This window comes from Chelonoidis abingdonii, chromosome 2 (genome assembly GCF_003597395.2).
Source record: "Chelonoidis abingdonii isolate Lonesome George chromosome 2, CheloAbing_2.0, whole genome shotgun sequence".
NCBI lineage: Eukaryota > Metazoa > Chordata > Testudines > Testudinidae > Chelonoidis > Chelonoidis abingdonii.
Genome location: NC_133770.1, coordinates 177,127,419 through 177,185,418, shown reverse-complemented (window position 1 = coordinate 177,185,418; position 58,000 = coordinate 177,127,419). Strand labels below are relative to the sequence as shown.

The 58,000-nt window shown below is 43.3% G+C and overlaps 1 protein-coding gene and 1 pseudogene across 2 annotated transcripts; both read right to left on the bottom strand.

Moving 5' to 3' along the window:
* Window positions 1–8,176: 8,176 nt before the first annotated feature.
* RIPK1 (receptor interacting serine/threonine kinase 1) lies at window positions 8,177–49,530 on the bottom strand. Of its 2 annotated transcripts, XM_032798383.2 has the most exons (12): window positions 49,409–49,530; window positions 37,457–37,659; window positions 33,710–33,863; window positions 32,155–32,292; window positions 28,220–28,460; window positions 25,584–25,733; window positions 22,335–22,411; window positions 19,907–20,003; window positions 14,927–15,535; window positions 12,171–12,251; window positions 10,065–10,217; window positions 8,177–9,153 (listed from the first exon to the last, which is right to left on the bottom strand). In XM_032798383.2, exons 2-12 carry the CDS (start codon window positions 37,606–37,608, stop codon window positions 8,867–8,869), a joined length of 2,139 nt encoding a protein of 712 aa, XP_032654274.1. In that variant the 5' UTR covers window positions 37,609–37,659; window positions 49,409–49,530; the 3' UTR covers window positions 8,177–8,866. The 2 variants fall into 2 exon arrangements, with proteins under 2 accessions (XP_032654274.1, XP_032654276.1); XM_032798385.2 differs by lacking the exon at window positions 37,457–37,659 and having other exon boundaries at window positions 49,409–49,518.
* On the bottom strand, window positions 41,954–42,756 carry LOC116835503 (deoxyribonuclease TATDN1-like; annotated as a pseudogene).
* Window positions 49,531–58,000: the final 8,470 nt, after the last annotated feature.

The following is a 58,000-nucleotide window of genomic DNA, read 5'->3' as shown; positions in this document are numbered from 1 at the left end:
ATGTTGCTGCCTGTGCCCATGTCACTCACACCACGGGGATGGATGGTCTGTGCCACCAGACAGCCACACCAAGGTAGGGTGACCAGAGAGAAAGTGTGAAAAATCGGGATGGGATGGGGAGTAATAGGTGTCTATATAAGAAGAAGCCATGGCTGTCAAATATTGGGACTGTCCCTACAAAATCAGAACATCTGGTCACTCTTCATCAAGGTGGCCCTCCTTAAGGAGAGTGAGGCCCATGCCCCCCCCCCCACTTGCAGTGGTTTACCTTGAGATGTGATTTTTAAACCAATTTAGTTAAATTGAGCCATCTGTGCATGGGGATACTTAGAATATGGCCATACTGACAATGCTACAGCAGCACAACTGCTGTGCTTTAATGTAGATACTACCTATACCATTGGGTGGGGTTCTCCCATCAGCACAGGTAATCCACCTATCTGCGAGGTGGTAGCTAGGTCAACAAAAGAAATTCCATCAACCTATCACTGACTACCCAGGGAGTTAGGTGGTCGGCATACCTAAATCTCTGGGATGTGGATGTTTCACACCCCTGAGAGACGTTGCTATGCTGATGTAACTTCTCACTGTAGAGCTATGTCTACACTATAGAGCCCATGCCTGCATAGCTATGGCACCATAGTCCCCTAGTGTAGACACTGCAGGTATGTCTACACTACAATCACTACAGAGTCACAGCTCCAGTGCTGTAGCTGCACCACTGTAGTGTAGCACTTACTACAGAGAGGGAAGAGGTTCTTCTGTTGTTGCAGTACATCCACATCTCTGAGAAGAGGTAGCTAGGTTGATGGAAGAATTCTTCCATCAGCCTAGCACTGTCCACACTGGGACTAGTGATGTAGCTAGGTTGACCTACATTTCTAGAGTTCTATCTACTTAGTAACTGCACCTCTGATAGCATGCTTCACTGGAGTCTGCTGACAGAGCTATGTTGCCGGGGGGTGTGAATTTTGCACATTTCTACCTGACATAGCTATGCTGGCAGAATTTTGTAGTATAGCCCAGGCCTTATACAGGAATAAAAGTGTCTATGTGGGAGTTATATCAGTATAACTATAACAGTTTAAATTGACATCTGAGCTTATACTGGCATACCTTTCCTATTGTGAGGGTGTAGAGAAATTGCTGTCCAGCAATGGGGACCCCGAGAGGTAGGGGGCCAAAATGCCAGAAGAGTGGGGCAAGGCCCGTAGCTGGGGAGATGAAGGGGCAGGGGCAGAGCCTCTCCTATTCCAGCCTCCTCTTCCGACCATGCTGCCTGGTGTGGCATGCAGCGGCTGCACTCTCTAAGGCAATCTATGGTCACACTGCTTGTCTGGGACAGCCCAGGCAGGCAGCGTGGCCGGAGGCTGCCTAGGAGAGTGCATTAGTGGCTCCATACATGCCAGGGGGACTGGAGCAGAGCTTCCCCCACCCACCAGGTAACATGGAATGGGGAGGTGTCGGGGAGAGCACAGGGCCCCCAGGCTAGGAGTGGAGTGGGGATGAGTTGCATGGGGGGTCACATGGGGAGGTCACCCCCTTTAGCTGTTGTCCCCTTTGTGTCCCTCCCACTAGTGGCCTCTCCCCAGGTCCAGCAGAGTGGGAGTTAAAGAAAACCTTTGGGTTCAGCTAGCCCCCCCTGCTATACCTGCAGCCAATGCCAGACCTGGAGGGGAGCGAAAAGAAGGGAGCCTGACTCACCGGGAGCTGACTGGTGATGAAGTAGGAGTTCTCTGCCTGCCTGAAGGGACAGAGCAATAACCTGCCAGCCAGCACAGCCACTTGAGGCAAGTAAGGGGAGGTTGCAAATAAGCCCCAGTACTTGGGGCAACTGAACTAGTGGGGTCATGCCCCAAATTGAAGAGACATGTAGGAAGTAGCCCAGGGAAACAGATCTTGACTCCCTGCCCATCTTCCCTGTTCAGGGGTTGATTTACACAGGGCCCTGTGGAACCTGGTAGAAAGGTAGGGTCTGGGTCCCCCTACCACTCTCTCTGGCCTTGCAGACTAAAAGACCAGCAATATAGCCACTGGACTGCCCGGACACAGAAGACCATATCAGACCCATAAAGACACCCCTTAGGCCTTGTCTATCCACAAAAGCTTTTACCTCTTTAAGTATATCAGTATAGTTTGTGAGGGTTGTACCCCATTGTGAGGACATAGCTACACTGGTATAAATGTGCTTCCACATATAGCTTATTCCTTATATGACAAGGGGAATAAGTTATATCAGTATAGCTGCATCCACACTAGTGGTATAACTATTTTGGTGTACAGGTTTCAGAGTGGTAGCCGTGTTAGTCTGTATCAGCAAAAAGAATGAGGAGTACTTGTGGCACCTTAAAAGACTAACAAATTTATTTGGGCATAAGCTTTCATGGGCTAAAATCCACAGATGCATGCAGTGGAAAATACAACAGGAATAAAAAATTCCCCTCTCATCCCTATGGGTGGTATGTGTCTTCCTCAACCTCGGGTCCTCTACCAGAGGCCTGGGAGTTTGAGGGTTCTGCGCAGTATCTTAGCTGTTCCTAGCACTGCACTCTTCTGGACAGAGAGCTCTGATGTTGTTCCTGGGATCTGTTGGAGCCACTCACCCAGCTTAGGAGTCACAGCCCCGAGTGCTCCTACCACCACTGGGACCACTTTGGCCTTCACTTTCCACATCCTCTCTAGTTCCTCTTTCAGGCCCTGGTACTTCTCCAGCTTCTCATATTCCTTCTTCCTGATGTTGCTGTCACTTGGCACTGCTATATCTATCACCACCGCTGTCTTCTGCTCCTTGTCTATTACCACGATGTCTGGTTGATTGGCCAGTACCTGCCTGTCCATCTGGATCTGGAAGTCCCACAGAATCTTAGCCCTGCTATTCTCCACAACCTTCTGTGGAATCTCCCATCTGGTCTTGGGAGGGTCTAGCCCATACGCTGTGCAGATGTTCCTGTACACAATGCCAGCCACTTGGTTGTGCCGTTCAGTGTATGCTGTTCCTGCCTGCATCTTACATCCTGCCACTATGTGTTGGACTGTCTCTGAGGCCTCTCTGCACAGTCTGCACCTTGGGTCCTCTCTAGTGTGGTAGACCCCTGCTTCAATGGATCTGGTGCTCAGTGCCTGTTCCTGTGCTGCTATGATCAGTGCCTCAGTGCTGTCTTTTAGTCCAGCCCTTTCCAGCCACTGGTAGGATTTCCCAATGTCAGCCACCTCAGCTATCTGTCGATGGTACATCCCATGCAGGGTCTTGTCTTGCCATGGCACTTCTTCTGCTTGGTCTTCCTCCCATGTCTGCTGCTGCCTCAGGCATTCTCTCAGCAGCTCATCTTTGGGGGCCATCTTACTGATGTACTCCTGGATGTTCCGGGTTTCGTCCAGGACAGTGGCTTTGACGCTCACCAAGCCCCGCCCGCCTTCTTTCCGGCTGGTATACAGTCTCTGGGTGTTGGACTTGGGGTGGAAACCTCCGTGCATTGTGAGGAGCTTCCGGGTCTTCACATCGGCAGCCTCCATGTCCTCCTTTGGCCAGCTCACTATACCGGCAGGGTATCTGATGACCGGCAGGGCGTATCTGTTGATGGCGTGGATCTTGTTCTTCCCACTGAGCTGGCTCTTCAGGACCTGTCTTATCCTTTGGTGATACTTGGATGTTGCTGTCTTCCTTGCCTCCTCATCGTGGTTTCCATGTGACTGTGGGACGCCAAGGTACTTGTAGCTGGTCTGTATGTCTGCTATGTGGCCCGCTGGTAGTTCCACCCCATCAGTCTTGACTACCTTCCCTCTCTTCACTACCATCCGGCCACACTTCTCCAGTCCGAATGACATCCCGATATCCTCACTGTAGATCCGCGTCAGGTGGATTAGCGAGTCGATGTCTCGTTCATTCTTAGCATACAGCTTGATGTCATCCATGTAGAGGAGGTGGCTGATGGTAGTTCCACTCCTGAACCTGTACCCGTATCCAGTCCTTGTGATTATCTGGCTGAGGGGGTTTAAGCCTATGCAGAACAGCAGCGGGGACAGTGCATCACCTTGGTATATGCCGCACTTGATGGCCACTTGTGCAAGCTGCCTTGAGTTGACTTCTAGTGTTGTCTTCCATAGTCCCATTGAGTTCTTGAGGAAGGTCCTTAGTGTCCTGTTGACTTTGTATAGCGCCAGACATTCACAGATCCACGTGTGCGGCATTGAGTCATAGGCTTTCCTGTAGTCAATCCAGGCTGTGCTCAGATTGGTCTGTCTAGACCTTGAGTCTTGGGCGACTGCTCTATCTATGAGCAACTGGTGTTTTGAGCCTCTGGTGTTGTTCCCAATGCCCTTCTGAGCTGTGCTCATGTACTGGCCCATGTGGTCCTGTAGCTTGGCAGCTATGATGCCTGATAGGACTTTCCATGTTGTGGGGAGGCAGGTTATTGGCCGGTAGTTGGCCGGTTCTGTCCCCTTGCAGGGGTCTTTCATGATCAGCACTGTCCTTCCTTGTGTTAGCCAGTTTGGGTGGGAGCCTGCTGCTAGCAGCTGGTTCATCTGTGCTGCTAGGCGTTCATGCACTGCTGTTAGTTTCTTTAGCCAGTAGGTGTGGATCATGTCTGGTCCAGGTGCTGTCCAGCTCTTCATGTTCTTGACCCGCTGCTGGATGTCTTCTACTGTGATGGTGACTGGTTTCTGTTCTGGGAGATTGCTGTGCTCTGTTCTCAGGTCCTGCAGCCACTTTGCACTGGTGTTATGAGTCTTCTCTTTCTCCCATATGTTCTTCCAGTACTGTTCAGTTTCTGCTGCTGGTGGCTCTGCTGTTATTGTGTTGTTGCACTGCAGTTGGGAGTACACCTTGGATGGTTCCTTGGAGAACAGGGCATTTACTTTTTTGGCCTCTGCTTCTCTAGTGTATCTCCTTAGCCTGGTAGCCAGTGCTGTGAGCCTTTGTTTAGCAGTCTCTAGGGCTTCAGATGGAGTCAGGCCCTTGTATTTTTTCAGTAGCCAAGTCTTATCCTTAATCTCTACACCCTTCTGTAGTTCCACCAGCTGACTAACTTCTCTCCGAGTCGCCTTGATCTTATCCTCCAACCTCATTTTCCAGGGTGGGTACATACTGTTGTTCTTCTTGATCGTGTAGCCAAGCATCTCCAGGATTACAGAGGCTGTAGCGTATACCAGTTCATTGGTTTGAGTTATGGTGGTAGTAGGGATTGTCATGAGGGCTCTATTGGCATCTTCTAACATACTATATATATATACACACAGAGAACATGAAAAAATGGGTATTGCCTAACCAACTCTAACAAGATTAATCAACTAAGGTGGGCTATTATCAGCAGGAGAAAAAAACTTTTATAGTAATAATCAGGATGGCCCATTTCAAACATTTGACAGAAAGGCGTGAGTAACAGTAAGGGAAAAATTAACATGGGGAAATAGTTTTTACTTTGTGTAATGACCCATCCACTTCCAGTCTTTATTCAAGCCTAATTTAATGGTTTCCAGTTTGCAAATTAATTCCAATTCTGCAGTTTCTTGTTGGAGTCTGTTTTTGAATTTTTGTTGTTGGAGGATTGTGACTTTTAGGTCTGTAATTGAGAGACCAGGGAGGCTGATGTGTTCTCTGTCTGGTTTTTGAATGTTTTAATTCTTGAGGTTTGATTTGTGTCCATTTATTCTTTTGCGTAGAGACTGTCCGGTTTGCCCACATGGCAGAGGGGCATTGCTGGCACATGATGGCATAGATCACATTGGTAGATATGCAGGTGAATGAGCCTCTTATGACGTGGCTGATGTGATTAGGTACTATGATAGTGTCCCTTGAATAGATATATGGACAGAGTTGAGATATATGGACAGAGTTGGCAATGGGCTTTGTTGTTGCAAGGTTCCTGGGTTAGTATTTTTGTTTTGTGGTGTGTGGTTGCTGGTGAGTATTTGCTTCAGGTTGGGGGGCTGTCTATAAGCGAAGACTGGCCTGTCTTTGATATACTTATACAGATACAAAACCTCTATGCAGACTAGGCCATAGATAAACCAAAATAGGTTGAGGTCAACTGAAATAAGCATCTCCACATAGCCTTTTGCATCAGTGTAACTAAATCAGTTTAAAACCTATGCTTTTAATTAAATGGTGCAGCTCTCTGTGTAGGAAAGCCCTATATTTACAGGTACAAGCTAGTCTTATGAGTGTCCACATAGGCGCTTGCCTGGGGTTAATGAAACTGTTTTTTTAAACTGATTTAAGTTATATCTGCAACTTCTGTGTTTGGACAAGCTCTAAGACTCACATTATCTTCCAATGCAGAATGAAGCCTTGAGGACCAAATTTTCAGAGGTGCTGCACACCCTCTGACTCCTACTGGCTTCAATAGAAGCAGCAGGGCCTCAAAGAGCTAATTTAATTTTTTGTTTTAATTTCTCTTAAATTTTTCCACAAAAAACTTTGAACAATTTTCATGGAAAAAGTCAGGTTTTTTCACCAGATCTCATGTTCAGCACCCCTGAAAATTTGGCCCTTAGCCTTTATGGTTGCAAAGTCAAAGATTGAAAACAAGTGTAACCAATGCAGTGATATCTGCTCAAGCCTGCAGAGATACTGAAACAGTAGTTCTTAGAGGAGTGAACTGCCCCATTCATTGCAAGGTGTTACCTCTGAAGCCTAACAATAACATTTACATGTAAACATGGAGAATTATTTTGGCATTGGTCACTGTGTGCAAGAAAGAAGGAATTATCTTGTTATACAGTATTGCTATGGTTTTCCTTTGGGTGACAGGGCAGAACATAAAAGTGTACCATCATTTTTATTTATTTTCCCCAATATGATTCCTTGAGTGGACATCATGGTTTTACTGGGTTGTCCCTGTTTTGTGTGTCAGCCTTTGGGCCCTACATAATTTGTCTGAAACCAAAGTTTTGTCTTGGTTTCAATACAGTGCACAAATTCGCTCTTGTGTTGGCTTGGCTTGCCTGTATCCCTAGGAGGGATGCTCCTCCTGGGAGTTGGAGGGCAGCTGGCATGGGTGGGGTTGGACAGCAGAACAGAGTCCAGGGAGATTCACATGGACCCTAAGGAAGCTAAAGGTTAAATTGATAGAAGACTGCTCCTTTTTAGCAGGGATTGGAGTTAGACAAACAACACCTAGCAAATACGATGGTAGGAAATGCCACAAGTTGAAATTCTTGAGAGTTTCCTATGAGTTTTAGTCTCATTTACCCAAGAATGGAGCTCTATTCACAAACAATAGAACAGTCAGCACATTGCCAATAGAAAACTATAAATTAACACAATACATTTTCAGGGCTACTGATCAGAGGTTGTGTAGCGAAGGCTATGTCTACCCTGCAATCAGGTGTGATTGCACCACAAGTTAATTTCGCTAACACGACTAAAAACAGTAGTGAAGATGCACTGGCTTCAGCATGGGCTGTATGAGCACCCCAGGGAACTTGGGTCCATACTCGCATTGCTAGTCTGCACTGAAGCCTGTGCTACTACATTTACACTGCTATTTTCAGTTAGGTTAGCTAGATTAAAACTAGCATGGGTAGGCCTAGCCATGCTGCAATCACACTTCCAATTGCAGAGTATGTCCACTTCTTATTTCAAAGATAGTGGGGTTCAAAGCCTGTTAAGACTTATTAGAATTCATATTAGCTTTTTGTCATGATAGGATAATTATTTCTGTCACTTTTCAACAGCCAAAAAGAGAATTATCTGATCCAAAAAGTTTGATGTAAGTTCATATATTTGTGGTTTTGGTTGAGGTCATAGACACTGCCCTTCAACGAAGGAGTAGTTTGGTCTAATTATTCTTAGTTAGTGCATGCAAATTTGTGGGCCAATAATTTTTCCTTGTGGGTTCCATACTCCAAGAAAGTCTGTAATTTGTATGCTTTATCTCCAGTGTGACTAGAAAGTTCATGCCTCCATTTCTGGTTAATTAGCCTGAAATGAAATGCCTGATTTTCCAAACTTTCCAAGTGTCAGAGTCTGCTTTGGCTTAGGTACATATTATTTTTCCTTTCCCTTTTCATAATGCATACATTCCTGAATTTACTCCCATCACAGAATGAAAACTACATAAATAATAAAAAATACATTATCATAATCCTTTCAGAAGACAGTTCTTCTAATGTCAATTTACACAGTGGTTTCTATACTTGATAATCATTATTACTCTTACACCAATACTTTGTATGTTTTTATACTTCTGTATTTTTATTACAAATAATTTTTTATTAAAGTTATAAAAAGGGTATTTAAAAAAAATAAGGTGATGAATATATATAAGGCAATCCGAGGTATGACGATCTCCTGTAGATATTGGCTGTGCTTAGAAGAGTTGAGGTGTTTAGTTTTGTTTTCAGTCCAGGGCTTAAATGCGGTGTGATATCCATGATGCACTCCCATTGATGTGAGTTTTGCGTAAATGCCATGCTTCTTTTAGGCAGAAATGAAGGCACTTTAAACATAGCTATATGCATGCTTCAAGGTAGCCATCCAAAAGTTCTGTGAAAAAATTAGATCCAAATACCCCTCCCCCCCACTTGCCAATCCCGTCTCTTCCACGTTATTTCTCATATCATAGACAATTCAGATTTTGGTTTAGCTTTTTATTGTCCTTGGACAAAGTTTATTAGATAACCTATTATCTTCACTGTAAAAAGGAACCCCCCCTCCCCCCGGAAGACAGGCTTTTCATAGTTGCCCTGTCTTTTCAAAAATTAAATGCTTTGACTAAAGGATACTGTATACTGCTTGACAGAAATATGTGCATATTCTAGACAGGTGTCTTTCATACAGCACTTTTACAAGATTGTTTCATGTTCTCAGTAAGAGGATCTTCAGATAAAATACATAGCCATTTCCACCGAGTTTCCAGTTTGCCTACTCCTGGTTCATTTTTATCAAATCATTGAGGAGATCTATTCTCTTGCAGTCATAGAGGGCTCTGGCCAGCTTTCCTACTGTAGGCCCTTTGTAACCTTCACTCATAACCCATTTCTGCAGCATTTGGTAAACTTTTTCTTTGAGTCCATCTCGTTCGTAGTCATGGTCAATTTCATCAATCTGTGGCTCACTAAAGCCCAGTTTACGAGCACAGTGTTTCCACTGTTTTGCCAAGTTCTCTCTCACTAGATTCAGCTGTTTTTCAGAGAGGATAGAGGTGTTATCTGCAAATAGAAAGACAAATATAAGAAGACAGCATTATTTAAACTCCCCTTCTCTTTGAATGTCTCTCCCCAAAATATGGTCACTAGTAATGACAGGATTATAGGTGGCTTTCATGTAAGCAGTTGGTCTAGTGATTAAAGAGGAGGACTGGATGTCATGACATTCCTGGCTCTGCTACTGTTTTGCTTTATTGACCTGTGACATGTCTATCTCACAGTGGTGATCTGAGGCTTAATTAATGTTTAATGAATGTTTATAAAATGTTTTGATATCTTTGAATGAAAGATACTGTTATGACTTAAATTAAAAATATGGAGTAGTGGTTTAAGCCAGTATTGACAAATATAAATACTATGGTCTTTTAAAATAGTCCCGCCCCTCCTGTACTGAAATGTTTGAACTCTCAGTCAGGACCAATGATCCTAGTTTTGCTTCCACTGTTCTGCTTTTTTTCTCTGTCTTTATGTACGCATCCACACGTACTGGGGCTTGGTGACTCACGAAACAGTACACTGTGCTGACATGCTTAATGTCAGCTTCAGGTTTGGTAGAGGCAGCTGGGAGAGAATATCATTTATGAGGTGATGAAACAGGGCGGGAGGGGGGAGGGAATGGTGTAGTAATACAAATCAATGTTAGTACAAACAACCACTCATGATGATAACCTTAGGTATTGCGTAACTGTCATGCTATGTAATAAAGGAGGACCCAAAATGCCTAACTTCTGAATACAACAGGGAGCAAGATGCACTGTACATTCACTAAAGATGGTTCTCAGAAAGAGACTGTTAGCCTTCAGATTGTGCCCCAAGAGTGAGATGAGCAGGGACTAAGGGGCGGGGTGCACAAGGAACAGAGAGCTGATTGTAAAGAGGAACATTATAAAAGAACGGCGAGAGATTGCTCTTACCAAATATACCCATGTTTTCATAATGTGCATAAGTGTTTTGCGTGTTGACTGGAACACTGCTTACGTATAGATTCTGTTCTTCAATCTCCATGTGATTGTAGGCTCCAATTTGAATTCCGGTACTGTTATATATGGTGTATTTTGCATTTTCATCTGTGTAAAGGCAGTTTAAGACTGATATATAATCAAGTACATGCAGTTTAGAATTCAAGAGATACAATGGCAAGGGTAAGGAAGAATAATTTATTTTGTATTTAAACCAAATACAGCCATGATGATTATTTTGTATTTAAATTAGAAATGGCCTTACTTTGGCCACTGCAAGAACTTTTTCATTATTAATTTATGATACTTCTGTCCTGGGTGCTCTCCATGTGCTTTGAGTTTCACAAACAGAGAAAGTCACAATCCCTGCCCCTAGGAACTTGCATTCTGAATTGAATAGGTGATACAGTTCAGAGATACAATTCACTGAGTGAAAGATGAAAGTCAATCTCAAAATTTAAAAGTGGTGGTGATGTTCCTTTCAAAAAAAAGTAAGTGCAAGGTATGGGGAGTGGGAAGGAAGGTTAAGAGAGATGGGGAGTTCTGAGTTCCTGACTTCAGTTGTGCTACACTGATTTGCATCAGTTGAGGATCAGGCCCCAAATCTGTTGTGAAATAGTTACTAGACTTAATATTACATGTATCAGATTTAATATATACAGAACCTTATCTTTATATGGCTTCATTTTCACCTATGCACTGGCCATTACAGCAGGACTGGCTCTTGGGGAAAAGCATGCTGTGTTCTGTGAATCTGCAAATGTACAACTCTTGCACGCTAGAGAACTCCTGGGCAGAAAGCTTCTGGGTGCTCTCCCATGGTTACAGTGTCTCTGTACTGTCCCCTCTGAGGGGCTGTACCTTGGAGGCACAATAGATTACTAAATTTCTGAATAGGCATGGCTGAGATTCTAAGGGCATAAAGATCAGGAAATTCAAAATGGCACAGTCCCTTACTACTGTAATAGAGATGCTTATCGTAATCAAGATAAGAGATGAGGAGGAGACCATATTAGTTCATTTTATATCATGACAATAGTTCCTGGAAGATACTTAGCTAAATGTATTATAAATTGTCCTATGAGCATTCCATGAGTGAGAAGACTGCAAAGCAAGGTTGAACAATTTTCTGTTGTTCAGAATTGACAATAAAATGGTATTCCTGCTCTGAAAAATGGCTATGTATAAATGGCCTCTTCAGATCTGCTTCCTGTGTGTATCCAGAGTAACATCTGCATACCTTATTGAAAACCATAGTCATATTCAGTTTGTAAAGTGCCACATAAATTTACATTTCCATATACATGATTTTTAATCAATATCAGTAACAACTAACAGTGATAAATATAAAATTAAAGAATAATGTCCCTGCCATTGGTGAATATGTAGCAATTGGGGATGTAAATACTGTTTAAAAAGTTAACCATTTAAATGATTAAAAATGTCGTTTAAATGGTTAACCAATTAAATGGCTGGGCCCATTCCGGCCAGCGTGGGGCTGCTGGGGTCGGCCAGCTAGCCAGCCGGCATGGGGCCGCTGTGACTAGTAGGCCAAACTGGAGTTAATGGTTAAGGTGGGTTAACCAGTAAGACTAATTCTTACCAGTTAACCGATTAACCTTTTACATCCCTAGTAGCAATAAACACATTTGTGGTTGGTTAACTACTTCAACAGCTTCATTTTTAGTCAAAAATGCTTTTTTGAACAAAGGCTAAATACAAGTGAAAAATGAAGCTTTTGAAGACTCAGATTTGGCTTATAGTTTCACTTCTCAAATAAGGGAATCCAGGTATGAAGTCGTGATTTCACAGTTCTGTAAAACCCTGGAAAATCATGCAGCTTGTCTCTCAGAGCCATGACACTTCATATCTCTGTACTTTATAACATATCTACATAGTGCTTAAAGGTACCTTGTAAAACAATGAGACATATCTCATTAACAGTTTTTAGAGCTAGAGGTTTCAGTTTCACTTTTTAGTAAAGCTGGTCAAAATTTTTGAAATCAGGTTAGCATGCATATGGTGTTAGTTGTTAGGAAATATCAATGCTACCGAATTTACCTGTGGTTATTTTGTGTTGTACAGGTGTAGAAGAAGTATATGCAAAATTCCCCTTCTTAAAAGGACTGGATTCCATTTTGCCTGAATAATTACAAAACACACAAATGCCAAAAGTATTTGGTAATCAAAAACCTAAAGGCACAAGTACTTCAAAACTGTTGTAATATTTATAAGAGTATAAGAACACAGTTAATGCTCCTAATATAGAGCGGGGGAAAGGAGCTGTTACCCTTCAAGCTAAGAAGCTTTTTAATAAATCCAGTAAAAGTATATTTAATTAAACACATCATAGCTTAATGAAGTGCGTAACAACCTTATTCTGTGTCAAGATCCTCTAGCACAGACCCTGCATAGACACTGGCGAAGTGCCAGTGTGACCAATGGGATTCCACACAGATGTAACAATTCCTTTGCTAGCAGATTCCAGTGCAGGATTAGAGTCTAGATATTAGAGTCTAATTTTAGGTACACAAATTTGAAAATTCCAGCCTAAGGTAACACAACAAGTAAACAGAAGAGCTGGCAGGTCATCTGATTCTCAGGGCTTGCCTATATGGAGCCTTAGTGTGCAGCAAGCCAGGGTATGAAAGTACAGCACATTAGCATGCCATGCCCTAAATCACCCTGTGAACCCTGCTGCCATGCACAACTTCTGTAGTGCACTTTGACTTACTGCTGCTTGAAACACTAAGCATGGAATTTTTAGCACGAGGCAGCAGCGTCCACAGAGCAATTTAGGTCACAGCAGGCTAGTGTGCTGTACATTCACATCCTGGCTTACCATGCACTTAATCTCTGGGTGGCCATGCTCATAGTCTGGTATTTTCCCCACTATATCATGCTGCTTCCCCATAATCCCTTCTGCATTTCTTTTCTTTCTATCCAAATATTTAACTTTATTAGTGATTTTGAGAGTTACAATTTCCGCCTGCAGATGTGACAGTCACAGCTCTGACAAACTCCTCTCAATCAATATATTGATATAGACAGCCATTGCAGACTCTCCATACAGCATTTTTTTGCATTCTCTCTGTCAACTATGTGGTACCTTGTGGTTTCTTAGTGTTAAGTGCTGAAAAGGAATGCCATCCCCGGAAAATCCAGCATCAAGGGTGAGATGATTAATCTGTATAATACCTTGTCCTTTTCCTAAATGGTTTGGGAGAAACTCAACTGAACACATGGTTATTGACCTATTTGTTTTTGTTTATTTTTGCTAAACTCTCAATTTTCTCTCCCTTTTCTGGCTCCATAGCCTTCTGTTCCTGTGGATACATACCTCACCAGCAATTGCTGAGAGGCATTGCCATAGCAGCATTAGATATAACCTGCTCTCTGTACAGCTAAGAGTATCAGCTTCCTGTTGGCTTGAATTTAGGGTCACTTATGAACATGGATCTTTCATCTAGTACAGCATTGCTCTACCCGATTAAGCCACCAGAGCCGGAAAAGATTCATTGTCTGAAAGGTACCAAAAAATCCTCACTTTAACAGTTTCTGTGCTGCAATTGACCTGCAGTAAGATTCTGACTCATTTCACACACCTTTGTGGATCTAAAAACAACTATCATTTGCTTCTAGCACAATCTGGTGATTGTTCTTGTTTATGGTTCTTTCACCCTCGATGGGTTGGGAGAGTTCATTAGTTATTAGCTGCCCAACTTACTCCTGGGGGCATTCTGTGCCCAAAAAATAAAAGTTCTGCGCACAATATTTTAAAATTTTGCAAATTTTATTTGTCAAAATAACACTACATAATCATGCCAGTTTCAATTATTTTAATAATTTATTTTGAAATACCTGTCAGCAAGTATGTCTGTAACAATACAGACACACAAAAATTCCCCCAGGAGTAGAGAGTTAAAGAAACCCCTATGACAACCCAGTTCCTGTTTCTATGCCCACCCCACCCCACCCCAGAGCCCAGCTGGGGGGCCAGACACTCACAACCCCTCCCCCACAGAGTCCAGCTGTGGGGCCCCCCAGCTAATACACCCCAACCCCCTCCTTCCCAGAGCCTCACCACGGCCCTCCCCCAGCCCAGATACCCATACCCTGTCCCTCTCCAGAGCCCACCTATAGGCCCCCACTTGCTCAGACACCTGTCCCTTTCCTCCCCCGGAGCCCAGGGATCCAGAGGGAGAAACAGCCTTAGGCTTGGTCACTGCCCTCTCCTTCCCTCTGGTCATGCTGGAAACTGCAACTGCCAGGAACCCTCTAGCTTCCTCTTCCCCTCCACAGCAGTGTCTTCTATATGTAAGCTGGACTCTGCTGAATCCAGTGGCCCCTAGTGGTAGCTAGCAGCACTGCAGTCCATTTCTGTGGGGGAAAGGAAATTCTGCATGCACAAAGTTAATTTCTGCAAAATTCTGCATTCCCCAGCAGCACCAACTGGATAATAGCATGCAGTCAGTAGCTTGATTCTTCTCTCTCTTACACTGACGTAAATCAGGAGTAACTCAATTGAAGTCAATGGAGTTACAACACTGAAAACAAACATGAGAGGAGAATCAAGCTCACAGCATTTTAATGAACTGAAGTGATATAAAAGTATCAGGAAAACAAAAAGCACTGGACCATAATATGTCTAAAGGAAAGCCTTTGCTACCAGCACCACAGCCTCAGAGAAAGAAATCAGCTGCTTGTTGGTATATGACCTACAAAATGATCAGTGGCCATCTTACTTCTGGAAGATGACAAAAGAAGTACAGCTTGTGTTTTAGACAAAAAAGTAGTAAGACAAATATCTCACCTACCTGTCTCTGTATTTGGGCTTTTTGGAAACCATGGTGTGGATGCTTGTGGATGCTGGTGTAGGCCAGATTCAGGCACAGGGGGTTTATTCAGACTAAATGTATTGGCTGAATTTGATCCATAGAGATCCTCTGTAGATCTTGTTATCGGATCTATAGGCCTTGTCCCATACGTAATATTTGGATTGTATGATACATTTTCCCATATTGGAGTTGCTGCAGCTGGTGGTGGTGGTAGTTGTAAATGATTGTAATTGGTCATGTCACTATAGGGACTGGCTTTTGATTCTGTGCTTTCAGCTTTCAGATATAATTCATTCGTCTGTGGAGCAGCAGGTGGAGTTGCAAATGGATCAAAGGATACCCTTCGTCTTCTTTCCTCCTCTCTCTCTTCAGCACTGTATACCAGAGGTTGGCTTTCTGAATTATCCATCCGGCTGCCATGCTTATGATAATTTAATTCATCTTGCAATTTTCTTTCTAGGCTAATAGAGGCCTCAAAGGAGGTCTCACAGGTCTCGACAGGCTGGTTCGCTGGAAAGGGAGCAAACATGGCTTCATCCACATTGCCAGTCATGAGACCCTGAGAGCTATGTAGGGAATTGGGCTGATCTGCAGCATGGAAGGGAAATTGAATACTTGAATTATTCCATAATGCAAAGATACAACTATAGTTTTTAATTACATCTCAACAACACTATGGTAGAGTCTAGCATTTTTATATTAAAAACAGCTAAATAATTCATAACATGTAACCAAAGGTAATCTCTTCTAGAAAATACTGTATTTTACATTTTACTTAAGACCTTTTCATCTGAAATGATCACAGACATCTTTATAAACTGTGGGCCTGACCATATTGAAATCAATGGCAAAACCTCAGTGACTTCATTGCTACAAGACCGAATCCTACAGACAGTATGTATAGGGACAGTTAATTTTTCAAGCACCATTAAACTGCAGCAACCTCTAAGCAGAACATGGCACAGAAATACAATACAACACAACACATCAGGCCAAGAAGGGAAAAATGAAAGGTTTTGGACTTTAGAGGGCCTGGTTCACTAATTTACTTCCAATGGAGTTATACTGCAGAAAATTGGAGAGATATAGTAGAGAATCAGACTCAGAATTTACTGTAGGTGCTACTTTATACAGCACTAAAAGTCATGTTTCTTTCAATGGTCCTATCACAGAAATCTCAAATTAGCCTTCATCATTCTGTATTTTTAATGAACTTTGATTTTCAATCTCTGTCTAGCTTGTTCTTCTAGAGTTCAGAGAATAGATTTTAACAAAGATCCATTTCATGTCTATGGGCAAAGAGGGAAGTAACCCATGATTTTCACCTAAACCTTACAGATAAATTCTATCCTTGGATGGGTGCACACAGCTTCCCTTAGAGACAACGGGTTTGCTTGTGGTCTGAACTGGATTGTTTGAATTTTAATTTAGAATTCTAGCTTGAGAGCATTCTATAGCATCGCAAGACTGAACAAAATGTCAAAACCTGCTTTTTTATCATGTTATTTGATTATTTGTAGTATGGGGCTGAAGAGGATCTCCTACTGAGACTTAAATAGATTACAGCATTAATATGGAGCTTTGAAATGGTTGTGTAGATGCTGGGCATTACTGAAAATAATGGGATTCAAAAAGGCCACTGTAGCATTAGAACAAAGCTTGTATGGGACTTGATAGTCAGGGGATTGGTAATGATATATGGAATGTTGATCTTTCTATCTCTAGAATACGTTTGAATCCAATGCAGGTTGGTGGTGAATGAAAACTATTACTATCTGATGGCTTCTACATGGTAAACGTGACTTGGTTGACTTACTCTGGTTTCAAGTGGATAAATATCACCATTGCAACAGGAAAAAAACAACCCCACCATAGCTGGCAACTGTCAGCACTCAACAAACAGGTACTAGATTCACAGTCCATGACATTCAACTACCCTACTGTCTCTACAAATGATCCTCTACGGCAGGCTTGACGACTATTGGTGGGGCACTGTGGGACTCTTAGGCCATGTCTACATTATCACTAATGTTGCCAAAACTTGCGTCGCTCAGGGATGTGAAAAAACACATCTCTGAGTGACATAAATTACGGCAGCATAAGTGGTAGTGTGCACAGCTACTGCCACTCATTGGCGGTGGCTTAATTATATTAATAGGAGAGCTCTCTCCCGTTGGCATAGAGCGGCTACATGAGAGATCTGACAGAGGCACAGCTGCATCAGTACAGCTGTGCTACTGTAAGCTCTCTAGTGTAGACATAGCCTCAGAGTATGTCTACACTGAGTTTTAAAACCCATGGCAGTGAATCTGAGGCTCAGGATGAGCCTGGGCTCTGAAGCCTAAGGAGGCTGCAATGTCTACACTGTTCTTAATGCTATAGCATGAACCCAGGTCTGTACACCTGTGGCAAGGGATCTCGGAGCCTGAGTTTTTAAAACACAAGCATATACATGCCCATATACTACCACTAGCTGCACTGTGTCCATTTGCTGAATAAAGAGAGGACTTTAATCTGCAAGGTTGTCAGTGTATCACCTTTCACAAACACCACATTCACACCATAGTTTTTTAATGATGAGAAGATATGTAAAATGGTGCTGCTACATTTTTATGTTTTCTTAGGAAAAATATTACTTGCACATTAAAAATGTAGCCCTGCTGTTGCCCTACTAAAATCCATTACCTCTGCTGAAGAATGGTCTGAGTTGTTGCTAACCTGTCTTTGGGGTGAGGTTTGTCAGGCAGATGATAAGATGGATCACATAATCTAGTTCAGACAGTATTATCTTCAAAATGGTCTGAGCACAAGAAAACTTTGCAGGAGTTTTTACTGGATTTTCTAACGTTGCTTATAGGTGTGTGTGTGATGGGCTGTGTCAACCTGCCTGTGATGGAGTGTGCACCCCACACTGGCCCTGCAAGAGCTGAATTAGGGCAGGTGGTCCCAATCTGCTAATTAGGCTGCACACTGGAGCTTTTCGGCTGGAGGCAGCTAATTGGAGAGTGGCTCCCCTGTGCAGGAAATGGGGAAGGTGGGGGGGTGGGTATATAAAATGCAGGAAAATGGAAACAGGAGCTCCTGGGAAAATCTGTAGTCACTACCTGGGAAGAGGGAGGAGTGTTTGGAGGTTCCAGAGATGTGTAGCCTGTAGTTGCTCACTGTGAGAAGGGAGTGGTGAAGCTGACAGACCCAGAGAAGGAAAGAAGAGCCAAAGGTTAGGACAGGGCTCAGGGAAATGCAGCAAGGTATGGGATGGAACAGACCTTGTCTGCTGATTAGAGGGTGCCTGAGCCAAAACATGGAGTAGAAAATGGGCCCAGGTTTCCCAACTAGCAACTGGGCAAGTGCATAGGAAGATTGCCTGAGTCTGTTTGGCAGAAGAGATGTCTTCCCTCCTCCTCCCCCCTCAAAAGGGGAAACCACAATAGTGATCCAGCTGGAGAGGAGAGTCATGATGAGGCCACAGCAACTCCTAGAGTGAGAGAGCAGCTGCGCATAGAGGTGGAGGGATGGTTTGCAGCCTTAGGGAGAAGTGCTGATCTGGTGAGCTGATCCCCAGAATGGCCAGGAGGAGGTGCCAGTCCTGTGGTGAGTAGAGCACCCTGTCACACTGCCACAGCTGAAAAGGGATTAACTGGAGCCTGAAAGCTATTAGTACTGCCTGGGAACACCTGGAAAGGGTGAGTCAAGCTCAAGGAAGCCTTAAAGGAAGGAGGTCAGAGCAGTTTGGAGGAGGCCCAGGAGAGAGGACATCTAATGTGCTCTCTGAGTGAGAGAGGGCTGGCAAGAGCTAGGAAGAGAGGTAAACCTGGAAAGTGCAGAGGGAGGATTAGTTCTGCCAGCCAGTGTCCTGAGAACAGGATGAAGGATTCTGAGAACTAGCCAGAGAGACTATAATCACATGTCTCACACTGCTTGGAGTGGTTTAATGGTATTCTTTTGGTTTGTCACTGCTTGGCAGAGAAACCAGGACTGTATAAAGCCCCAGGAGGAACAGAAGACATTTGAGTTGATTATATATTATTTACCAATTGTAGTGGACATTATTTGGGACTTTAAGGACAGTGGTGACCATGGAAGGAGGGGGACATTAGGGGAACCTGGCAAGATCCCAACACAAGAGACCACCTAAAGGCCATAAGGGGTAACTCTAGGATGGTGGGCCTGTTACACAGTGCTACAGATTTGAACCCCTGCTAACAGGGCACTTGGGTGAAAGAAGTACAGACACCTTCTACTACAGACATAGTGGTATGGCCACATATAATTATCTACAACTATATACTTCCTCAAAGCTGTGAAACAAACCAGGATTTGAGCCGATATGTGACAAAGAAAGGAACAAATGAATGGAGTAACCCATGACCAATTCCATGGTATCCAAGGCAGAATCAATAGGGAGCAAGATCTCAAAACAAGTGACATGTTCTAGTTTTTCACTCTAGTTGTTCTCAGGGCACTGATAAGGTTGGACTGGGAAGAGAAGATAACTCCAAAAACTGATATAGCATGGAACTGAATCCTAAAGACCAAGCAAAAGTTTCTTGGTGTGAATCAACAGAGGGAAGGTTAAAGGATGTTGTTAAAGTGAATATATACTGTAATTAAGAATGTGGCAATGGATAAATCAAGTTTTGAACAAATGAAGTACAGATGGAAAGAGAATACTTTCTGCATGGAAAGACAAAAGCACAAGAATTTTAAAATAACTTTTTTTTTCCCAAATGGTAGAGCCTGAAAATAGTGATCAAGAGATAGTGTTTTTGTGACTTGCATTTTAGAACGGCAGATAAATCTGATCTTTTTATTCAGTGCTTCAGATTCTCTCCCAAGTTCTGAACAACTGGATCTGTTTGTTACAGCTTTTCATAATAATGGGATCAATTTTATTTGTCCCCAATTTTGCCCTAAGCAGGCAATATGAAATAAAGTGTTATGAAGTGATGTAATAATCACCTGTTTGTGCATGTCCGTTATTTGGAGATTCTGCGACAGAGTCTATCTGAAGGGACTGCATCCTTTTCACAAGTTCAGTTGGCCCAGGGTACGCTTTCTGTACACAGGAAAAAAAATATCATGCAGCACATGCAAGTTTAAGCACAGGAAGCATCTTTACTGTAGAAACAAAATGCATTCCCACAGTGACTGGCCCAAGTGAACAGCTTGCATACATCTCATGTTCTTTGTTGGTAGAATGCTGGTGGACCACGAACATTGCTTTGCAGGGCTTGCTTACTAGTGAGGTTAAGTTTACAGACAAGCAGTGTCTGCTTTCAAGGAAGGCAGGAATGGTTACTATGTAAATATAGGGCACGATTCTCTGATCTGGCCAAGCTGTGCCCTTACTCACATTGACTACTACCTTAGTCCATGAGCTAATCCCATTGGACTAGACAGCGACTCACTGTGCTGCTCCCAACTCAGGGCTGTACCTACAGGTCAGTCTTATCACATTGCAATCTATAGGATTGCTTGCAAAGTAAGATACTGCTTAAGGTAAAGGTAGCAGAATCATGCCCTATTTTATGTATTTACATGTAGAGCTTAACTGGAAAAAAATAATCCACAGCTATGGCCTTGTTCTGACCACAGTTTATATATGGGATATGGGGACAGGGAGCTTGGTGAAGATCTTTGGAAAGAATGTTTTAGTGTTTCACTGCACTTTTACCTTTGCAAACCCTTGTCTTCATTTCACAGCGCTCAAGGAATAATCATCTTTACCCTGGCATTTTGATGTTCTAGCCATTCATGCCTTTTTGATGTCCTTACTCGAGTAAAACTTGAAGTCAAGTGCAGTTTTAGGACTTCTGGATTTGACCTGTTGCTCTTACTTGCACTTCTCAGAAAGTCATTAGTCACTGTCTTACCAGGAAGTCTTTTCACAAATTAAAAACCAACAATCTCTTCCAGGAAACATATCTTGATCCCAGGTGTTCAAAGTTCAAAACTTCATTTTGGCCTTTTGTTAGGGCCCGATTCTGACACCCTGCTTATGAAACTGTGTATTACCCTGCCCCAGGAAAAGTCTCATTGGTAAAGAGTACAGCATACTCCACTTTTGTCTTATTTCAAAGAGACTATTTGCAGAGAAAAATGCTACTCAAAAATCAAACAGTAAAAAACTACAAAACTTATTGGTACAGCTTTGTTACTTAACCATATTCATTAGCTTGTATGTTGTATCCATATCTCCTACCCCTGGTCTCTTTCTGCCTTTAGACTTCAGCCATTGAGGGCAGCGATTGTCTCTTTTGTGCTTGTGCAGAGCCCAGCACGATCGTGATTGGTAGCACCCAAAAGCCCCATAATATAAAATATTTACTACTCAGAATTAGTATGGGTGGTACAATCAGTTTCAGAAGAATATTTGTCTGTTTTGTCAACTTTATTTTGCAAAGCGTTGCTATCTTGCCAAAGAATACTGGACACACCTTCAAAGTCACTGCCTGGATTTCCCAAATCAGAAATGTTTTAATTCACCATCCTGCAATTTCAGGGAGAGGGGAAAGCACCTGACAAAACAAGGCCGTACGGCAGAACAGCGGCACCATGGGGACACTTTCACTTATCAGTTTAAAATATTGGGGATGCAGTTCTTGTCACCTCCATATAAGTGGTACTTTCATTTCAGGGTTCAGCCACAGCACCAGGCCCTTAATGTCAGTAGGACTACTCCAATGAGTAAATGTTTTCCAGTGTGACTAAGGGCGCCACAATCTGGCCCAAAACATTTGCCAGGAAGTAACTTGCCTTTCATTATTATTTCAAATCAGGAAAGCATCCTTCTGCACAACAGTTTGCAAGCTACAGCCAATAGGAGGAACAGGGAACCAAGTTACAGCTGAGAGAGGACTCAAAACTTTGAATTTCCTGATTTTTTTTTTTTTAAATTTAGATTATAGTAATGCTTAGCGGTCTCAACCAGGTTCAGGCCTCTCTGCTAGGTATTATACAAACACATAGTAAACTGTATGTATTAAAAAAAACTCAGCAATGACACTTCATAAACTGTGAACCAGATTCTGTCACTTTAACTCATGTTGAATAGTAGCTTGCTCGACAAATTGTCTTCTTTGATTTCCATTCATGTCAATGCAGTAACACCAGTATAAAACTAACGTAAATATGATTTCAGCAGGATTTCTAATGGAGGAAAGTTCTACTCACTGGCAATCAAAATCTAGCTCACAGGGCTTTTTTACCTACCACCCATACTCACACTGAGTGGCCCTACTCCACAAGCAGACCTATTGGAATCACTGGGAGTGCTTATTGAATATAGTATTACTTAGTGTGAGTAAGGGTGTTAGAATCTGGCCCTGTATGTCTGTGTGTGTTTTACTTACAAGTTACGCTAGGAAGCAGCTGGGATGCTACTTACCTTTATCTTTCTCAAGTCATCTTCAACATCTTTTTCTAGTTGCTCACAGTAAAATGGTTTATATTTCTGACTAATTTCTGCAGGAAAGGAAGATTTGGGGAAAGTAGTTTTAAATAGCAAATATAAGTGACTGTGCTGCTTAGCTCACTTTCACCAAAACATTAACCAGTTAGTTATATAAGTGTATAACAGGAGTGCACTCATAAAAATTAAAGCAATGTTAGCGGGGCTGATTTAGTCTTAAAAAAGAATGTAATAACTGAATTCTTGTTCACTTAAGTATTGCATACACTCAGTTGTTTAATAAACACCTATCAACACAACTGCAAAGCTCGCACAGGATGTTACTTTAAGACGGGTGACTACAAAGACAAGGAGTGACAGCCAGGTTCTTTCAACAGCATTATGCTTTGCTTCCTATGTTCTAAGCTCCTGTAGTGTCTTAGCAAGACAAAGATACAATTCTATCCAGCTTTAGGGCCAAACTCTGGTATATAATCACTGGCCTGAGCCGGGGAGCTCTGGATACCAGGTGGCACCCACAGTATACGCCCTTTGCATGCAATCAACTGTGTAATGGACCCCTATTCTTTGAGAGACCCTCTCTAGGGTGCATGGAGGGAGCAGGTTTCTGTGCTCCCCCAAGCACAAGGACTGCAATTTGGGACTGGCCCTTTTGAAGGACATGCAAAAAGAGGGAGAAGCCTTCTCCCTCATCCTCATCCATCCCCTTCATCTCACCTATGCCATGGGCAGTCAAAATCTGCAAAGCACCTCATATACAAACTATATCCCAAATGGAGTCCCTTGCTCCATGAGTGGTCTGCTCATAACAGCTTTATAATACTACTTACTTTCTCTGAAAAGTGTTTTATTATTATCCCCATTTTACTGATGGGGAGACATTGAGGCACAGTCCTCATATAGACCTGATGTACTAGCAGCAGAATATGCAGGGTTGAGAATGGGATAGCAAGTAGGCCCCTAACAAGGTACTAAAGAGCTAAAAAAAAAAAAAAATGCAGGTGTGCATATTTGTGTGGTAAACTTTTAAACTTATGCACACTGCATACCAACATCTGCCTGCAGTATCAGTGCTACTGCCTAGAACCAACAATTTTACATGCACCAGTGTTTTTTTTTTTTTTGTTTTAGTCACCAGCGTATTGAGAGCAAGGAAGAAAGAGCCAGGAAGACAGAGCAAGAGCAGCAGTTTTTACCTGCTGAAAAGCTAGAAGCATCATCCCAAATCCACTTACTGGTCCTATTGGAAGAGGATCAGCTAGTTATACCCAATGGCTATTACATAGCTCAAGATAGTAGTCTGGAGAAAGTTATGTCTGAGACAGTTTATTGAGCCAAATCTTGGAAGGCTGAATTACTTAGGGCCAGTCCTATGAAGTGGTGAGTGTCTCCCAATATCAGGCTTTTTGTGACATTAAAGAGGAGGGTTATCCTATGATGAAAACAGGGTGATGGATTTTCAGCTGGGGTAAATTGGCAAAGCTCCACTGAAGTCAATGAAACTATGCCAATGTATATCTACAGAGGATGTGGTCCAGAGTTTATTCAGAATTCAGGTCAGATGACTGGAGGATAGCTAATGTGATGCCAATTTTTAAAAAGGGCTCCAGAGGTGATCCCGGCAATTACAGGCCTGTAAGCCTGACTTCAGTACCAGGCAAACTGGCTGAAACTATCATAAAGAACAATATTGTCAGACATATAGATGAACATAATTTGTTGAGGAAGTGTCAACATGGTTTTAGTAAAGGGAAATCATGCCTCACCAATCTACTAGAATTCTTTGAGGGGGTCAACAAGCATGTGGACAAAGGAGATACAGTGAATATAGTGTATTTAGATTTTCAGAAAGCCTTTGACAAGGTCCCTCACCAAAGGCTCTTAAGTAAAGTAAGCAGTCATGGGATAAGAGGGAAGGTTCTCTCATGGATTGGTAACTGGTTAAAAGATAGGAAACGAAGGTAGGTCATTTTCAGACAGAGAGAGGTAAATATGGTGTCCCCGCGGATCTGTACTGGCCCAGTCCTACTTAACAATTCATAATGATTTGGAAAAAGAGGTAAACAGTGAGGTGGCAAAATTTGCAGATGATACAAAACACTCAAGATAGTTAAGTCCAGCAGATTGCGAAGAGCTACAAAAGGATCACAAAACGGGTGACTGAGCAACAAAATGGCAGATGAATTTAATGTGAATAAACACAAAGTTGCACATTGGAAAACATAATCTTAAATATACATATATATGGGTCTAAATTAGCTGTTACCACTCAAGAAAGAGATCTTGGAGTCACTTGATAGTTCTCTGAAATAGCCACTCAATTGTGCAGCGGCAGTCAAAAAGCAAACTGAATGTTGGCAATCCTCAAGAAAGGATAGATAAGACAGAAAATATCATATTGCCTCTATATAATCTAGGTATGACCACACCTTGAATATTGCATGCAAATATGGTCACCCATCTCAAAAAGATATATTGAATATGAAAAAGGTCAGAAAAGGCAACAAAAATTATTAGGGGTATAGAATAGCTTCCAAAAGAGGAGAGATTATAAGACTGGGACTTCAGCTGGGAAAGACGTGACTCAAGGGGGATCTGATAGAGGTCATAAAATCATGATGGTATACAGAAAGTAAATAAGGAAAGTGTTATTTATCCTTCCATAATACAAGAACAAGGGCCACCAAATGAAATTAAATGGTAATTAGGTTAAAACAAACACAGAAAGTATTTTTTCATGCAATGGACTGTCAGCCTCTGGAACTCTTGCCAGAGGTGTTGGGATGGCCAAACTATAACAGGGTTCAAAAGGGAGCTGATATGATCATAAAGATAGGTCCATCAATGGCTATTAGCCAGGATGGGCAGGAATGGTGTCCTTAGCCTCTGTTTGCCAGAAGCTGGGATTGGGTGACAGGGCATGGATCACTTGATAACCTGTCTGTTCATTCCCTTTGGGGCACCTGCCATTGGTCACTGTCAGAGGACAGGACACTGGGCTTGATGGACCTTTGGTCTGACCCAGTATGGGCATTCTTATGTTCATGGACTTGACTTGTGTGTGTGAGGAGATTAATTTTTATTCTGAAGAGAAATCTAAGAGAGACAAGCCTGTTACAAACAAAAATCATGACCTTTTTGAAAGGAAGAATTAAGCTCATTTTGCCACATTTTTTAAAACACTGGATATGTCCAGACAAAAATGATCCTGAAGTAGTATTTTACCTGAAAAGGTTGGCCGATTTTCTGGCTCTTGTTGCCAACAGTGCTTCATTAAGTCGATAATTTCCTTTGGACAACTGTCTTTAATATCTTCTGTATTTGGCCTGTTCCCATTCATGATGCCAAAGCAAATGTGTGTTTCATTTATAGCATCTGAAAAACAAAACCTCAGATCAGACTCCTAATCACAGGGTTTTGCTACCATGAAAGGTCATCTCCTAGAAACAGCAAAGAAAGTGCCTCATTTAGATCCACAAATCTGCTGGCACATGAAAATACTTACTCTATGGATCTGACTCTGAAACCCTCACTCATGATGAGTAGTACTTACTGTGAGTTCAGTTACTTGCATGAGTATCTCCTACTCAACAGGAATTAGAGTTACGGAATTGAACCCCCCTCAGGCCTGATTTTCAGTTGCTTTGTTCTAGTGCTTGGAGTAAAAACAGGGATTTGGCATCAAGGCAGTTTTAAGCCATCTAACTGTACCTGTATTCCAGAGCTCGCCAGGGGCCTAGTTGGCGACCAGGACCTTAGCCTGCTCCAACTTCTGCTCTGCTTCCCATGGCCATCTGTGCCAGGGGCTGGGAGCAAGTCTGACAAGTATCCCTTAAGCCAGCTCTCCGCCAGTGGAGGCCCACTGCACTGGAAGGATTCTCCTGGGGGTTTCTCTGGCACCTTCCAGGCCAGGAGTGGCAGAACTTAGCATAACTAAGAAGTAGGTTACCAGTGAGCAAATGCAAGATTAGTGCACGTAACACTCTGAGTATGTCTACATTTCAGAGACTATACCACCATAACTATGTCTGCATAGCTGTAGCAACATAACCCTATAGTGTGGGTGCAGCCTACCTTGACAGAAGTTTTTTCTGTCGCTGTAGGAACACCAAGTCCCTGAACAACAATTGCTATATCAGTGGAAGAATTCTTCCCTCGACATAGCTGCGTCTACACTCAGGGTTAGGCTGGCATAACTACGTCAGTCAGGGACATGGAGTTTTGACACCCCTAAATGAAGTAGCTGTATTGACCTAACTTGTAAGTGCAGACCAGGCCTAAGTGCAAATGCTGGACGTAAAACTTGTGTCTGCCTCTTGAAAATCTGGCCCAGCTAGTATTTAGTATCTGGTATAAGTTTCAGCACAAACAGGTTTGTAACAGGTAGTAATGCAGTGCGTAATGTAGTATAGTCAAGTGGAGTGTAGTATCAACATGGCAAGAGAAGAAGGTTATAATCCCCCAGGTGAAATGTGATTGGTGCAACAGAAGTATATAGAAGGGGAGGAGAGAGAGAAAACCAAAGGTGGTGGTGGTGGGTGTGTAGTGGGGAAGGGAGTTATATAGAACAGGAATTAATAGTTGAGAAGTTTAGTAGCATCTATGACACATGGGGATCCAAGAGAAACCCATCATTTTACTAGTAAACATTCCCAACTAGGGCATTCATTCAGATTCTAGAGTTTTACTAATCTAGCAAGGCCTAAGTAAAATGGAAAACAACAAGGGTTTAAAATGGAAATGGTTCTCCAAACTTGGAATCAGTCTGTTTGGATTTCAGGAGGATGACAGAGCATCACCACCAGTGTCTGAGAGTGAGGTCTTTCAGAAACTAACACCAGCTTTATCGTACGTGGTTAGTTAGGAGAAACACTCCTAATGAGAGGTACTGCTTTCAGCTCTGGAGGCCAGAATTAGTGTGATTGAACCTCCAAGTAATATGAGCTTAGCAGTTATTTGTCCACATCATGTAGAAATGTCAGTTTCTGATCAGATGAGATCTAGAATTGCAATAGCAGGGATGATGCATGTCAGGTGTGAGTGCCACTGGGTGAGTTATGTGGGGAAGCTTGTACTTTGGTGGCCAATCCTAACCTGCTCCAAGCAATGCTCTGAGTTTCCAGCACTCACTAACATTCACAGGAAATTAATCAAAGGAAACATAACAGTATGGAAAAGTAAAATGTGCCTATGTCTGCTATATTGTAACTGAATTGATTTTAAGTGTGTTATGGACTTTACAAACTAGGATTCCACCAAATCTTTGATATATCTTAAGACTGATAAGATAAGTGGTCTAATGGTCAAAGCACAGGACTGGGAGTCAGGAATTTCTAAATTCTAATCCCAGCCTTGGACAGTGACTCCTTCCATGGCTTTGGACAAGTCACTTAACCCATCTGCCTTAGATTCCCCCCAGGATAACAACAACAACTTAAGTGCACTGTGAGGATTAATTAGGCCTTGTCTATACTTGGAAACAGCCCTAATTTAGCAATCGATGGCCAACAATTGCTGTAGCTGCATCAATGCTGATCCTTAAGTATAGACAAAAGCAAGCCAGGGTTTGTACCAGCTGAGATCATCGGGGTTTACTGCTGCTTCAAGTAGGGATAAACTTCAATTAGCTCCATCAATACAAACCTCTACATGTCTCTGTCCACCCTTAAAGGGCAGTACTGGTGCAGCTGTACCAATTATTGGTCACCAATTGCGGAATAGGAGCTATTCTTGAGTAGAGACAAGAACATAATGCTTATAGGACATTTTGAAATGTTATGTGCTAAGTATTGTAAGTCTTAATTTTATAGCTTCCTTAAAGCAAACTCATTTAGCAATATGAGTCTCTCCAAGTGACCTACTTTCATATGGCTCTTTGTTGGCAAAAATTGCCCAGAGCACTATGCCAAAACTGTAAACATCTGACTTCTCCACAGGTTTTGTGTTAATTGAGAGTAAGTGCTCCGGGGCCATATAGAAAAGAGTGCCAGCGGCACTCCTGGACGCGCTTTTGGAATTGCTCTTGATTTTCCTCTGCCGGCTGGTCTCTTCTTTGGTCAGTCTACTCCAGTTTTTAAAGCAGGCGACACCAAGATCTGCAATCTGTAAAACAGGTCAAATCAGAGCTACTGAAAATGGAGGATGTGGCTAATAAAGGGGAGAGATGGAACAAATTGTTTCACATATTACTCAAGGTTTGTTAAATATGAGGGAATATTTATTGAAATGATGACTTATTTGAAAACTCAAACTCTTCAATAAGTACAACCAAAGAAGGCCAATTAAATCATATTTTAAAGATCTGTGTGAATTTGTTGCCTGAATCAAATATTATTGTCAACTGAGACACATTGAATTTTAACATGTTGAGACACTGTTATAGCCCAACCATGTTATAAGGTGGCTTTGCTAATATAGATGAGACCAAACTGGGTTATAATCATGTTAGAGAATGGAAGATCAGGGTGAAATTCATCTCAGTGCAGGAGGTCAACACAGATAAGCAGTGGCTAAGATTAGGATAGGCGAATTAACCAATTCAATCCCAATTACAAAGAGGTTTCAACAACACTGTCTCTTAGCCCCCTTTTCTTTTTAACTTTTATATCAATTATGTTTTAGCATTAAAAGGGCATCAGTATTCGCGCCCCCGCAATTATGAGTCACTTTGTCTTATTCTATGCAGACAACACAGTTCTATCTCAAACACCATTGGGACCGAAGCGTTTATTAAACTCATTTGGTTTATACTGTCAACGGAAGGGCCTCTTGATAGATTCTTTGAAAACTAAAGCAACTGTCTTTAGTCAGAGACAGAGGTTTCATAAATGGAAGCTCAATGGGCAGTGTATTGAACAAGTTAGGCCTTTCTCCTACCTGGATATCTGATTCCCACAAAATTGTTTGTGGAATAAACATATTCTGGTAACAAAAGAAGGCCTCAAATTCAGTGCAAGCTGTGTTACATATTTCCTGGACTCCTGAGGGCCACTTAATTGCACCAGCCTTTAAGAGTATTCTGAGACTTGGATTTTGTATGGCACTTGGATTTTAAATGGCACAGAAATATGGGAATGGAATGATTCCGATTGCCCCCGGGACTGGAGGTGATTCAGAACAAATTTCTCAGGAAGAGTCTTGGTCTCCCAAATAATACCCCAGCTGTTCTTACAGCTGAGACAGGTATGAACTCTATTCTATCCAAAGTGCAGTATAGGAATATTAATTTTTGGCTTTGCATTCATAGCATGCACCCATAGCGTTTGTCAAGGTTAGACTTAGCAGAACAGCTCAGTAGGACTTTTTCACAAATTTCCATTCTCTAGGTTTCTCGGGATTGGAAAGAATTAGATTTAAGTTTAAAAATGTGAAATCCATAATCTGGTCGAGAACAGAAGATATTAATAAGCAAATATATATGGGTAGTGATTCTATTTCAAATAGGTCACCTTGGTTCCTCCACGTTAAAAAGACTCCTGGGTATGCCAGATATTTAGATAGTTTGTGTAATAACTTGCTAAGGAGGGCCATGAGAGCTCTCCATTTTCAATCAATGAAGACCGCTTACTCAGAAAGCCAATATACTGGCACCGAGAAATGTAACCACCTCTGTCCATGAGGTTTTGGGGATTACTTATTACATTGTAACCTGTATTGCCACTTGAGGTCAAAATGGCTTTCCGTGTTTTTGTCCCAGATGCCTTTTTCTATGCCCTCTCAGATTAGGAACGGTTAAGAACTGACAATGTACTGTGAGCCGAGCAGTTGCTCTATCTGCATGATCAGCTGCTAAAATAAAGAAAAGGCAAGTGATACTGTGATCATATATGGTTTAATGGTGTATGTCCTTTTTAATTTTTATTTGTAAGTATTTTAACGTTTTATAATTTGATTGTTTTCAGTTTCATTGTAATACTTTTGGGATTTGTGTTAGCCCTAAGTGAATGAATTCATTACAGATAAGTTGCTATTAATAAACTTTGTGTCCCCTAGACTTCCTGTAGCTCCCTAGTAGGCCAAATTCAGAAGTGATGTATAACGTGTATGGGTGAGTATAACTTACATGTTGGTAAGGAGGTGCAAGTCTAAGGCCAGGTCTACACGACGCGCGAAAATCGATTTTAGATACGCAATTTCAGCTACGAGAATAGCGTAGCTGAAATCGATTTTCTAAAATCGATCTACTCACCCGTCTTCACCGCGCGGGATCAATGTGCGCGGCTCGCCATGTCAATTCCGGAACTCCGTTGGTTTTGGTGGAGTTCCGGAATCGATGTAAGCGCACTCAGGGATCGATATATCGCGTCTAGATGAGACGCGATATATCGATCCCCGAGCAATCGATTGTAACGCGCCGATATGGCGCGTCGTATAGACGTGGTCTAAGTTGATGGTAGACGCACGCTGTGGGAGACTTATACCAGTCCAGACTCTATCTAACTCCCCTAGGCCCAATCTTCTCTAGAAAGCTGGTTTGTCCTTACAGATGTTAGCAATGCTGGGGGACCTTGTGCAGACTGGTCACCAGCTGTTGCTTTAACCACCATGTTAACCCAACCTGCTCAAAGCAGGTCTGACTCATCTCTAAATTTGGGTTCAGAGCTTTAAAGGGGTTCTGTAACATGGTTATGAGCATTTGGTTTGGTTCCATCCATGTAAACAAGACCAAATATTAAGATTAGTTATCCAATTACATATGCAGTATTGATGAGGGCGTAATCATTTGGTGTCTCTGCAGTTAGCTTCTCTTAGCCTCTCTGCAGGATATTCCAAAGTTTGTTTTTTTTTCCATTTGCTGTTAGCTCAGACTTGTCATGTCACATGAGCTAATGACAAGTGACATATATCAAGCAACAGAGCTTTCCTTACAAGAGGCTCATTAAATAACAGCACTGGCCTACTAAACCCAGGGTTGTGAGTTCAGTCCTTCAATTCCCCTTTAGGGAACTGGGGTAAAAATCTGTCTGGAGATTGGTCCTGCTTTGAGCAGGGGGTTGGACTAGATGACCTCCTGAGGTCCCTTCCAACCCTGATATTCTATGATTCTATGCCTTTAACTGCAAGTAATGACAGGGGAGATTGTTTCAGTAGTTCATCTTCAAAGGACGTATGTCCACAGGACAAAAGACATGGGCTGCTGCAGATCCTACTCAGATTTACTCAGCAGCAGGCACCATGCATAGGGGATTTGATTCAAAGCACCTGAAGTCAGTACAAAAACTTCAGTTGACTTCAATGGGCTTTGGATCAGGCCCACAAAACACTTCTGTCAAGGTCTGTGTCACTGCTTTTCTTCTGTAGCTGCTGGCTGACATCTAAAAGTAAGGAAGAGAGGGAAAGAAGCATACAAAAAAAGAAAAGGTTAAAAAAGGAAAATGCAGGAAGAGGGAAAGCACAAGAAGAGAACACACATGAGACAGGAACAAAGGTATGATATTTGCCATAAAACAGTTTGATGTGCTGTTCTGGTATTTCTATTTTTTCTCAAGTTGTGTTTGTTGAGGTTTGTCTAAAAGTAATAACTTGTAGATAAATTAATGAATAAAATAACCAAGTGAGCAAAGTCAGTATTTTCTCTCTACTTTCCATCCCATATAGTTTTGGCAGAGATAATGAACATTTCAGGATCAACTTGTAGGTGGGCCACCACATTTTAAAGATGGGCTACTAAAATTTGATATTGGACAGCCCACTGGACTACTAGTTTATTAATCCTTGATAAACTCCAACCTATATAGGAGGAGCCACACTCTATGGTCCAAATCACAAGTGTTCTGTGTTTAAATTCTAATAGTACCTTAATGTGAAAGTCATCGTCTACAAGGATGTTTTCTGGTTTCAAGTCTTTGTGTACCAAACTCTGCTCATTTAAATAAAGCATTCCTTCAGTGATCTCCAAGATGAACCGCCCTTTCACAGACAAGGGAATAGTGGACTAAAATAAAGAAAAGGCAAAAAAATTATCAAAACTATTGCTTAGTTCAGTAGGTCTCAAACTTTTTTACTGGCGACCCCTTTCACTTCGCAAACCTCTGAGTGCGAGCCCCCTAATAAGTTAAACACACTGTTTAATATATTTAACACCATCATAAATGCTGGAGGCAAGCGGAGTTTGGGGTGGAGATTGACAGCTCACGAACCCCCATGTAATGACCTCGTGACCCCCTGAGGGGTCCCGACCCCCAGTTTGAGAACCCCTGGCATAGTACATCATAAAATGAAACAAATGACCTTTAAGGGGCTCTCCCTCTCAGCCTCCCACAGTATCTTTTCTCAAAGTGGGAATTTTAAAAATCACTGAAGTCCTTCTTGGACCTAGATTCCATTCAATTGCACCAGAGTAAATCTGGAGTAACTCTGTATTTACACTGGTGGAACTGAGATCAGACACAGGCCCTCTATGATTACTCCTCAGTGGGTCTCAACAGATGGATCCGCACAACTCTCATAGATTTCAGTGGGAAATGAACGCATGTACCTGAGGGCAGAATTTGGCCCAATGATTAAAAGACTCGAATGAGTCTGTCAAAGACTGCTGCTATGTTAGATCCAAGATCTAACTCACTAGAGTTAAAGGGTGCCCTACTTGCACACACTGTAAATTAAAGGGGATATACAGCAGGTGTCTGAGAGTGGTTGTGGGAAAGACTATTTTACCTAGCAGCATGTTATCAGAGCAACATTTCAGGTACTCTGCTGCCAGTACTCTAGCCCACTACTAGTAACAACTAGGACTTTGTACACCACTATATGGATAAGCCAGAGGGATAGTAGGCCTTTGGATGCACAGAATGGCAGATTCATTGACCATTCCCAGGCACCTTTCCAACCCCCTCCACATGCCATGGAGAAAGACATCCTAGAGTGCACAGGGTATAAATAACCCTTCAATCGCCTGTGCCTTCCCCCACACCCTGTGAGAACCACAGCAGTTCTGCTGCTTTTAGAATCTGCTCTACCTTTAGAGGCAGAGGCTGCATTTGGCCCTACAGCAGGGAAAAGGGGATCAGAAATTGAAGCTTCTATGCATAGTTATTTCCTTTGGCAACAAAAGCCACATCCTGTCCTTTTAAAATTTCTTATTAACCCTGACTGGAAAGTTTGCTTTCACTTCCTCTTATGAATAAGGTATAAACAACATTTCACCCATAACCTTCCTAAACCAAAACTTACACCAAGCAAATCACTGATTATTTTTTTCTGCCAAATAAAAGCATAAAGTAAAATCTCTAAAAATACCAGAAAAAAACACTGCATCTTTTAAGTGATTTTTAAGATATTCAGCAGTATCAGTTTCCTGCAATAGTAACTAATGAATGCACATATGAGAGATTATTTACTTCACTACTCACTGTTTTAAGTACTTTCATCAAGTTTCCCTTGTGCACATACTCCATCACCAGAGAGTAGTTCCCATCTTCCAGAATGATACCTAGTAATTTCACCACCCGATCGTGACTTAGTTTGCGCATTATCTTTCCTTCTTCAAGAAGGGAAGTATTATATCTGTGAAATGGAAACAACAGGATTATATTGTGTACAGGTATCAGACTGGTAAGAGCATAGTAAGGCATAAATATCCTGTTGACTCATAGTGAAAGTGATGGCCAGAAAAGTAAGTCCATCTTCATGACTTCTTTAAGGTGGGCCAGGTCTTCAGCTTGTTTAAATCCACTGAATTCTGTTTATACCATCTGAGCCTCCAGCCTAGTAACTTTTATATCTGTTCCCTACTTAACTAGTCTGTCCACATACTCTTAATTTAGGGCCTGATTTTCAGTAAGAGTGCAGGTATACATGCTTTGTGTATGCAGTGCTAGATGTGTGTATGCAGATCCCTGACTTGCATGTATCTAGCCTGCTTAAAAACTTGATGAAAATTAGGCCTTCAATAACTTTTTTTTAAAATTTTGAAAAATGGTTTACATTATGTTTGAGGACATGGCTATTAAGTGGCTTAATTTATTACAGACACAGTGAGATACCAAACACAGATTACTTTAGATTTGTCACTGCCTTCTCTGTAGCTAAAAATATAATGTAGTTAGAATTTCAAAGCAAGTTAATCTTTTAAAATTGCATTTTCCAAAGTGCTCTATGCACTCTCCTGTGGGGATGAAGAACTAGCCAGGGGAAGAGGAGACACAGACAGACCTCACAGTTGTTCTATAGAATCTCTACTTTCATTTAAAAAAACATTAGCCTCTAGCTGTTGCGGGTTTGAACGAAAATTTCAAATCGTGATCCAAGTGTAACTGATGCAGTTATATCTGCTGGAGTTTGCAGCCAGTCTGAAACAATAGATCTGAAAGGTACGAACATCTCAGTGGACACCAATGAATATACTTTGTAAGTCATTGCTTAACATAAAAAATTAAGAAGGCAGTTAGAAATACAATCTAACTTCATAACGTTATAAAATCAGGGTAGGCTTTTAGGAATAGATGGTGGATCTGACAGAGGCACAATTAGTTTCATATTCCCACAGGGGGCTCAGTTTTCAAAAGTTTATGAAACACTGTCCTACTGGTTGAAGGATCCATAAGTGAGATGCCTAAAACACACAGGGAAAGAGGGAGACACAGAGAAAAAGAAATAAAAGGGCTTTGGATAGTTAGCGCAGGAACTTGAATGGAGGTACGTAGGGCTTGGTCACCAACTTGTGTCAGTAAAACTATGTCGCTCCACACCCCTGAGTGACACAATTACTGTACACTGACCTAAACCCCAATGTAGACAGTACTATGCCAACAGGAGGGCTTCTCCTGTCGACCTAGCTACCGTGCCTCAGGGGAAGTGGAGTACCTATGCTGATGGGAGTAAGCGCTACAGCGGCGCAGCTCCACCAGGGCCGCTGCAGTGCTGTAAGAGTAGACAAGGCCTAGGACTCTTTAGTAAAATGCTAGTATTTCAGGACTGACTTAAAAGTTAATTTCAGACAGGATTTATTACAGAGGGGTCATCCAACCATGGCTGTGGACAGTGTTTAATTTGTACTGAAAGAGCTGCACAAATTAAGCAGTAGTTGGGTGGCCGGACAGCGGTGGTGGCTGCTGGCTGGCTGCCCAGCTCTGAAGGCAGCACATCCGCAGCAGCAGCATAGAAGTAAGGGTGGCATGGTATGAATATTGCCACTCTTACTTCTGCGCTGCTGCTGGTGACAGCACAGCCTTCAAAGCTGGGTGGCCGGAGAGCAGTGGGTTCTACCTGGGAGCCCAGAGGTGCTAGGGCTTTGAACTGCCATGCCTAGAGGTGCCAGGACCTAGCCCCGGCAAGCCCAGGCACAAATTAAGCACTGACTGTGGATACTGGATGTTCATAACCCGTGTTGTTATGGATTAATGGCTTGCAACACTGGTTGTCAAAAGCCACATTCTCCTTGGTCAGCTGGTGATCTGCACCATCACTCAAGAGTGCACAGCTAGGAGCTCATCAAGGATGTTAAACAAAAAAACAAAACAAAACCCTATAAGCACTGTGTTAAATGGGGAAGAGTAAAGTTAGTGAGAAGAAAAAGAATTGTGGCCATAGTGCAAGAGAAAGTAGCAGCTTCCCTGTAGTATGTTGTGTGCTGGCACTCTACCAGGCTGTGATTCAAAGGGAAACTAACCGTCTCCAGCAAGACAGAAGAGGCTTGGCTGTTTTCAGATGCTCTAGGCTCAATTAGGAGCTTTTTTAAGGCTTCTGACCAACATTTTAAGTAAAAATAAACTTAAGGATTTGAGATAGAGGAGGAGAGAAAAACAGTAAAGGCAGCCAGAAGATGGGGGGGGGGGGGAACGCGTTGCAGGCGGCAGTCTGTGGACTATCAGAGTCTCTTCATTCACTTCCCGCTCTTAAAACTAAACTGGGAACTGTTCCATAGTCTCAGTTCAGTTTTTATACCAAATTAGAAGAATCTGGGTATTTGTGTCCTTCTAGTGGTTGGTCCACAGATCTACTACTGCTCCCAGCTAATGGACTTAGGTCCTGACCCAACGTTAATGGGAGTCTTTGCATTAAATGCAGTGGACTTGACCACAAGTCGTTAGTCCTTCAGTTCAAAGGACAGAGACTCCTGTTTATCATGGTGTAAGTGCTGGGGTTCAAACCTGGCTGTTGGCCTGGGCAGCATTAGTTAAAATAACAGAAATTGTTTTCCTGCTACTCCTAACTGGACATTTCCAGTTAAGTGCCTGATTGTGTTTTTCATTTACATGCTTAAAAAAAGTGCTCTCATTTAGGCACACAAGAATTTATTTGCTTTTAAGGACCCCGTGTGCAAATTGTTAAATTCCCAGGTAATGGAGAACTTCATTATAAAGATGGCAATGCTTTAGAAAGGTTAGCTTTGGAGAAAAAATAAAAACCTTAGTGGAAAGTCCTACTGGTGCCTGCAATATCCATATACAACACCTTTCTTCCAAATATTTTAAAAGCTATATAGTCTCTCTCTTCATCTGTAGCAAATTGCTTCACAAAGGAGATAAGTATCATCATCCCCATTTTACAAATGGGGAAACTGAGGCACTGAGCAGGGAAATGACTTACCCACAGTCACACACGGTTGCTGTGGCAAAGCAGGGACTTGACTCCAAGTCCAGTGCTCTATCTATTAGGCAACACTGCCTCCATTTAAAATAAAGTAAAAATGCTTTACAACAATCAATGAGGCAGAGAAATGCAATGCAGGGATCACAGCAACTGCCACTGGGGTGGAACACAGCAATGCTGCACATAAAGACAGTACATAATAGTTCAGGACAGCTAGTGAAGACGAATCCTCAGTACAGTCCATCCAATATTTCACTAATGAAATGCAATTTGCTAATAACAGATTCCACCCACATAATCACCATAAATCACTCTTAGTCCTAAGGTAGAACACATTCTCCATCATCTGGAGTTTGGCAAGTTCACTATACAGCAATGTGCTGCACACGTTATATCCATCCTGAAAATATTCTCTGCACCAAACTGCCATTTACTCTAAGATCTCTTTACATTACTTTGGCAGTGTAAAAGGGCCTCAGAATGGTTGTAAGGCCCTTTTACACTGTCAGAGTGATGTAAAGGGGCCTTAGGGTAACTGAGAATCAAGCCCCCTCTCTCCAACTTACTCTGTGCGCTGGGGTCCCGTATACACTGTTTTTAATACCACAAGCCCATATTTCTTGTGATAACATAAAGAAACCATTCCAAATCCTCCAGCATCTAGTTCTTCTTTCTGCAGCAAGTCCTGTGTGTTCATGTGAATATCTTCCAGTGACATGTCTGTAGCCTCCAAGAGCTTAGGGTTTACAAAAATACAGTAGTCTTGGATCTGTAACAGGAAGAGAGAAGACAAAGAAAGTGTCATCATCCAACGATCATGTCACAGTAAATGAAGATCTAGTTATGCAGGTAAGCCCACATCCTCAAAAGTACAGCCTTTTGATGCCTAACTTCCACTGAAACAAATGGGAGTTAAGTGCCTAAATACCTTTGAGGATCTGGGCCCCAGGGCACTCTGTACCTCAAAGAAACACCCTGGAACCCCCATATTTACCACTGTCATATAATTATGATACATTTTGTACAAAGTATGCCTGTGAGGTATCATTTTAAAAGCCTTGATCTGTTGGACATTAATATCCTGTTGGATTGTATGTGCTATTGTTGTAAGGGAAGTTATGAATTTTTGCTATGTGTGTGATACCAAAATACATTGTGAGGCTGGGAATACCCACAACCGGCCTTTCAGGTCCAACAATGGAGTAGCCTGATATGCTGATGGTCCATTAAAGAGAATCCACTATCCCAGGAACTGTACACAATGGAGATTTCTCGGAGGTAGCACTTAAGACAATGCAGAACGCTTGACCAATGGAGGCAGACACCCATGTGACAAGCATAGATCCTTCCAGCAAGCTGAAAGAAACTATATTGAGCAGGATTACTATTGCAACAATACATCATCAGTAGGGTAATACTAACTTGTCTCACAACGGTCTAACCCCAGCTCACGTTCCCTGAGGGGAAGTGACATCATGACTTGGTCTCACCCTTCCACAACTCAACACCTGGAAACATGCTGGGAGGACAAAGACTTTGAAAAAGGGGAGGGGGCCCCAGGCTGGAGGAGAGTCCGAGCCTGTGTATTGAAGATCTGTGTTTGTACCATCTATCAGGGTGAGATACTGCTTGATTCAAATCCTGTTTACTTTATAGAACTCAGATTGCAAATTGCCTTTTAGTTCTTAGCTAAGCAACTTTGATCTCTACACTTACTACTAATAATCATTGAACATCTCTCTTTCTGTAGTTAATAAATCTGTTTTATATTTTACCTAAAACAGTGTGTTTTGGTTGAAGTGCTTGGGAAATCTCAGCTCAGTTTACAAAGACTAGTTTGTGTCGTCTCCATATTAAGGGAGGGGCGGACAGAGTAATGAACTTACACTGGTCAGGCTTCTGAATAGGGCAAGATGATACAGTTTTGCGGTGCCGAGCTGGGAGGAATTGGCTGGAGCCTCTCTATTGTTATATTCATGAGTGGCTGGGAGAAGCATTCATGTAACTCAGTTGGGTGTGTCCCTGCCTGTGGATATCTGTATAAGAACAGTACCTGCCAGAAGTTTTAGCTTGTCAAAGCATCACATTGTGAGAGGGATACCCCAAGTTGGTGGGACAAGAGGGCTCAGTGGTCCCAGGTTGCACCCTGGGAACCCTGTCACAGGAACATAATATCTTGTTTATTTATCAGCATCACAAAATGATAGGTAAGTGGGCCCAACTCAGAGCTGATTCAGGTTGCCAGGTGTCCAGTTTTCAACTGCAACACCTGGTCAAAAAGGAACCCTCCCAGCCCAGTGAAAATGAGCGAGTGACTGAGGGTGGCGGAGAGCGAGCAGGGTGGGCCCTTGAAGAAGGAGCGGGGCAAAGGCGTTTGGTTTTGTCTGATCAAAAAGTTGGCAACCAAGCAGCATCTCATAGAATCAGGTCCAAAAATCACAAGTGGTGGTTTATGGTAACTTACTGTCACTCTAATATTTAGATCATAATAGTATTTTGTTCTTCTACTGGAGGATCTCAATGCACTGTACAGAAACTGATAATCAGTTCTCAGCTTGTAATGTACAGCAGTTGAGTATTATTACCCCTATTTAAAGATGAGAATATTGAAGAGCAGAGAAGTTAAGGACCAGATTTTCAAAAGGTATTTAGGCACCTAAAGATAGAGATAGACACAGTGGGATTTTTAAAAATGCCTAGCGCTTAATCAGTGGGACTACTTGTGGAATGAGATATTACTCAATGTGAGTAAAAGTGGCAGAACTGCACTGTTTCTTATTGCTCCTTCAAGCCCCTCAGATCACCAATCCCAGAACCTCAGGATCCTGCCTTAACACACTCATGAATTATGAACTAACACTCTGTATAAACAGTGCAAACCCTCAGCAGAGATTGTGGTTTGTTAAGCACAGAAGAAAGTTTCTCTTCTCACAGTACAATGTAAGCAGAGTCAGGATGAGCGCTACCCTGACATCTGGTGGTGAATTGTAGAGAGTCTGGAAAGAATTTTAAGAATTCGCATTGGCATCTATCCCCACTTAGCATAACCCCACAGCAGCTTGGGATGGTGTTTTAACAGCTCTGGGATCCCCAATTTCTTTGTTATTGGGGCAGGAGGGAAAAAAAAGTTTGTCACCCTGATTGTGTGAATGGGGAGCTGTGGGACTGCTTTGTGACAGAAATGACTCAACCTCAGTTGCTAAACATGGGACATGGGTTCCAAAACCCTATGAATTGAGAGAGGCTGGGGACTGGTGTGTATACACCTGATGGTATGGGCCTGCGTCTGAGGGTCTTAAATGCTAATTACACTTCACTTCTCTCTACGTGTTAAACGAGTAGAGCTAATTTTGATTCATTAGGAGAGTCCATCTAGAGACTTGTCTTGAGCTGATTCTTGTTGGTCAATGGTGGCACCATCAGCACTGAAAGGCTCCCTACTAGAGCTGAAATCACTGAGTGCCGTGTTTAACTAAGGGGGGAGTTCTGAAGACTATGTTAAGTGCTTGAGAAGAGCAGAGTCGGATGAGTTGTGTGTGTTGGAGCGCAGCCCATGGAGCAGTGAGCAGATGAGGTTTCCATGGGGCGCCTGTGAGGAGCCAGCATAGCTGGTGTGTGGAGCTCGGTCGTTGGTGAAGGCTGCAGCTGAACTTCATGGAGAGGCGAAGCAGTTGGCCCTGGCCCATGTAAGGTGCCCCTTAACACCCTGTGTGGACTTCCCCCCATTTCCACCCAGGCTCGGGGGATAAAACTCTACAGATAAACTCTTGAATTCTGGAGTGGCACTGACCAGAGACTTTGGGTTGTTGGACTTTGGGGTGATTGGACTTAAGACCCTAAGGGGAAAAGGACATTGCCAAACATACTTAGAGGTGGGTTTTTTTGTTTATGGTTTGTATTATAACCCTGTTTGTGGTGTTTCTCCAATGGGATGCCGCATTGATTCCTTCCTTTATTAAGAAGATTTTGCTACACTCAGACTCCGTGCTTGCGAGAGGGGAAGTATTGCCTCCCAGAGGCACCCAGGGGGGTGTGGTATGTAAGTGTCCCAGGTCACTGGGTGGGGGCTCAAGCCAGTTATGCACTGTGTTACTGAAACAGAACCCCTGGATACTGAACCCAGCCCTTGTTGCTGCCAACTCAGAGGGGCAGAAGGGTTACAATAACAAGGTGTGCTGGCTCTCTAAGACATGCTAAGAGTCAGCCCTACCCTAGTTTCAATCTAGAATGGCTGGAATTCTGAGAAATGTAGTCTCAGGTTGATAGGCGTCAGAGGCTGTCAGAGGATGCTAGGGAATATAAGTAGCCCTTTCCCTGAGAACAAAGGGAGAGTATGAAAGGATCAAGACTTCTCGTGAGGATCCCTGTATACACCATAAAGAAAGTCACAGAGTTGTTAGTCTCTTCAGTCTAAGAGTATGGCTACACTTGGAATTTCAAAGCGCTGCCGCGGCAGCGCTTTGAAGTGTGAGTGTGGTCGGAGCGGCAGCGCTGGGAGAGAGGTCTCCCAGCGCTGCACGTAAACCACATCCTCTATGGGTGTAGCGTGCAGCGCTGGAAGCTGTGCTCCCAGCGCTGCTGCCCTGATTACACTGACGCTTTACAGCACTGAATCTTGCAGCGCTTAGGGGGGTGTTTTTTCACACCCGAGCGTGAAAGTTGCAGCGCTGTAAAGTGTGAGTGTAGCCATACCCTAACAGTCTGAGAAAAGCCTGGGAAAGCCTTTGGAAAAAGCCAGTTAAGAGCTGGTGAAAAAGCCTGAAAAGGCAGCTGAATAAAAGTATACCTCATGACCTCATCTTGACTATGGGGAAAAAAAGGTGCGCACTCTTATTTGCGCTAGCTAACTTGAGTTAACTAAGAAGAGGTAAAATCCTAGTGAAGACAAGGCAGTTTACAATTTTCACATTAAACTTTAACTCAACCTGCTAACTTGTGTGGAAACTACAAACTGCCTTGTCTTCACTAGGATTTTACCTTTAACTAACTTGAGTTAGGAACACACCTATTTTTCTTTTTTGTGACGAAGACAAGACTTAAGAAGCTACCTGGGTTTGTGTTGTTTGTATACACTTTGACCCAGCATGAGTATTTTTCACACCACACCAGGGAGCATCAGTTTCTATCATTAATCTTTCACTAGGAATTGACTTCAGTGTTTCTAAGTTGGCTTCTGTTTTCATTGAGCAACCATTTATTCCTATATAGAGATCCAAATCAATTATAGCAGCTGCTTCTTCCTTTGTGCCATCAAATGAACGTACCACTCCTCCCATACATCTATCTCTATTCCTTCTCATTATCTCTAAAAATTCAGTGTGTGCATTTCTACAATGGAGAAATATTGGCAATTTTGTTTGCTCTGACAGGTCAAATTGCTTTTCAAAGTATTTGAGTTGGGTGTCTTTAGGGCAAAATTCTAATCTATCAAAATCCAGGCCACATTCCCCAATTGCTCAGATCTTCTCCTTATTTTTTTCAGCTAGATTTTGCAATTCAGCTAAATATTGGTCAGGGTCACTCTGCTCAAATTCTCCACAGCGGGTGGGATGACAGCCAACTGTGCTGTAAAACACATCGTTTGTCTGTGCCAGCTGCAATCCATCTTTACTATCTTGTAGATTTCCGCCTGTAATCATAAACTTTTTAACACCAGTTTTGACTGCTCTATTACATCCAAAAAGTAATCTTGATGTTTCCGTGTACCTCTGTAAATGCCTCTGAACATAGGATCTGTCAAGTTAATACCGATATCGGCAGAAAGACACGGCGGGGGAGGAAACATCTTTCAGCGGACCAGCTTCTGACCGTGAACGAGACAAGCTCCTGAGCTTACATCGAAGGCCAGTCCTGGGGGAGAGGGGAAGGACCCATGCGAGGGAGACCCACACATCGGAGCCCTCTGTCCAGGGTGCAGCTGTGGGGAGTGCGGATCCCGGCCCCTCAGCCAAAGCACGGGACTATAGTGCCCAGCATGCTCTGCGGCTCCCCCTCGCGTAGGCACCAAGCCGTCCCTGCTTTCTTCTCCCTCAAACGCTGGCCAGGGGCTTAATTAATAGGTTTGGATGATTATAGCAGCCCAAGAACACAGACTTGGGAACAGGGTATTGTTGTCAAGGGTTGGCTGCTAGCAGCTGCAGCAGATTAGCCTTTTAGGGCAGCAGGAAACTAACTGCATTAAGGAGTGGGAGAAGTGTGTGGGTGTCTAGAATGTGGCTAAACAAACTGTGAATGCTGACAATGCTGGCATGTGGTTGTCTGGCCTTTTTCTCTTCCTCAAGCAGGGGAAGGGCAGAATCAATAATGGAGCTTTAGCCTTTACTTGACTAACTAGCACACCAAGGTTCCATGGCAACTGGCCTGCCTTTGGCTAGGGAACCTGGAGGAGGGACTGTTTTGACTAGAGAGCTAGAAATACCGTCTTGAATTGGAAACTAAGGGAGGGCAAAGGGAGTAAACTCGGGGAAAGAGAAGAAAGGAGAGTGTGTTGCTACACCTAGTGCCTGTTCTTCTGTCAATGGACCTATGCTTGAGCTCATCATTCCCTGAGAGTTCACCAGGGGTGCTGCCGGACTGACATGGAATCCTGACAGGGAGCCTGTGGCCAAAGAAGAGAAGATGGAACATATCTACATCGGAGTCTTCTCTTATCACCTGACACTACTTTGAAAGGATATAGCTTCAGTGAGTTGGAGAGCTATCCTACAAGCAAGGAAACTTGGGCAATGGCTGCATTCACATGGATGGAAGGTAAGCCTCTGCCATACATGGCTATCAGTTTGATACATGGGCCCATGCTATATGGCAGTGGTTCTCAAACTTCTGTACTGGTGACCCCTTTCACATAGCAATCTTCTGTGTGCGACCCCTCCCCCCTTTAAATATATAAAAAAGTGTTTTTAATTTATAACACCATAATAAATACTTGAGGCAAAGCGGGGTTTGGGGTGGAGGCTGACAGCTCACAACCCCCCATGTCATAACCTTATCACCCCCTAAGGGGTCCCGACCCCCAGTCTGAGAACCCCTACTATATGGTATGCACATCATTGATCTCATAAGGCAGCTGTGAGGCTTAACTAAACTTGTAAAAGCACTTCAAGATCCTTAAATAAAAGGTCCTGCTATATGAAGACAAAGTATTTGTATTGTATATTTCTGACACCTAAAGCTATCAAATGATCCATCTTTTCATACTCTAGCTGCTCTTAACCTACCCTATATCTTCCTCAGTCTGGATTTTCACACTTGTGAGGATAATCTCATGGGACTGAAAGTAAAGATCCGAGTTCTATTCCAAGCTCTGCTCCAGACTTTGGGCAAGTGTTGCTGGCAGTGTTGCCAACTCTTGATTTTATTGCAAGTCTTGTGACAGTGTCCTTTCTTAAAGTGTGGTAAAAATAAGTAAGCAAGAAATAAGTAAGGAAGATTGTGGGCTAATGTGATTACATGAAAATCTCAGTTTTCATTTTAAAAATAAAAATAGTTCCTAGCCTGGTGGTTGCAGAGAAAAGTTTTAAAATGTGACCCATAAAGACTCAAACAAGATGGCAAATAAAAAGAATCCAAAATTAACTTTCCAAAATCATCTTTTGGGGGGCAGGGAGTGCGAGGCTAGCCGTGACTCATGCCTTTTGAACATTTAAGGTTGGCAATATTGCGTGTCTGCCTCAGCTTCCTATGTATGAAATGGAGTGAACATTGCTGCCCTACCACATACAGGTGTTGGAAGGCTAAACTTGTGGAAGTCAGATGTAATATCATTTTAAAGTTTTACTTCAAAGAATGCAATGGGAGGAAAACAGCAAAGTGTGTAGCTTAAAAGAAAATTCTGAGAAAACAGGAATCCTTTCGCTGAAATGAAAGAAAGCCATATAATATAAACATGTGACTAAATGCATTTTAAAATCTATAAACCTATAACATTAAGATCCTAACTCAGTGACAATACATGGGTAGACCTAAAAATACAGTTTTAAACACAAACACTATTCACGGTCATATATTACCAAGAAATGAATTCATGCCCTCAGGGTCCTCTTTTTTTTTTTCTTCTACAGCAGAACAATAAATACTTAATGTGATGCAGGGAATGCAGTTCCTTGTGCTATTTCATAGCCTGACTTTCAAAATGCATGTACACAACTGCACCCCTACTGTAACTTACCTCTCTAAATCAGGCATTTGCACATGCAATTGATCAAGAATACATCTAACTAGTCATTTCTCATCCACATAACCAGTATGCACATGCAAGAACTGCATGTACATTTTTGAAAATCAAGCCTTTTAATACTACACCAATTCTGTTGAAATTTGGAATTACTGTTCTATTAAGTAATGTAAAACTTCCTGAGTGAAGACAGGTTTCAGAGTGGTAGCCGTGTTAGTCTGTATGGGCAAAAAGAACGAGGAGTACTTGTCTCTAAGGTGTACTCACAAGTACTCCTCGTTCTTTTTGAGTGAAGACAGTTATTGCCCCAAATTGCTTACAATCTAAGGCCCCGATCCTGTCCCATATCACTTATGAATGTAAGTAACTGCAGGTGAGCAAATGGTCACTTTGATAAAATAGAACACTGGACATATATTTTCTAATATGTAACTGTTTGAATATTAACAATCCTAAATGTTGAAACAGGACTCGTATGAAATTGTAAGAGTGAAATACTCGTTGATTGAGGGCCAACACCAACTAGGGGCCAAATTCTGCAAAGTGCTGAGGACGTGCAATGGGAGTCCAGGGCACTCTGTGTCTCATGGGAGATACTTAGCACCTTTTGGGATTATACATACATGCTCAGATCCTAAAAGGTATGTGGACACCTAATTCCCATTGATTTCAATAGGAGTTAGACACCTAAATACCTTTTTGAGGATGTGGATTTAAATTAGACTTGCCAGCATCTAGATGTGAATGAATTTAAGCCCAATGAAGCAAAATTCCATGAGAAATAAATGATTACATTAAAAACCCTAATGCTACAATACTTCATAAGGTGGACATGCAAGTTATACATTTAGGTGTCGCTGCACAAGGAATAATGCTGCATAACTGTAAGATTATTTTTCTGTAAGCCCAGTTCCCTGTTTTACGACTCAGTATAGTTGTCCTCCTCTCGCAGTCTGAACTTTACTTCTTATCTCCTCCCCCCCTCAGATGACATGCACAATGTCCTCCTCATAGGGATTCTCACTGGTGCTATGGTCAGTGATCTATTTTTTTATTAGGACAACAGTATATTGAGCCTGTTAAAACATAAGATCCAAAGCTAAAATTTCTTGTCACCAAAGCAATTATTTGGGTGTTCAAGTCATTACTTAAGCTTTAGTTTTAATTTTTTTTTAATGCCAGTTTTCATATAATTAATCTGAAACCTCATAAAGGATGTATTAGATGTAGATTAGAGCTCATTATGTTGAAGGACTTGTGGTGGTTTCTTGAGGTATGTCAATTATTCTACTTTCTAGTGAAGTGACGAGAAGTGAATAACCACGCAGAAAAACAGTAATTCTGTTTCTTGGGGAGCACTAGTGACTTCCCTATTTCATAAACTGAAGGTCCTCCAGTCTTGCTTGGATCATGTGGCTGGAATGGTGGGGGTTCCTTCATGTGGCCTTAGCTTCACCCACAAATCAGTGTCTCTTACACCTCTTTTTGCGTATCTTATCCCGAGGCCACACCGTCACTGTGTTCTGCCCCAACTCTTCAGGGGAATAATATTTTATGCTTCATTAGTGTCCTGCACCCATCTCTTGAAATCTTGAATAAATGGGGTTACCAACTTTCTATTTGCAGAAAACCGAACATCCTTGCCCCCTGCCTTGCCCCTTTTCCAAGGCTATGCCCCTGCTCACTCTCCCCCACCCTTGCTCACTTGTTCATTTTCACTGGGCAGGGGGTTGAAGTGTGTGTGTGTGGGGGGAGGGGGGGAATGGCGGTGAGGGCTCCGGCTGCAGATACAGGCTCTGGAGGTGGGGCTGGAGATGAGGGGTTTGGGGTGCAGGAGAGGGCTCCAGGCTGAGGCAGAGAGTTGGGATGCGGTACAGGCTCTGGGCTGGGGGATGCAGGCTCCGGGGTGGGGCCAAAAATTAGGGGTTTAGGGGGCAGGAGATGGATCCAGGCTGGGGTGCAGGGGGCTGAGGGCTCTGGCTGGGGGTGCAGGCTCTGGGGTTGGGCTGAGGTTTGGGGTGCAGAAGGGGGTGAGGACTCCGGCTGGGGGTGCAGGCTCTGGGGTGGGGCCAGGGATGAGGGGTTTAGAGTGCAGGAGGGAGTGTGGACTCCAGGTGGTGCTTACTTCAGGCAGCTCCAGGGAAGCTGCTGGCATCTCCCGTGAGTTCTAAGCAGAGGCGCAAGCACATGGCTCTCAGTTCTGCCTATGCCTGCAGGCACTGCCCCCTCACCTCCCACTGGCCATGGTTCCTGGCCAATGGGAGCAGCTGACCTGGCACTGGGTCATCCCTCTGCCTAGAAGCCAGAGGGAAACTGGCAATTTCCTGGGAGTTGTGTGGAGCCGGGTAGGGAGCCTGCCTGCACTACTGAGGGATGTCAGTTGGCGGCTCCTTCATGGGGCCGTGAGCACGGGTGTGTACTTGGCTCGGTTCACCCCTGTCCCTAACACCTGCCCTTTCTGTGGCGAGAAGGAGACCCTGGCGCACGTTTACTTGGAGTGCGCCAGGTTGCAGCCCCTGTTCCGGCTCCTCCTGAATATCTTTTTGCGTTTTTGGTTGCACTTTTCCCCTCACCTTTTTGTCTATGCACTCCCCATCCGTGGCCCCACGAAGTCGCGGGATCTCCTTCTCAACCTCCTCTTGGCCCTGGCCAAACTAGCCATCTACAACACCAGGGAGAGGAGGTTGGCCGACGGGACTTCCTGCGACTGTAGGGCCTATTTCCGTTCCTCCGTCTGTTCACGCATCCGGGCGGAGTTCCTCTGGGCGGCGTCCACTGGCTCCCTTGACGCCTTTGAGGAGCAGTGGGCGTTGTCCGGGGTTCTCTGCTCGGTTTCCCCATCCGGTTCCCTTAGTTTAGCCCTCTGACATCACTCCTGATCCTGTTTTTTTCATTCGTTGTCCCACGTAATTATTTGGTGTTCTAGCCCTGTGGATCCTCCCCTTAGGCTGGGGGGAGGTCCTTTAGAAGTGGGCGGGCTTCGCCCGCCCACCCCTGGGATGCCAATAGGCTACTGACTGGACTTTTAATGCCCTGGTCAGTGGTCCTGACTGGAGACACCAGGGTCCCTTTTCAACTGGGCATTCTGATCGAAAACCAGGCACCTGGCAACCCTATATATGAGGGCCCTTTTTACCAAAACCCAGGTAGGATGTACACATAGCAAGTGCCAGGAGAGTGGGGGCAGGGATGAAAATTCTCACTACTTCCCACTTCCATCCTCGGTGTGGGAATGGGGTATGGAAATCCCCACTACTCTCCCAGCCAGGAAGGATGAGCAGATCCCTGTGCTGGCAGCGGGCCGGGGTACTCTCCACCTCAGGCCAGGGGTGGGAGGAGAGAGGGAGATTAAAAATCCTCTTCTTCTAGTGCTGCCTTGTGTAGACAGAGACTGTCACCGAAAGGAAGCAGTGAAGGAGGCAGCCCAGTGGATGAACTTATTTATGAAATATACTCGTCACTGTTCGGAAAAGCATCCCCCCGGCAAAGCGTCGAGAACTCTTTAATCGCATCACACCGTTATTTGCATAGAAAGCCCCAGCTCTGGTCCGGGACAAGGGTACAAACTGGGGGACTCGCCCCGTGCGCACGCTCCCTTTCAGTTCCGCCCAGCAGAGACGGACAGTTCGGAGCCACTCCTGGGCGAGGTGGCTGTTAAAGAGACCGTGTCTTCTCCTGCATACCGGCTTCCCAAATTAACCTAGCCGCTTTAAAGGAGTCCCGGGGAATGACAGGCAGCTGTCCGGGGCGGGGAGATAAGCCTTACTCCTTCGCCTGGGAGTCGGTGGGCCAGTTTTTCAAGCCGTGGCAGCACACCAGAAAAAGCAACTGAATCGTGGGATCAGGATACAGCAATCGCGTCTGAAAACTTCCTGTGACAGGAGCGGATGCGTTTGCAAGAGCGGAAGTTTGTCTAAATATTACACAAGATATTTACCACATTCTAGGAGGCTGAAATGCGCTGGGAGCTGGAGCAGGGGGAAGGGATATAGAAGGCTTGTTCCACCATTAGCATTTGGTAAGAGATTGCAAAAACTCGGCCTCTACGACAAGGGGCTGAGAAACTGAAACTAACTTTCCTTCTTCGGCAATAGCAAAGGAAGTCTGCTGAAGGAAGACAATCGAAGAGTCACATATTCCCCCTCCTCTCCCATTTCATCACCCCAAAAGTCCTTAATATTAATATTGTTACACACTAACACATCCAGTATGTATAGCCAAACGTCCAGGAAAAATACTGAGAAGCGGATTCCAGGCAGACCTAGGTGTAACTCAGTGAACCTTTACAAACAAACAAACATCTAGTCTCCGGTTAACGAGACGCAGAGTGAAAGCGCTCTCTTACCTGCTTTTTCACAGAGCATTAGATTCAGGAAGTTCGAGCCACTGCTGTCTCGCTTCAGCTCTTTTACCAACAACCTGGGCTGATACCTACTCTCCGAGGCCCGCTCCCCCTTCTCCTCCCCCCTTCCACCCAGCTGTGGGAGGAGTCATGAGAAACCACACCATCAAAAGCGGATCACTAGCTACATAAGTGCCGGTAGGCCGGGGAAGAGGAAGGAAGATCTGTACAAACTAAAGGAAAACTGAACCATTCTATTCTTATAGGTTGCTCTAGTTTCAAAGATTAAATTCTGCCCTGATTTACAGACTGCGTAGCCGCATTGAAGTCAGTGGGTAAATGCCGTACTGACAGCCTCAAAAGATCACAAATCATAAGACTGCCTTTCCCAGACTGAAGAAGAGCTAGGAGTGACCAAACAGCAAATGTGAAAAATCCAGACGCGGGTGGGGGATAATAGGAGCCTATATAAGAAAAAGATGCAAAAATCTGGACTGTCCCTATAAAATTGGGACATCTGGTCACCCTAAGAAGAGCTGTGGGTAGCTCAAAAGCTTGTTTCTCCTCATCAGAAGTTGATCTAATCAGGGCTGGCTCCAGCTTTTTTGCGGCCAAAAAAAAAAAAAAAAAAAAAGCCAGAGTTGGCACAAAAAAAAAGGCCAGAGTACTTCCCCCAAAGGGCTGGAATGCTGCCCCCTGAGGGAATGCTGGTGCATAGACCTGGTCCTGGTTCTAAACAAAGCTATTACCTCACCCGCCTTGTCTCCCTCCCCTCCACATGAGATTTTTTTTTAAAGGGTTGGTAGAGATTTGTTGATTTGCTATGGCCCTTGTTTGCATTGTAGCTAACCTTATGTTAGCAATACACAAGATACATTAACTTGGGGTCCATCCCACAGCTCACTGTCCAGCAGCAATAGAGGAGCATTGATGTGTGACTATAGAACATGTTAAGGGGAAAACTCGTGGTTGAACCTTGATTAAATCTCCAGTGAAAAAAAAAACCTTAGTTTTGCACATTTTTGCTGTAGAGAGCTTCATCCTGTAGTGAGGTCCTGTTGCAACCTATTGTGTTGTCCTTGGGCAAGTCAGTTAATCTCTGTGGCACAGTCTCCATGTGCAATGTGCACAGAATTCTTTCCTACCTCACAGACTAAGTTTCCCTCTAAACTGTTCGGCTGTGCAGCCACCTACTAAGCCACACATAGGGGCTAAGTTCCGCAGCCAGGGGAGAGGCGCCTCTTCCCCTCCCTGCCCCTCTGGGGCTGCTGCAGGGAGAAAGAGCTGGCGGAGTCCTCTCTCCCTGCTGTAGCCCCTGGGCAGCCTGCACCCCAAACCCCTCATCTCCGGCCCCACCCCAGAGTCTGCACTTCCAGCCAGAACCCTCCCCTCTCCCGCAACCCAACCCTCTGCCGCAGTTCCGAGCCCCCCTCCCACACTCCAAACGCCTTGGCACCACCTTCACAGCATGAATTTTCACCACTATGGAGGTGATGTGTCACATAACAAAATTCAGTCAGTACATGTGTAGGAGAAATTAGAGGGAACACTGCATCACAAGGATGCCTGTGAGGATAAAGTCACTCAAGTTTATGAGGCATTTCAATGCTATGGTAATTGGGACAGGTAAGTAGTGTGGGGCACAAGGAGATGAAAAGGTCTGTGAACAACCTAGCATAGTTGTACTTCAAGAAGCTTCAAAATTCTGCTGGCGAATCTGGTAGAGTTTATCAGTTCCTTGTAGGAGAAATAGTTGGTAACTAATAAAAGTTGACACACAGATTTCATGATGAAAGCAGGAGCTACTAAATTCCAGGAGCTATTTAGTTTCTGTTCAAGGAAATTTACAGTTCACCCAGTACTTGTAAAATAGTTATGTATGCATCAGAATCTTTAAAGAATACTTTGACACAGAAATTCTGAGTGAGCTGTTAATTGTTTCTCTGAAGAACAAAAATATTAAGTACCAAAGAATATGCACTGAAGCATCTGAATTTCCATCTTCAGGTGGTATTGCACTAAACGACAGTATAGACTAGATACTCATTCTCATGACTTAAGAAACATCATCACCAAGAGGAAATTCCCAGACATGGGAATGACAAGGCTGCACAGATGCCCTGGGCTTTCTCTAGGATGAATACAAGGGTTCTGGTTCCCCCAATGCCCTTGAAATATCTGTAGACAAAACTTTTCTACTTTGTTTGCCTTGCCAGGATTTGGCATGGAGAAATGGAATGGCTCTCTCTGCCTCTGTTTATTGTGGCTGACTTTACTTATTTTGAAAGCAGGGCTGTCCTTAGGCATATGCGACTATGTAGGGCACCTGAAAATTTGGAGCACCACCAGGACCATAGGCGCCAACTTTTCATCTTGCCAGAGGGATGGTTGACACCCTCGCAACCCCATCCCCCAAGTCCCCATCTACCTCTTCCCCGCCTCCTCCCTGAGTGCGCCCAGTCCCTGCCCCGGTCCTCTCCCTCCCTCCCGCAGCTGATTCACGGCACTCTGGAAGCGCTGGGATGGAGGGGGAGGAGTTGGTAAGCGCAGGGCCTCCAGTGCACAGAGGGAGGGGAGCAGAGTGGGGGAGCTTGGTGCTGCTGGGGGCTCTGCACCCACTAAATTTTCCCCATGGATGCTACAGCCTCGGAGCACCCACTCACAGAGTCTGCATCTATGACCGGGTCAGCGAGTAAGAGCAGATTGACTCCCGCACACGCTGCAGTCTCCTTACTAGGGGGTTAGTATGTTGGTGTCTCCAGCTGTATAAAGGTGTGTGTGTTAGGGAGATAATAATTACACACCTCTGTAGAATACTGTAAGCTTATGTTTGTGTTGATAAGAGCAAGTCAAGCACAGGGGCACCAGTTTAATAATACTGTGTAGGGCCCCATAAATCCTAAGGACGGCTCTGTTTGCAAGTAGACACTCGCTCCTCCTCGAAAGCTGACAGTTCTGAACTCCTTTTCTTAAGGAGATAACTAGCACTATATTTTAACAACATTTTGAGACAATTGCACTGTAAAACTGAAATTTGATTCTTTCTCTAATCTCTAGAGTTAATAGAAGTCTTGTTTTCATAGATTCTAAGGCTAGAAGGGACCATTGTGATCATCTAGCCTGATCTCCTGTATAACACAGACCATCAAACATCTCCAAAATAATTTCTAGAGCAGACTTGCAGTTCAGCTGATTGGTGGGTCTAAGCATCCTCAGATGGAATAGACCATTACTAATATAAGCTAATTATTGGTATCCATTTTAGCAAATTGAGACATGCATATAGTTACCAAATTCTGATTCAGAGTACAGTAGCATGGTTTAGATTGCTTTTAAAAAGGTTGGATTAAATCCTGACTCCACTGATTTCAGTGGGAAAAATCCTAGACTTCAGTAGGCCAGGAGTTCATCCATATTTGCTACTTTACACAACAATTTGAAGGAAAAGACTGACGTGGGGACGGAGGAGAGAATTTCAATCTCCTAACTGTAATAATTTCTTTTCTATCCTGTATATCACCAGGAAAAAAGGTTTAGTCTGGAGTTCTCTCCAATCAAATAACTTTCAAAATAATTACAGGTAATAAAATATATCAGTGCATGTACTGTAATCTGTTTATTATTATAGCTAGACTATCTGTCTAAAAAGTACCTAACTGATCTAATTCTACATCTTTTTGCAATTTGACTAGATATAGCCAATTACCTGACTACACTTGTGGTTCAAAAATATGAGTGCAAACAGGTGCGCATAGTCAGTTTATTAGTCAAAGGCAGAGGTGAAAGTAAGCCAGTATGGTTTGGCGTACCAGCAACAGCCAGTACGCCATGCCGGACTGGACCGGCTTCCATGGTGGTGATTTAAAGGGCCCGGGGCTCCAGCTGCTGCGGAGAGCCCCAGGCCCTTTAAAGCGCCACCAGAGCTCCGGCTGCTAGAGCTCCAGCGGGGATTTAAAGGGTCCGGTGCTCTGGCTGCTGCAGGGAGCCCCGGGCCCTATAAATCCCCACTGGAGCTCTAGCAACCAGGCTCCTGTGGTGATTTAAAGGGCGTGAAGCTCCGTGGTGGCCGGAGACCCAGGCCCTTTAATTCACCCCAGGGCTCCTAGCCGCCACTGCAGCTGATAGCTCCAGAGTGATTTAAAGGCCCTGGGGCTCCCAGCCACATCTGGAGCCCCAGGGCCTTTAAATCTTGAAAGGCCCTGCCTCTTCCAGTTGAGGCCACACCCCCACTCAGGACTCCAGCGTACCGGTAAGTCCTTTAAGTTACTTTCACCCCTGGTCAAAGGGAAAGCAGTACAAGGAGACATACATTCTTGCATAGGTCTGCTTCCAAAGTATGCATTCATACTGTGGCTGTTTAGAAGCTAAAGGCACTCTATACATAACCCCATTAGTCTCTTCCAGTTTCTTATACTGATTTTTCTGCACAGTCCTGTACTTTTCTTATCTTTGTTTTGGATACCTCATTCCAGGTGTTCGTGGAGGCACTTCTTGATTGTACCAGGACTTATTGGTTATATATCTTGTTTCTGTCAGGTTATGTATTTGTATGAGCCAAGAGCATAGTTCAGCTGTGCAAAGTGTTGTGAGATATACCAGTGATCCCCAACCTTTTTGTGGCCAGTAGCACATTCATGTTTTCAGAAGAGTGTGGTGGGCACCAACAATTTTTCAAGGCTTATTTTGTATTTGTACATTAAATACTATGAAAAACATCATATATAATATTCTTCCCACTCTGGGTTGAAATAATAAGAGACAATGTATGTATTTGAACCACTCATTTTTGAGCAGAATGTTAAAAAATAATAATAAATTTCAAAGCATAAGAAAACAGTAGTATCAGTGCAGGAAGAATACTCACATACAGGGCTAGCTCCCGGCACCAGTGGAGCAAGCAGGTGCCTGTGTCAGCACATGCTACAGGGCAGCATTCGGTCCATTCTGCAGAGGCGGAGCGGTTTTTTTTTTTGTTTTTTTTTTGTTTTTTTGTTTTTTGGCGGCAGTTCTGGGCAGTGCAGGGAGAAGCCTGAGAAAAGCTACGCAGCCTGCAACCCCGGAGTACTCTGTCCCCAGCAGGCAGGGGGCCCTGGCATCTCTCCCCTGCTTGGCACTAGGCAGGCCCTGCACCTGCCGGGGACAGAGAGCACCAGCGCCTGCAGCCCTGGAGTTCTCTGTCCCCGGCAGGTGCAGGGCCAGAAGAAGCCGCAGTCTCGCGCCTGCTGGGGACAGAGAGCACCGGCGCCCACAGCCCTGGAGTTCTCTATCCCCGGCAATCGCTGGGCCGCAGTTTCTTCCCCTGCTGAGCACTAGGTGGGCGCTCATAAATGCCATGGTGCCCATGAGCACCGCGTTGAGGACCACTGGAATATACCTCTGGTGAGTGAACAAGTGTGAAGAGCATTCTGGGAAAAACATGATACAGAGTACAGATATGCGACTTAGCATAACTACCCAGCAATCATACATAGGAAGGGGCATACTGGGTCAGACCAAAGGTCCATCTAGCCCAGTATCCTGTCTTCTGACAGTGGCCAATGCCAAGTGCCCCTGAGGGAATGAACAGAACAGGTAATCATCAAGTGATCCATGCTTTGTCACCCATTCCCAGCTTCTGGCAAACAGAGGCCAGGGACCCCATCCCTTCCCATCCTGACTAATAGTTACTAATGGTACTATCCGCCATGAACTTATCTAGTTCTTTTTTTGAACGCTGTTACAGTCTTGGCCTTCACAACATCCTCTGACAAAGAATTCCACAACAGGTTGACTGTGAAGAAATACTTCCTTTTGTTTGTTTTAAACCTGCTGCCTATTAATTTCATTTGGTGACCCCTAGTTCTTGTGTTATGAGAAGGATTAAATAGCACTTCCTTGTTTACTTTCTCCACACCAGTCAAGATTTTACACACCTCTATCATATCCTTCCCCCTTTGTCATCCCTTTTCCAAGCTGGAAAGTCCCAGTCTTATTAATCTCTCCTCACATGGAAGCTGTTCCATACCCCCTTATCATTTTTGTTGTCCTTTTCTGAACCTTTTCCAATTCCAATATATACCTTTTTTTGAGATGGGGCGACCACAACTGCACACAGTATTCAAGATGTGGGCCTACCGTGGATTTATACCTGATAAGGTGTACAATAATAATGTTGTGCATATAATACATATTATGCACAACACACACACACAGGCTACCAAATACAAACCCTAGAGTGAAACTGGGTGTAGGAAGGCTACTGTGTTTAATCTTTAAAATAGGAATGAGAAGGACCAGAAATATGGTGGGTGATTTCTTCTTCTAATACAGAAATTTAAACCTACTGAGTTGAACCAATAAAGATAAAATAAATAGCGCAATTTCTGCTACAAATAGTAACTATGACGTCAATGTCATTAGGGGCTGTCCTGTGAAAGCAGTAATATGAAAACCAAGAAAGGAATGTATAGTAGAGGACATTATATGCTTCCCCCAACCCACATACATCAGTGCGTCTTGGATTCATGATCAGACAACTTACATTCTATTTTCTTCTTATGTCTTGAACATATTTCCAGTCAATTTGTATATTTATAGGCCCACATCTTTTATTAGACATATTAGAGAGGTATTGGATTAATGGTGTCATAAATAGATAGCTAAGGGTTAATGTTTCTTTCAACCTGTAAAGGGTTAACAAAGAGAACCAAACACCTGACCAGAGGACCAATCAGGAAACTGGATTTTTAAAAACTCAGGGAGGAATGTTGGGTCTGTCGTCTTTTGTCTGTCTCTGGTATGAGAGGTTTCTTTCTATCTTCAAGCTTCTAATCTTCAGTTTTCCCAGTTGTAAGTACAAAGGTAGAAAAATAATAGGCTGTTATTGTTTTTTTGTTTTACATGTGTGTAGTTGCTGGAATGTTTTAAATTGTATCTCTTTTTGGATAAGGCTGTTTATTCATTATTCTTTTAAGCATTGAACCTGTATTATTGTCAACCTTGATACAGAAAATATTTTTTATGTCTTTTTTCTTTCTTTTTTTATGAAGTTTTCTTTTTAAGACTTGTTGAGTTTTTTTTTCTCTCTGGGTAGGCTAAGGAATGAAGGAGAGGGAATTCTCTTTGTGTTAGATCTACGGAGGGGAATCTCTGCAAACACCAGGGAATTGGTGGGAGGGAGAAGACAAAGGGAAAGAGAGAGAGATTCTTTTCTGTTTCCTGGTATTTGGTTGTCTCTTTGTGGAAGAAGAGGAGACATGCTTCTTAGTTTGTGATGTAAAGAGGTGGCATCAGTAAACTCTCAGGTTACCCAGAGAGGAAATTCTGGGTGGGAGAGAGAGGGGGAAGGGAAGTGGGTTATTTCCCTTTGTGGTAAGACTCAGGGCTTCTGAGTCTTGGGGTTCCCCAGGGAAGGGTTTGGGGAGACCAGAGGGAGCCAAAACCCTGGAATTTTTGGCTGGTGGCAGCGAGATCAAATCTAAGCTGGTAATTAAGCTTAGAGGGGTTCATGCAGGCACCCAGATTTCTGGACGCTAAGGTCCAGATTTGGGAATGCTTATGATAAATGGATACAGGATATGTTAGACAACCAAGAAAGAAATTACCAACAACATATCAGTAAAGAGGACTGTCAAGCTGACTGCAGTGACTCAAGACACAAGCCCCTAATTGGCTATGAGCTCTAAATTTAGATTTCACCAACTATTTATCAGGTGTAAACTCCTCAGGCACTATAACAGCCTTAACACGGAGTCTCAGACAGTCCCCTTGGATACTCTGATCTGATTCACCACCCAGGTAAGCTTGCCTTTTTGATAGGTGGTCCCTTACACCAAGAATCATAGTAATATTCAGGTTACTTCCAGTCCCAAAGGACCAGTCACTTACTGAGGTCAATTGAATCTTAGATCTCACAACAGAGACAATGCTTGTAGACAGTCCTACAATAAACTATAAACAGATTTATTAATAGGAAAAAGGAAACAGTTATTTAGAACATATAAGAATGTAAACATAGATACACAAATTAATTACAATTTTGTTACAAAAGGTAATAGACGCTTCTATAACAAGTAGGCTCTCTGTCTCTTTGGGCTAACCCAGGCTAAACAGCTGGGGACCTCTTGTTTATACCTCGAAAACCTTGCCCTCTCCGAGTCCAAGTAGCATAGAGAGCCTCACTTCCTTCTGTTTAGGGTTTAGTCCCCCTCCTGCCATATGCATTCATGCAGCTGATGGAGAGGAATCCACTTGTACGACTCACCTTTGGGAGGGGAGAAGCAGAGCAACAAAGTTTTATGCTCTTTAATGTTCCGCACTAGTCTGTTTGGAGTCAATGGGGTTTCCCTCTTGGAGAGGACGTAACCCCTTTGGTTGCAGGTAATAAATTTTTTTTTAAAAAAAGTGGCAAATGTATTCCCTGAATGTGAAGTCATATATGTCATACAACTGTGGCAAAGACTCAGGAATATTTTTTTATGTAACTGAACCAGAATTTTTAGTCAAATAAGTAAAAATAGTATCCCTTAAAGCCAGAATTTTCAGAAGAGCTCAACAGCCATAACTGGGGAGAGCCTTTCAAACCAGCTCAGTACCTAACATGTTGAGTTTTTTTAA

Excerpts from the sequence above, each read along its gene's own strand:
- RIPK1 (XM_032798383.2), bottom strand. The coding sequence starts at position 37,608 with ATGTCACTGGAAGATATTCACATGAACACACAGGACTTGCTGCAGAAA. Across the intron at positions 28,461-32,154 it reads ACGATGACTTTCACATTAAG|ATTGCAGATCTTGGTGTCGC; the intron begins GTACTATTAGAA and ends CCTGTTTTACAG. Across the intron at positions 22,412-25,583 it reads AAATCGGCCAACCTTTTCAG|AAATTAGTCAGAAATATAAA; the intron begins GTAAAATACTAC and ends CCTTTCCTGCAG.